This window comes from Mya arenaria, chromosome 16, assembly GCF_026914265.1.
Source record: "Mya arenaria isolate MELC-2E11 chromosome 16, ASM2691426v1".
Taxonomy (NCBI): Eukaryota; Metazoa; Mollusca; class Bivalvia; order Myida; family Myidae; genus Mya; species Mya arenaria.
In genome coordinates this window covers 15,563,854-15,635,942 of record NC_069137.1, presented here as the reverse complement: position 1 = coordinate 15,635,942, position 72,089 = coordinate 15,563,854, and the positions used below count along the sequence as shown (strand labels likewise).

Here is a 72,089-nt window from a genome sequence, read left to right as displayed (position 1 = left end):
CTTCTTTACATAATTCATAATAAGTACTTTTCCAATATGTTGGACTACATTTTTAGCTCGACTATTCGAAGAATAAGGAGAGCTATCCTAGTCAGCCGAGCGTCGGCGTCGGCGTTACCACTTATGATAAAGTTTTTGTAAGAGTTTGTTTACCACCTCAAATATTTTCAAAGTCCATTGACATATGGCTTTGAAACTTTGCACACTTGTTCACCATCATCCAACATGTTCACAGGAGGAGGTAACTCCATCAAGCATTTTGACAGAATTATGTCCCTTTTTCTACTTAGAATTTACATTAAAGTTTGCGTACCACCTCAAATATTTTCCAATTCAATTGTCATCTGGCTTTGAAACTTTGCACACTTGTTCACCATCATGCCCCAGCATGTACACAGGAGAAGGTAACTCCATCAAGCCTTTTAACAGAATTGTGCCCCTTTTTCGACTTATTTATGTTAAAGTTTGCGTACCACCTCAGATAATTTGAAAGTCCATCGATATATGACTTTCAATCTTTGCACACTTGTTCACCATCATGATCTCAACCAGTGTACAGGAGGAGGTCACTGTATCAAGCTTTTTTACAATATTATGCCCCTTTTTTACTATGAACTTACGTTTAAGTTTGCGTACTACCTCAGCTATTTTCAAAGTCCATTGACTTATGCCTTTCAAACTTTGCAGACTTTTTCACCTTCATGATCCGAACCTGTGAGACTTTATACAGTGGTATTCAACCACCCAGCCTAATTGAATAAACAAGTTAGATAACTGTATTTTGCAAATAATGGCCCTTTATTACCGGTATTAGACTTAAAAATTCTGGTTAAAATTTTGCATGTTACCAAATTTATGTTAATATCTCAGCACATTATGTGTTGCATTTCGGAAATCTTTTCTAAAAGTGATCCATGCATGTTTCGCAAAAACTTTTCAATCCTTACACTGAAAAGCGGCGGAATAGTCGAGCGCGCTGTCTGTGTGACAGCTCTTGTTGGTACTAGTGTGAAATTTATTCTTGCAACAATGTAGGGTTTCATCAGAATGTTACAACTGATGAGTTTTATTCTAAAAGGAATATTGTAAATGTGTTGGATTTTTTTCTGCAAAATACATATTAAGTAATGTTATTGAAAATTGAATGATTTGCAAAAAAATCTGTTCAAACAAGTATCAATATTTTTTGGTTTGGTTTATTGGTAAAACTTTTTAGATGCAAGAAACTTTTATGATAAATTGGCTCAATTTGAACACATTTCAAGAACTATATGTACATATCATTTCTTTTTTGGTTTCACTTTTCAGGAAGAAAAGTTCAAGTTTTCACAGTACAGAAAACAATGACATTTATTCAAATGTGGATGTAGGGAGGTGGCATTTCCTATGGAATAACTTTTTGTCTTAAAACTGTTTATACTGACTTTCTTCCAGATTGTTATTCTTGTTGCGTCAGTTTGGTTACATATATATATATATTAACCCATTTAGGACAAAGCTTGCTTATAGGCATGTTGAACAAATGCAAGTTTCAATGTTAATCTGCTTGATTTTGTAATCTGTAAACCTCAGCTGTTGTGTAAAAAGTTTTAAAGTATTGCATTGTTTTGCACCTCTGCATTTGAATGAGTACCAGCAAAAGCCAAAACTAGCAGAAAGGTGTCTTATTGTAAATAATTATACATGCAAACAATATGATGTGACAGTTTAGGATATTTGGTGTAGATTTTTATGATGCATTTGATACATCTAACTTTGAATTTAAACTAAGGAAAACATGAGTATTGTTAAAAAAAAATCAGCTGAAAGCTAATGCACTGGGTCAGTCAATTGTAACCACAGCCTCCCAGGTCCAGGAAATAGCGGGGACTTTGACTTTCGGTCCAGCCAAGCCTTGGCAAAATCCCCGCCCTGCGGGGACGAACTGCTGGTGAAACCCCCCGCCAAATGCCCCCCACCCCAGGGACTCTAAGTAAGGCCCATTCCCTGCTATATTTGGCGCGAAGACAAAACCACTGCATTCACCCGGCAATGCGGGGCCACCTGGAAGGCAAAAACATGGCCCATTTCCCCGGCTATCCCCGGTATACCCCCAGACCTGGGGGGCCGTGGTTACAATTGACTGGTGCATAATGAATATACTTTAATTACACAGTTATGAGTTTTGACATCCGGATTGGCATCCCACCATTATAAATGTCAGTGTGCATAAAGTTTAACTCACGCCTTGGCCATAATTCAATTGGTAATACAGTTCAAAATATTCAATTTAAAGCAAAAACCATAACAAATATAATAATTGTGATTCCCTGTTTTAATTGTAAAAAGAATTGCCAGTCAGATGCTGTCTCAGCTATATTTTTGCCATGCTTTGATAACATGGCAACTTGGTACAAATGTTCATGATCAGAAAATTGTATGTTAAATAACCAAACATAATAATTACAGTACGGACATTAGCTAATCACTACGTTATGTCAGGAAATAAATCATATTTTATATCTATTTAAATACCAATGATAGATTTATGTTGAGTGTATTTATAAATATAAAATAATCAGTCCTATTCAAACAGGCATGTTTTTAAAACATAAACTAAATTCATTTACAACTAACATTTATGTTTCTTTACTTTTTTTGACTATGTAAGTAAAGAATTGTTGTCAACAATTGGAGGTTATTTCTCACATATTGGACTACATATAACATACATTTTACCTAATTTATAACTTAATATTTTAAATTTCGTTTTGTACTTAAGATATGGCAATTAGGGTATAGTTATTAGTTCTTGCTATTATGTATAAGAAATATTGTGGTAAAAAATGTATGCACGTTATGATTTATTATGCTTTTTGTTTTTGTGTATGGTTTGTATTCCATTCCTTGGCCCGATTCCAGACATGTTTACATTTAGTAAATAAAGTCAAAGTCAAAGTGGTTTTAAAGGTAAAACAAGATACCTTACACGTTAACATTATGGGTCAAAATGCCATGTATGTTTGCTTGGCAAAAAATCCAGACTGATTCTGGGGGTGGGGGGGGGGTCTTACAGATAATATGTTTGGTGTATAACATAAGATGAATGAGTTAATTGAAGATCAGATTTATTCTTGGGGTAAATATCAAGTCCTATCTGGTGATATCAAATGTGTAGGGTTATCCTTAAACCCACCACAAACTATACAGAAAAGTAAATACCATGTTCAAAAACCATGTTTGTTTGCATGAACATAAAAAGTCTGCTTCTTCTAACAATCTTGTACTGATTTTTTTTATTTACCTGTGATATTTGAACATAAATGTCTATGTTTGAGAACTTTCAGCTGTTTCATAAATCTGATAAATATGATTATCATTTTGCAAGTGCAACTTAACGGACTCTTAAATAATGTCTATTTGGATTTTCTTGTATCATTCTATTTATGGCAGATATTAATTGTTCTTATTAAGACTTACAATCACATTATATAAATATTTTTGGATTTATTATTGATTTACATAACCATACGTAATTCTACTAAATTTCATTTCCAATTTATAATAATATCTTTTTAGATTTTTTTTTATGAAATTGCCTTTTTAGCTCACCTGTCACTTTGTGACATGGTGAGCTTTTGTGATCGCCTTTTGTCCGTCGTGCAGCTTGCGTTGTGCGTCAACAATTTACTTAAAAGACATCTCCTCCTTCACTGCTGGGCCAATATTAATAAAACTTCATAGGTTCCTTGGGTTGTCTTCTATCAACGTAGTTCAAATAATTCAATTCCATGCATAACTCTGGTTGCCATGGCAACCAAAAGGAAAAACTTTAAAAATCTTCTTCTCCCAAACCACAAGGCTTAGGCCGTTGATATATGGTAGGTAGGATCACCAAATGGTCCTCTACCAAGATTGTTCAAATTATGGCCCTGGGGTCAAAATTGGCCCCGCCCTGGGGGTCATGGGTTTTCTCTATATGTTTATAGTGAAAACTTAAAAAATCTTCTCCTCTGAACTTACTTGGCCTAGAGCTTATATATTTGGCATGATTCATCGTCTAGTGGACCTCTACAAAGTTTGTTCAAATTATGGCCCTGGGGTCAAAATTGGCCCCGCTCCCTTGGGGGGTCATGGGTTTTCTCTGTATGTTTATAGTGAAAATCTTCTCCTCTGAACTTACTTGGCCTAGAGCTTAGATATTTGGCATGATTCATCGTCTAGTGGACCACTACAAAGTTTGTTCAAATTATGGCCCTGGGGACAAAAATTGGCCCCGCCCCGGGGGTCATGGGTTTTCTCTATATGTTTATAGCGAAAACTTAAAAAATCTTCTTCTCTGAACTTACTTGGCCTAGAGCTTAGATATTTGGCATGATTCATCGTCTAGTGGACCTCTACAAAGATTGTTCAAATTATGGCCCTGGGGTCAAAATTGGCCCCGCCTCGGGGGGTCATGGGTATTCTCTATATGTTTATAGTTAAAACTTCAAAAATCTTCTCCTTTGAACTTACTTGGACTAGAGCTTAGATATTTGGCATGATTCATTGTCTAGTGGACCTTTACAAAGATTGTTCAAATTATGGCCTTGGGGTCAAAATTGGCCACACCCCGGGGCTGATGGGTTTTCTCTATATGTGTTATAGTGAAAACTTAAAAATCTTCTCCTCTGAACTTACTTGGCCTAGAGCTTATATATTTGGCATGATTCATCGTCTAGTGGACCTCTACAAAGTTTGTTCAAATTATGGCCCTGGGGCCAAAATTGGCCCCGCTCCCTTGGGGGGTCATGGGTTTTCTCTATATGTTTATAGTGAAAATCTTCTCCTCTGAACTTACTTGGCCTAGAGCTTAGATATTTGGCATGATTCATCGTCTAGTGGACCACTACAAAGTTTGTTCAAATTATGGCCCTGGGGACAAAAATTGGCCCCGCCCCGGGGGTCATGGGTTTTCTCTATATGTTTATAGCGAAAACTTAAAAAATCTTCTTCTCTGAACTTACTTGGCCTAGAGCTTAGATATTTGGCATGATTCATCGTCTAGTGGACCTCTACAAAGATTGTTCAAATTATGGCCTTGGGGTCAAAATTGGCCCCGCCTCGGGGGGTCATGGGTATTCTCTATATGTTTATAGTTAAAACTTCAAAAATCTTCTCCTTTGAACTTACTTGGACTAGAGCTTAGATATTTGGCATGATTCATTGTCTAGTGGACCTTTACAAAGATTGTTCAAATTATGGCCTTGGGGTCAAAATTGGCCACGCCCCGGGGGTCATGGGTTTTCTCTATAAGTGAAAACTTCAAAAATCTTCTCCTTTAAACTTACTTGGACTAGAGCTTAGATACTTGGCATGATTCATCGTCTAGTGGACCTTTACAAAGATTGTTCAAATTATGGCCTTGGGGTCAAAATTGGCCCCGCCCTGGGGGGTCATGGGTATACTTGATATGTTTATAGTTAAAACTTCAAAAATCTTCTCCTCTTAACTTACTTGGACTAGAGCTTAGATATTTGGCATGATTCATCGTCTAGTGGACCTCTACAAAGATTGTTCAAATTATGGCCTTGGGGTCAAAATTGGCCCCGCCCCGGGGGTCATGGGTTTTCTCTATATGTTTATAGTGAAAACTTCAAAAATCTTCTCCTTTGAACTTACTTGGACTAAAGCTCAGATATTTGGCATGATTCATCGTCTAGTGGACCTCTACAAAGATTGTTAAAATTATGGCCTTGAGGTCAAAATTGGCCCCGCCCCGGGGGGTCATGGGTATACTTGATATGTTTATAGTTAAAACTTCAAAAATCTTCTCCTCTGAACTTACTTGGACTAGAGCTTAGATATTTGGCATGATTCATCGTCTAGTGGACCTCTACAAAGATTGTTCAAATTATGGCCTTGGGGTCATAATTGGCCCCTCCCCGGGGGGTTAGGGTATTCTCTATATGTTTATAGTTAAAACTTCAAATATCTTCTCCTCTGAACTTACTTGGACTAGAGCTTAGATATTTGGCATGATTCATTGTCTAGTGGACCTCTACAAAGATTGTTCAAATTATGGCCTTGGGGTCAACATTGGCCCCGTCCCCTTGGGGGGTCATAGGTTTTCTCTATATGTTTATAGTGAAAACTTCAAAAATCATCTTCTCTGAACTTACGTTGCTTAGAGCTTAGATATTTGGCATGATTCATCGTCTAGTGGACCTCTACAAAGATTGTTCAAATTATGGCCCTGGGGTCAAAATTGGCCACACCCCGGGGCTGATGGGTTTTCTCTATATGTGTTATGTATAATCTATATGTAAAATCTTCTCCGAACTCACAAAGACAAGTAACGTCTTAATTTAAACTGGATAACATATTTAGTACACCTACCAATTTTCAATATGGGCCACATACAACAATTAATAACAAATATACATATATAGATACACACGTAAAATCGAGTAGTGACAAGAGCTTAGATATTTGGCATGATATATCATCTAGTTGACTTGTACCAATATTGTTCAATCTTTGGCTCTGGGGTCAAAAAATGGCCCCACCCGGGCGGTCATGGGTTTCATTATATATGTATATGATGAAAACTTAAAAAATCTTCTTCTCCGAAACCAAAAGGCGAAGGCCTTAGATATTTGGTATGAAGCATCGTTTATCGGACCACTATTAAGATTGTTCAAACTTTAGCCCTAGGTGTAAATTGGCCACGCCCCGTGTTCATAGACTTAGGTTTTCAATATTTGTATATAATGGAAGAATGTGCAATATATGACAGGTGAGCGATTCAGGGCCATTTGGCCCTCTTGTTTAAATATTGTGCTTATGTGAATCCTTTTGATTAGTTTTTGACATAGTTTTACATCGAGGGCTGAATGCGAAAAGGTTCTAAGTGACATTAAATAAAGAAGAAGATAGAACCTTTTCGCTTTCACTCCTCGACATGTAAATAAGGTATAAGTTGTCCTAGACGCAACTTTATACTAAAAGCCAAATGAGAATTATGAAGTATATACTTTCAAACTGTCTTGGCTTAAAATTGTCATTCCATGTTTTTTTAAGATGCCTTTAAGTCTATTGTTTGAATTATGTGTAAAAAATAAAATGTAATAAAAATCATTGTGCTATTTAAATTTTATTATCACGCCTTCATCAACATTTGTTGAAATATTACTAAGGAGAAAACTGTCTGAACACCTGAGCACTGAAACTTCCATCAGTTTGTTTGAGCGCTCAAACATTTTACCAGTTTTTCGGTGAAGGCATCACTGCAAAACTGGAAAATGTTCGAGCGCTCAAACAAAATGCCATTACTGAAGAAGTGTTAGAGTGGCCTAACAAATCTGGAAATTGTTCGAGCGCTCAAACAAAATGCATTGAGTGAAAAGTGTTAGGGCGCCCAAACAAACTGGTTTCACAGGAAAATGTTCGAGCGCTCAAACAAACTTCCAACTCTTACAACTAATGTTATCGCTTGAACCAACCACCCACTGTATCTTCACAGCATTTTGTTTGAGCGCTCGAACAATTTGGCCTGCTCAGTCCAATTTCATGAGATCATTTCTCTGTGTAAAGATTCTCTGTGTTCGAGCGCTCAAACAAGTTTGAATTATCAATGACCTAAGAAATTGAAATTGGAAATGGAGTCTTGGAAAATGTTTGAGCGCTCAAACAAACTGCCACCACTAACAAAGCGCTTGAACCAACCATTAGCATCCAAACCGGCCACCTTCGCCTAATTTTGTTTGAGCGCTCAAACAATTTGGCCTGTTCAGCCCCATCATATGAGACAGTCACTCTGGATCAGGTTTTTCAATGTTCGAGCGCTCAAACAAATAACATTTCCAAATTGATAAGAAAATGAAGTTTGAAGCTGATTTTTAATGTGATTATTCAACACTGATTTGTTAATTTTAAGGCCTATAAAAGGTACTAGAAAGACAAATCCCATTTGGTTATATATTCATTTAAATTAGTAAATTTATTAATAAATTGAATCGACAAACTGCGGAAAATATTTTTATCATATTATGCATCAATTGAATAATGATGAATAAAAAAATAAATGAATAGAAATGGATATAAATAAATAAATATATGAATGAATGAATTAATGAATGAATGAATGATTGAATGAATTAGTGAGTGAATGAATGAATGAATGAATGAATGAATGAATGAATGAATGAATGAATGAATGAATGAATGAATGAATGAATGAATGAATGAATGAATGAATGAATGAATAAATAAATAGATAAATATTCAGCATGTTTATCTCACTTATAATTGTATTCAAACAATATTATATTAACTATGACATCTGCTTTGATGAATGCTGATAAAAGATCATATATAAGATAAGGCGTCAAAAGAGACCGATTTCCAATTATTGTATATAAACCATTGTGACAAGTGTTTTGAAGAATGCTGATAAAATCCGCTCTAAGATAATATCTAAAGTAAGAAGCATATGTCTCTTTCATCTGTCTCTTTAAAGAAAAGAGACTGAATACTTATTAAAAACAAGAACAATAATTATCAATTTCAAGTTTGCATGTTATTTAAAGTTCTGAATTGAAACTTATTGTTCATCTTCGTAGTTAAAAAACAGTTTTACAATTAAATCAAAATTTAAGAAGCAGCAAACCAGATTGTTTTCTATTCCTAAATATATTTTAAACGGCTCTAATTTTAGCTTTCTTTATTCATAGTTTGTAACCTATTATTAATTTTATTTTCATTGATAGCGGTTGACCCTAACCCACCCATTGGTATGAGGGAGTTGCAATAAAGATGCCTGTTTGACAATTTTTACTTATTTAAGTTTTGTCTCAGAATCAGCTAAATTTGGCATCAATGTCTTTATTTCAGTCATTAAGATGACTCACAATAATGATCTCAACTATGTGGAAATCTGCCGAAAATTATATTTTTCTTAAAGCGTTAGTATTATAGTAACGCTTTTAGGCATACAACATCAATTTTTCTTTATTGCTATGCATATATATGCGACTATAATAATTTCAATTTATGATAATAATAATAATAATAATAATAATAATAATAATAATAATAATAATAATAATAATAAAATAATAGTAAATAAAACAATTTTAATATTTAGTCTACATTTTCAAGAAATGCGTAAGTTTCAGCCAATTTTTAGCTGCTGGTCACTTAACCAATCCAGAGCGTATATTCAATAGCCAATCGTAACAGCAGGATGCAGTAAGCGCGAGAATCGATATTATCTGTGTCATTACATGAGCCAAATAGCAACAAGGAAGAATACCCAACAATTATGAGGTAAGACTACGAGCTAGCATATTATTAGATATAATAAAATAATTGTTATTTATTTGTTTGATGGGACTTCGATCATTAGTAAGTTATTATGTCTGTGAACCATGCATTAGTATGTATAATTCGAACGTGAACCATTGAACGACCGGATAAACTTTAATTCTGATGAAATGTGGGTTTGTTTTTTAATTAAGGTACAACATTGTGAGTTTAAGATAATTTTTAAGTAGAATAAATGCACATCAGAATAAAGATGAAAATTTAAAAGGTTTGTCATTTTGACATTAGACAGTATTTGGCTCGCTGGTACAATTTTGAGGGGAAACAAATAAATAAATAAGTATGCCCTTATCAATTAACACAATATATGTATTGAATTCACTTTGATAAAATATAAGTTGGCATAAATTGACAATATTTCATAGAAATGTCATGTACAACAAAGATTTATGTTAATGTATTATCATCACATCTGGGAATGGACTGGTTGAATTGTTTAGAGCTGCACTCTCACCGATTGACCGTTTTGACATAAAATAGTTTTGTCTTAGATTTAGCTTTGTAACTTTTGTATTAATTCCTTCAATTCAAACACAAAGGTCACAGTAAAACGGGTCTTAATTGCTAAAAAAACCGCCAAAGATTACAGTTTTTAATGCTTTGAGAGTGCATCTTTAGCAAGTCTAGACTTAGACATATAAAGGTTGTGTCACATTTTTAAGGCTTTTTCTATGACGGGGTTTTCGAACTTCATGGTGATGAATGCGGATGGATATACGGACCCCGTTCATGCAAGTTGCACTTTAAGAACTAAAACTCTCTTGAATAGACAATGCATTTCTGCAAACTTTTTATGTAGACCACTTCTGCATAGTTATTTGATCAAAAAATGTATACTTAAAACGTTGAAAAATCACCGTTTCTTTTCCTTATTCGAGTTTGAATAAGGAATAGGGAACTAGTTTTTTTTCTATTTTCGTGCATTAGTTTATTAACAAAGTTGTTTAACTATAATGAAAATACGAAACACATTACAAAGAAGTGATTTTGTGCATATCTACAATTATGCATTTTGAATAAGGAAAAAGAAACTAGTTCTCTATTCTTTATTCGAAAAAGGAACAACGAATGAGGAAATAACTTATCGTCTATCATTTAAAAAGGAGTTTCCGAAAAGCGTAAACTAATAGTTCATATCAGTTTATGACTTGTATCTAAAACAAACACTTCATTATTCAGATGTTACATAGTAACACAATTTTCTTGTAATGTAACACTATTTAGACATTTTAATTTGAATACATTTGCTAATAAATACATTTATTGTATTTATTTAAGTATAAATGTTTTTATTCCTATTCTTCTTATACATTAAAAATAGAAATAGACAAATATGACCAGTAAAAGACTAGTAGGACGCCAATGTTTTTATTAAAAAGCCCAGTAAAATTGCTATACATCAAAAAGTCTTCAAAACATGGTTCATTGTTTTCTCACAAGTTAAACAATAACCTTGGATAGAAAATACTTATATAATTTTATTCAATAGTGATATTAAAATAATATGTAGTTAGGCTAATTTGACTGGACCAGAAAAACCTATACTGTTTTTTATAAACTATATACGTTGTATGTGCTTTTATCTCAAGCATTAATTGCACATGGAATTTGTTCTGACATAAGGCCACCAGGATCAAATACCGAAAAAAAATTAAAAACAAATTATCAAAGTATCCTGCACATTAAAAAATGTCTATATGTTTAAAGATTATATTCATTATTTGACATAACATTAATATGCAATTAATAAGTTTTGATTTGAAAGCCTTTTTCGTCAAGTTCTTTGGGAGAAATATGCTTCTGAAACATTGCTCAAGAATCGGCTCATGTGACAGAATTCACCTTTTAAAAATGTGTGACTGCAATCTCTGGTCGTACTTAAGTTAAATAATTTAAGAATTTGAACATGTATGATTTGCATTTACAAACTGTTCTTAAAATATCCGTCCACATACAATCTACTGCAGGGTGCATTCGGTTTTATAAATGTATTTTAACAATAAAATGCAGCATGAATGGCCCAAATGGCGTCAAAACTATTTGTACCTGCATGATGTGCAATAAAATAAGTATTAAAATAAATGTTCATGATAGTGATACATTTCAAATCTACAATCTTATTCTACTACAAAATATGTTCGGTTACATACATTTTAACAATAAAATAGGGTTTATATTTAATATCCTCAAACGATTTCGAATCAGAATTTGTAGTTGTACAACACTTCAGTTGTACACAGAACATATATATTTGATCATATTATAAGTATGCTTTATAATAAATGGGACCCTTAAATATACCAACAAGAGCAGTCACAGGCTGCTATTTCCCCTTTCAAATACAGAACAGTATCAACTTCGCCTTTGAAAAAGTCTCCAACGTGGTGGATACATTTATAAGTTTTTCGTTCCCAATGAACAAATAAAACTCAAGAACGAATTTTCTATATGAATAAGTTGGAACAAAATAATTATAATCGAAATTCTACTTTACGCAATGCAAATTCGCCGTATAAATAAATACGCTAAAAAATCAATAGCCAATACAATATAGAGTAGTAGGGACAGTCAGTTTCTGATTTTAATTTATAGGATTATGCTACACGATTCTTTTCTTTTGTCGGAACTCCATTTTGATTCATCGAAATGCTTAGTTGTTGTCAAAATATCAATCCTGCAATTTTGATAGATTTCTGTCCGTGGTTTCAAAAGTTATTCATACACGTATTCACTGTCTTTGTTATAGCATTACTGGTTAGATCCCTTATCGCCCGGAAATGGAGGTTTGTCTTAAGTAAATTGAGAAGGACTGAATATTTTCGAATGAAATTAAACATTGAGAAAGTTGATCTAAAAAAAGTCTGATAAAATTGATAATGTACACTCATTTAAAGAACAAATTCACGTGCCAAACTCAGTAAATTTCACAGAAATTACAGTACTGTAGCAATAAATCGCTCACTTCAGAACAATTGTAATCTCAAATCCCAAATAAATGTTCCTGATAGACGACACTTTTTTTGTTATCTCTGTCTTATTCTATAAAATTAAACATGTTGCTTATTTTAAACGAGTTTTTTAATCAGTTTCCATTTTGTTGAGAGGTAAGACCCATGTTTGACCCAAGGAACAATCTTTGTAAAGGACCACTACATGAGGATTCATAAATGATATTACGAGTCTGCGCCTTGCAGTTTCAGAGGAGAAGATTTTCAAATATTTTACTGTAAAGGTGATATAGAAAAATTGAGTCCCCAGGAGCAGGGCAAGCTTTGACCACAGGAGCATTATTTGTACAAATTTGTTGAAGAACCATTACAAGGGGCTACGTACAAAATATCAAAGGTCTGGGCTATGCGTTTTCAGAGATGATATTTTATCGAAATTGTTCTACAGATATGAACCCAGGAGCATTATTTGAACAATTTTGGTGAATAATCACTATTTTATGTAAAATGAAGTAAGGGCAATTAATCTAAACAAAATCAAAAAAAGATTACAATTATGTGCATTACACTCCTCCTGAATACGATATGTATGTTTATGAAGTTTAAAAGCAATACTTCAAACAATTTTAAGGCTATGCTTTGGGCAAAAAAATGTAAGTATAAAAAATAAACAAAGAATAATTACTAAATAAATACCAAGGATATAGTTAAAGGTCATGTGCACTGCATTTCTCACAAATTATGTATATGAAGTTTGAAGTCTATACCTCAAAATGTATGAAGACATGCTCAGGACAAAAGTGTGACTGACACACAAGTACACATGTACGCAGACTCGACTACCATACTACTATATCCCATTCGCCATTCGACGGGGAATAAACAAAAAACAGACTAGAACGCGATCCGCAGTGAATGCTAAAGATCTTGAATGCATTTATACAAAATGTAGAGGTACCAAATAAACCCGGCATTTATAGTGAAAATATGCTCACATGGAATGTTAAGACAAACTTTATGTGTCAGATAATGACCAAGATGTTATCGCTTCTTAAAAGATTATCTTTCTTTCTAACACACGATATGCAATTTAATTGGTTCTTGTAATTCATACATCATGCTTCATGTTGATTACTGTTTCTCTATATGGAGACATCCGTCGGACTATAACGGTAAAAAAATTTTTGGTCATAAAACTCATATTGTTTTATGAGTATCTTTTTATTTTAAGGTAAACACATTTCAAGAGCATTTAACACCAAAATTGAAAATTGATGTTGATCTCGCCAACCGTCTCAATTATCAATCGTTATCACAGTGAAAGTAAAATGTAATATTGTCATTTTTTACATGTCATTGGCTGATTGCATATTGGATTTTTTACAACAATGATCTGCTTTACTAAACGAATACATTGCGAATTCCTTTTTATCTTATTTATCAGAGTCAGAGTGGATAATTTAAATATAATTTTCTTGGTTTTGACTCTGGGAATTAAGCGGTTAACATTGTTTAAAGGGTAAAAGATAACAAGGTCAATCATGTTATTGTTTGAAAACAAGTAAGATCGATAAACGACTAGCGTTTTAGTTTAAAAGAATAATATGCATTAACATGGCAAAACATAAGAATTTTGTTATACGAAAAAAAAAAAAAATATGCGACTTTGGACAGAACGATTTTCATATATATAATAAGTTATATAACCTAACCTGTATATTGTCTATACTGTCAACCGTTTACACTCACACGGTAATTACTGATGATAAATAGTCATGGTGTCTCAACTTTATGATTATTATAATAAAATAGTTCATTTACAACTAAGGAACGTAACTGCAAACGGTACAAAACAATATTGCGCATTTAACAGCTAAACATTAGTAGTCTCAAATGAACTTAAGATGATTGTCGAACATTATCTTTATCTGAGATCTATCATACTCCCAGCCTATGAGACCTATCATACCCCTAGTCTATATGAAGAATTGATCGGAAATCAATAATTGAAGGAACGATGGCTGACAAATACTACTACCTACAATATTAAGCTATCTATAAATTAATAGTTTGAATGAACCTCCGAACCGACATCGGGGAACAGGTAACAAAGTCTGTTAGACCCTGTACTTTGAACCTGCCTAAACTATTAATGTTTAGCGTGACTTTGCTCGGCTTTTTTTTAAAAAAAATAGACGTAAGGCAAGTGTTATTTGAAAACGTCTGTTACATCCGTTGATTCAGTTATAAATTCAAAGAAAAAGAGAAACGAATGGAGGGAAAAAATAATTGGCCTACGAGGAAAAAGATAATACTTATAGAAATGAAGGATGTCCCACAAAATGGAATGCACAAATAATAATAAGTGTACCTATCTATATATATTGCCATTATCATGTAATTCAATTCCTAGGCATACCTTATCACATTTATGCATTTTTATGTTTTAAATATAACTTAGTTTTCAAGACAATAAAAGTAATAAATTGTGTGTCCATTTACTATGAATGTGTTGAAATGAGTGGTATAGGTCCACTGGTCTGGTTTTCTGATGTATTTATAATAGTTGTTTCACAACGTCATATTTGAAGGCGACTGGAAAAAGTGGTACGAAGTCGGCGAAGTAATGTATGAGGTAATGGAGTTTAAAACGATAATGGTGAAATTATACACGTGATGTTTGTATTTTATATCAATCATGATCACCCAGTAAGAACAATTTTCAATTAATATGGACTTTGAAAAGTGTTTTTTCTCCTATTCCCGTAGTGTGTCTGACAACGATGGTTTGATAATTGACAGTTATTTCCCTTTGCCTACATTTTGCTTTTCTCAGTCAAAGAGGAATTTCGACATTTATAGCGAGTGTTTTGTCCAATGTTTTCGATATCTTGGCCAGATAGCTTTGCAGGTTTGTAGCAATACATCTCTCTGCATTGATATAAGCACCGTGTATACATATATGCATTTCCAACAAGTAACCCATATATTTTTAGTAATTAAACATGCATTTTATGTACAATCTACATGCTTCAGAGAGATCAGGAACTATTGTTTTGAAACACAATTGTAAGCTGTGAAATAATTATATTCTTAGTATAATTAAAACATGAAGAAATATTGTACATAAAAAATAAAGAATGTTTGAATAGGAAATCGCATGTCGGCCTTCATTCAACAAGTACAACGCTCAGTCGTTAAGAATTAACGTTAAACAACTTCACAGACATCAAGTCAAAATTGTGTTCCCCGCCGGATGATATATGTAATAATCTCTGTCAATTTGAAGATGTTATGTAACATATTTGCTATGTCCGCGTTCCTAAATCATGAAGACTTTACATTATGTATTTTGACTATTCGCAAACATGTCCGTTTCAACGGCTAAGAATTTGTTCGAATAAGTGTCGTTTAGGTCCACAGGGCCGGGTAATGATGTATTAATTGTTGAAACGTTATATACCATTCGAGGCAAATTTCACTTAAGTATTAAATATTTACTTACTTAAAACACTGAACAACAATAGCAATAAACATCAAATTAAAAGATATGAACGTATAATTGAACATATGACTGTCCGTAAATACGTTTCTGATAACGGACATTTATTATGAAATAATATTAATTATTAGATAATTATCAAAGTTAGTGGAATGTTAATTGAGATTAAAATCTAGTAAATAATTGATGCGAAAAATAATGACTTCCTTTAATTAGAAAGTTTAAGTATACGTAGTTTTAAATTATTACTGGACTTGTTGCTGTTGTTTTTCATATAAATATTGAAATTGTAACTAATATTAAGTCATTACGACTTAACTGTGACAAGAAGTAAAGGTGTGTTTTTATTTAAGACTGAAGGTTGACAAAACGAAAACGCAATTTTTAAGGATATTTGTCTCTGATTCGGTAAGTTCTTATAGTAAAACCAGCTCGTTTTTCTTTTTGATTTCGCATTTCATATCATATTCGTTCAAGATTTCCGTATTTTAAGATTTTCCTGATTTTGCATAAACGTGATATTGCTGTCCTTGTCATATTCCTTTGTGATTTCAATATTGTTAGATTCCCGTCATTTCGCATTTAAGTGATTTCGCTGTTCATGTCATATTCCTATGTGATTTCCATATTGTAAGGTTCCCGTCATTTTGCATTACCGTGATATCGCTGTTCTTGTCATATTCCTTTGTGATTTCCATATTGTAAGATTCCCGTCATTTCGCATTTAAGTGATTTCGCTGTTCATGTCATATTCCTTTGTGATTTCCATATTGTAAGGTTCCCGTCATTTTGCATTACCGTGATTTCGCTGTTCATGTCATATTCCTATGTGATTTCCATATTGTAAGATTCCCGTCATTTTGCATTACCGTGATATCGCTGTTCATGTCATATTCCTTTGTGATTTCAATATTGTTAGATTCCCGTCATTTCGCATTTAAGTGATTTCGCTGTTCATGTCATATTCCTTTGTGATTTCCATATTGTAAAGTTCCCGTCATTTTGCATTACCGTGATATCGCTGTTCATGTCATATTCCTTTGTGATTTCCATGTTGTAAAGTTCCCGTCATTTTGCATTACCGTGATATCGCTGTTCATGTCATATTCCTTTGTGATTTCCATATTGTAAGATTCCCGTCATTTCGCATTTAAGTGATTTCGCTGATCATGTCATACTTTTTGTGTTTTCAATATCTTATGATTCCCTTGAGTTCGCATTTAACGTGTTTTCGCTATTATGTCGTTTTCGTTTGGGATTTTCAGATTTCAAGAATCGCTTGATTTCGCAATTATGTGATTTCGTTCTTCGTGTAATATACATTTGTAATTTCCATATTTTAAATAAATCTCTGATTTTGCATCAACGTGATTTATGCTATTCGTTTGAGATTTCAATATTTCGCATTTATGTGATTTCGCTGTTCATATCATATTTGTTTTAATTTTGCACGTACTAGAATTCTCTGTTTGGTCATTTCCATGTTATAAGATTCCCCTACCTTCGCATTTAAGTGATTTCGCTGTTGATATCATATTCGTTTTAATTTAGCACGTACTCGAATTCTCTGTTTTGTCATATCCATGTTATAAGATTCCCCTACTTTCGCATTTATGTGATCTAGCTGTTCATATCATATTCGTTTTGATTTCTCACATCCTCGAATTCTCTGTTTTGTCATATCCATGTTATAAAATTCCCCTACTTTCGCATTTATGTGATCTAGCTGTTCATATCATATTCGTTTTGATTTCACACATACTCGTATTCTCTGTTTTGTCATTTCCATGTTATAAGATTCCCCTAATTTCGCATTAAAATAATTTCGTTGGTCATGTCGCATTCGTTTGATTGTATGATTCCCCAGACAGGTGAAAACATGCGCTTGACATTCAGTAAATAACCATTTTGTTTTTGGTGTGATTGCTTACACTTGAAGAAAGAGATTTGCATTCTTGTAACCGGTAAATTAAATCACTATTTTCACTGTTTTACTGAATATACTTCTTATTTAAAAATATGTCATCCAGGGGCTACAAATTATCGTTGATAGGATAGTGTAAATCATTTTGATACAAAATGGAATTCAAATTGACGGGTTACTCTTCCTTCAAATTGCAAACGGAATTTCCATAGATAACTTAACTATTATTTCTAAAATAAATTTGACTCAACTCCCATTTTCACCAAAACATGATGAAAATGCAACAGACAAACATGGATTTTAACATTTAATAAATCAATTCAATAGCTGAAGTTAATAGAGTTGTACACAAGAACAATTTCGGCTAAAGTAAATAACCTAAAATGTAATACAAATCTGAACGTATCCGGGTTCTTCAATATTAAATGTTCTCTAATGTTCAGGAAACTAAGTCATTGTTTAATGATTTAATACTGGGCTTGTCTCTATACTTTTGATTAAAGTATTGTTTAAAAACGACTTGGTATTTCTTATTTCTAATAGTACTGAAAAGAAGACAAATTGGTAAAAAGTGCATTTATAACCATTATATTTTAGAGGACAACTTATACACGTTAAATTGACTTATGGTACCGGTTTTGTCTCAATATACCAACTTCAATATTCATGGTTGCTTAAACGAAGATGTATAAAAGAAACACGCAGGTATTTCGACAGTATATCAAGGTACTTTCCAAATTTTTAGATCAAGAATACATTCGCCATTTTCACAGTACTTTGAGCCGTGTATTGTTGTCCATGTAAATTGTCACTGTGTGACTTTCTCGCTTCAGTTTTGATTGATTTGTTTTTCAATAATATCTAATTTCATATTCATTCTTCGTATTTTATTTCACAAATGTCATAAAAATATATATTTCCACAAGTGGCGATGCAACACGAAAAAGTATGGTTCATCTATTATCACGAGTAAAGTAAAATACGATCTTACGCTGCAATTACCAAATGTTCTGTTTCTTTTATGCTTATTTTCGGAGATTAATTGTTGTTGTTTTTTCTTTCAAAATACCCCATTTTTGGAATATCTCTTTGCTACCCGGTCACCAGTGGGAACCCCTCACACGCAGTTTGATCGCCGGTGACGTTAACTGTCGTTTCTACGCCGGCTTATGGCGAAATAGTTCTCGATTATTGTTTTTAAAGATCATTTTCTCTACGGTTTATTTCGTAAATATTTCTCAATAAACGTTTATCAATGTATTGATGTTGCTAATAATATAAGTTTATAAGTTAATGCACCATTTCTTTTTAAATTGAACAGGGCATAATGACACTGATCAAATTACACCCGTCGCCATTTACTGAATGAATATTTGAAAGGTCGAACGCGTTAACAAAACAAATTTGGACTTTTAACAAGTTTTAGAGTATGTTTCGTGATACATGGTTTCATGAAACATGGATATTAAATCAACTTCACTGTCAGAGATCAGTCGTATTCGCTTGTAGACTGGTCGTTTCTAAAATCACGCTTCGTTTGATTTGACGCGTGGTTTGGTATTTTAGTTTATAAGCTTATTGCTGTGAAAAAATTCCAAGAAATTCGTATTACAAAGTCAGACTGTTGAAAAAGATATTATATATGAAAGCAAATGTTCGAGCATTCAGCTTCAATTATTGTTTTTGTAAAATGGAAACGCCGATTCCCTCATAAGGGGTTAGTTTTCTTTATTCCAAAAAAAACCTTTATACAAACGTATAAAATCTTTTTTTAAGATCAAATTATTATTTTGAAATAATTTACTAGTTCAAAGTGAGGTAGTCAGCTTTGATCAAAGGGAAGTAACTACAATGGATTTTAAAATCAGTTCTTAAAGTTGACAATTTAACTCATTTTTTGCAGTGAAAATATCACTTCAATATTTGTTATTTATATTTCCACAACTGTGATTTCACTCTCCCGTTTCACCCAAAAGCATGGAACAATTGTTTTTTACGAAGAATGCATTTTCCTAATGATCAATAACCAATTCGATTTAATTGCATATTTAACATATTCAATATGCCTTCAATTTTTGTTAGGAGAACTCAATTCGTTGTTTATTCCATTATCGAATGTTACGACATGTATTATAAGCCAGATTTGCATCAGATTGTAAAAGGACCAATCAAAAGACAGCATTAAGAGTACCAAATACAATAAAGAGTCTGAGCCGCCATTTTGTTTGGATTTTTAGGAAATAACGTTGATGTTTTTTATTGAATTAATGAATTCACACCAATGAAAATTATTGATTATTAAAGGGGTTATTGAAGTAAATTTGTGATTTAACTATCTTAGATGAGTTGAGCATGGACCATGATTTGAAACGTTACAATTCCATCATTTGATGTTTTGTGGTATGCTGACATGTAAACACACTTCAGTTCGTTTTTGCTCAAGTAGTTCTAATGTTTGATTTGTGTATTTAAGTTAATATTCACTATTTGTATACAACATGCCACTTGTTTGCATATTGGACTTTTGTTTTGACGTAATATCCAGTCCATATATTCAGACAATTTAACAATAAAAATAAGTAGATGTAGTTTTTAAACTCATTAATGATGAACTTGTTTTTACCCTTAATAGTATGGATTGATTAATATATAAAGACAAAAACATTTACACTGGCATTACAACTGATAAGAGTGTTGTCCTAGGAGTTATAAACCTGCCATCTGCCAGTTGCCTACCAGTTATTGAAAATTGGGATTATCAATTAGGTTCTGTAATAGGCGTTGTTAGAAAGTCCCTTATTAATAATCTGGTTTGTTGTACACAGTTAACACTGTGTAATTCCAGAGCTGTTAGGAACCTCTAAATCTTTAAAAAAGGCAACAATAGGAACATATGGAGACTTTCATTTTCCTTTTTGAAGCTTACAGTTTAATATCTTAAAGCAATCCTAATATAAGCTTTAAAGAAGGTTCTTATAGTTGGCCCTATTGACACCAACTATTTTTTTGTTTATTAGAAAAATTAACCAAAAGTATAAGTTCTTCGCTAAAGCTGCGTTTTCGTTGGCCGATATCGAAAAAATCTTCATTTTATAATGACAAAAACGAAACTTCTTCACAAAAGCTGTGCTTTATACTGAAAAAACGAAGCTTTTTTGCTGCACCTTTTGGCCAAAACCTTAAATAGCTGCGCTTTTGACAAAGCTTCTTAGCTAATGGTGCGCTTTTTTGTCCAATACCACATAAAGCTGCACTTTTACTGTAGAAACGAAGCTTCTTCGCTTTCGCTGAGCTTCTTTGGCCAATTATCCCAACAGCCTCGCTTAAACTGCGCCTTTATAGTAAACAAGAGCTGTCACAGTATGTGACGAATGCCCCCGAATGTGACATTGACCTACGAACAAGGTCAGTACATGAAAAATTGATCTTGCCTTTATGTGTCAAATACATATGGCAAGTTATTTTAAATTTCCTCTGAACATAAAAAATACCACCCATACTTCACAAACTACACTGTTATGTCCTTATATTCAGAATCCCCTTGTGAATAAACACTTAGTGTATCTTTAACCTTAGAGGTAGGGACATGGATCTTGCACAGGACACATGGTCTTCGTATGTGGAACACATGTAGCAAGTTATTTTAAAATCTGTCCATACAAGGGAAAGTTACTGACCGGACACGACAACCTATACCCTATGTCCTTGTATACAGCACTCCATTGTGAATAAACACTAAGTGTGACCTTGGCCTTTGAGGTAGGGACACGGGTTTTGCACGCGACACGTCGTCTTGGTATGTGGAACACATGTGGCAGGTTATTTTCAAATCTGTCCATACAAGGGAAAGTTACAGCCCGGACACGACAACCTATACTCTATGTCCTTATATGCAGCACTCCATCGTGAATAAACACTATGTGTGACCTTCACCTTTGAGGTAGGGACACGAGTCTTGCACGCGACACGTCATCTTGGTATATGGACCACATGTGGCAAGTTATTTTAAAATCTGTCCATACAAAGGGAAAGTTACAGCCCGGACACGACAACCTATACTCTTATGTCCTTATATGCAGCACTCCATTGTGAATAAACACTAAGTGTGACCTTGGCCTTTGAGGTAGGGACACGGGTCTTGCACGCGACATATTGTCTTGGTATGTGGAACACATGTGGCAAGTTATATTAAAATCTGTCCATACAAGAGAAAGTAACAGCCTGGACACGACAACCTATACTCTATGTCCTTATATGCAGCACTCTATGGTGAATAAACACTAAGTGTGACCTTGACCTTTGAGGTAGGGACACGGGTCTTACACGCGACACGTCGTCTTGGTATGTGGTACACATATGGCAAGTTATTTTAAAATCTGTCCATACAAGAGAAAGTTACAGCCCGGACACGACAACCTATACTCTATGTCCTTATATGCAGCCCTTCATTGTGAATAAAGACTAAGTGTGAACTTGACCTTTGAGGTAGGGACACGAGTCTTGCATGCCACACGTCGTCTTGGTATGTGGAACATATGTGGCAAGTTATTTTAAAATCTGTCCATACAAGGGAAAGTTACAGAGCCGGACGGACGGACGGACGGACGGACGGACGGTGCGATTTTAATATGCCCACCTTCGGGGGCATAAAAACGCAGATTTTGTGCAGAAGTTGCGCTTTTTTAGCCAATACAGCCGAAAGCTGACTTTATGTTATCTAAACAATGAAGTCATTTCACAAAAGGTCCGTTTTTTTCAATAACTGCCCGTATCCATTAACTTTTTAAGAAGCAAAAGCTGCGCTTTCTTTGGCCAATACCACTTTGCCTTTGCAGCGCATAAGCGAAGCTTTTAGCACGGAATATGCAGATCTTTAAAACCAGATATCTGCCATGCGGGTTATAAAATACAGTATCGTTCTTTTTACTATATAAATTGTATGGAAATAAGACTATACATATTTCCAACACAATCGTTTTGACTTGAATTTAACAACACTGTTAATAAAGAGTATTACAAACAAGTATTTCATTTTCAGATTCACATGAGTTTACACACATGAGTGAAGCCATAGCCAGTGTGTAGTCTGTGGATCTATTTTCACCCAGAAATCTGATTTTAAGCGTCACATGAAAATTCATAAAGGAGAGAAGCCATACAAGTGTTCGATATGTCAGGCTGATTTTACTTAGAGAACTGGTTTAAAAAGACACACGACAATATACACAGGAAAAATGCCATACAAGTGTGACATATGTTATGCTGTTATATCTCAAAAAGATGATTAACAAAAGCATATAATACTACACACAGTAGCTAAGCCAGTGTGATATATGTGATAACGTTTTCTCTCGGAAATTTGATTTACAGAGGCATATAAGATTACACACAGGAGACAAGCCGTACAAGTGTGAGGTATGTGATGCTGATTTCGCTCGGAAAGGAAGTTTAGATAGACATATGAGAATACACAAGGAAGAGAAGCCATACAGGTGTGATATATGTAATGCTAATTTCTATTGGAAAACCGCTCTAGAGGCACATATAAAAATGCACACAGGACTGAAGCCGTACAAGTGTGAGATATGTCATGCTGCTTTCTCTCAGAATCATAGTTTACGGACACATATAAGAAAACATACAGGAGTTAAACCGTACAAGTGTCAAATATGTGATGCTGCTTTCTCTCAGAAAAATTGTTTACAGAATCATACTAGTATAAGAAAACATATAGGAGAAAAGCCATATAAATGTGAGTCATGCTATGCTGCATTCTCTCATAAAGGTAATTTAAAGAATCATATAAGGATACACACAGGAGATAAACCGTACAAGTGTGATACATGTGATGCTGCTTTCTCTCAGAAAATTGATTTACAGAGGCATATTAGAATACACACAGGAGACAAGCAGTACAAGTGTGATGTATGTGATGCTGCTTTCCGTCAAAAAAGTGGTTTACATAGACATATGAGAATCCACACAGGAGAGAAGCCGTACAAGTGTGAGGTATGTGATGCTGCTTTCTGTCAGAAAACTTCTCTAAAGGCCATACACGAATACACACATGAGTAAAGCCGTACAAGTGTGAGACATGCGGTGCTGCTTTCTCTAAGCATAGTTCTTGACAGACACATCGAAGACTACACACAGGAGAGAAGCCATACAAGTATGTTTAATGTGATTCTGCGTTTTCTTTAAAAGGTGGTTAACATATATGTAAGAAAAACAGAGGCGAAGCCGTATAAGTGTGAGATATGTGGTACTGCTTTCTTTCAGAAAGGTTACCTGCAGAAACAAGAACACGCACAGAGGAGAATCTATACAAGTGTGAGACAATAAATTTACAGGTACATATAAGAATACACACAGGGCAAAAGCATGTATGAATACGTGAACACAGATGAGAAGCCGTAAAAGTGTGATACATGCGATTGTGCTTTATTTCGTATTTGTTGTTTATCGACACATATTAAGAATACTCACAGGAGAGTAACCGTAAAAGCGTGAAACAGGAAGGTGCTTCGCGGAAACATATGACAATACACACAGGCGAGAAGCCGTACAAGTGTGACTCATGTGATGCTGCTTTATCTCGAAAATGTTATGTGATGCTGCTTTATCTCGAAAATGTTATTTAAACATGTAAGAATACACACAGGGGAGACGCCATAAAACGTTGAGATATATAATGCTGCTTTTTTATAAAGGTTATTTCCTATCACATATAAGAATACACACGTGATAGAAGCCATACAAGTGTGAGACATATGGCGATGACTTTATTCAGTTAAAACGTCACATAAAAAACAGTAGAGAACATGTCACGTTGCTTTCTTTTGGAAAAGTAACTTACAGTATCATATAATATTCTGTACATATGTAAGACGTGATTTGATGCATTACATCGAAAACAATCTTTACAGACTCATTTAAGTGCACACACAACCATCTTTACATAAATGACACGCGTGATGCGGCATTCCCTTGAAATGAATAGTTACATAATCATATTAAGTAAATACGCTTAGAAGGGGCGAAATGTGACACAGGTTGGAAACATGCGATCAAGTGTATGCTAATATGCATCAAATATGCATCATTTCGTCAGATAATGATAGCATCAAACGCATATGCTATAGCTGTACAGATGGTGTTAGCGTCAGTTTTATTATGCCCAAGATTATTATTTTTCATTCTACGCGTGATTTCTTGAATTGGTTATCGTACTAGTGTATTTTGGTGTTATAAAGATTCTCATGTACTAATAACCATACCTGTTGTATTCGATAATTGTTGTATATGTGTATATAATACAATTATGCATTTTTGATTTGTTTGTTTTTTCTTCTAAATTGTAAATTATTTCCGTGTTTTCTTTGTTTAAATTAGTACAATAGTACATTTGATAAAAATCACATTCGTTAATACAATAATTCCGTTCTTGTACCTTTCTGGAAATACACAGTGTTGAACGTTGAATTATCAGTATCATCATTTTCCATTGATTTGTTTCGTTTTGTTGATAAACTTCAACTAGAAGTTGCGAGGAGAAAAAATACATAAACTTATTGTTTCAGAAACGTATCGAGTGTGATCAATGTGCATATACTTTTTGTTTACATATTATACTGGGGCATCACTTGAATGCTCAAACTGAACTATTTAGGTCTGTGAAATAACGCATAACATCACATGTAAGACCACACTATAGAACTACATGTGTAAGACCAGATTTTAGAGTATCACATATAAGACCAAATTATAAAACATCACATGTAAGACCACATTATAGAACATCACGTGTTAGACCACCTCATAGAATATCACATGTAAACAACATTATAGAACACTACATGCTAGACACAATGATTGAACATCACATATAATACCACATTATAGAACATAACATGTAAGACAATATTATAGGACATAACATGTAAGACCCCATTAAAGAACATCAGATTTAAGACAACATTATAAAACATCACATGTACTACCACATTATAGTACATCACATGCAATACCATACAATAGAACAACACATGTAAGAACACATTATAGTACATCACATGTATGACCACATTAAAGAACATCACATGTAAGAACACATTTTTTTTATGATTTAATACTTTTATTATTATTATCATTTTTATTATTTATTACCATATTATTATACTTATTATTATTATTATTAGTAGTAGTAGTAGTAGTAGTAGTAGTAGTATTAGTATTAGTATTAGTATTTATATTATTAATTATATTATTATTATTATTATTATTATTATTATTATTATTATTATTATTATTATTTATTTTTATAATTATTATTTTTGTTATTATTATTATTATTATTATTATTATTATTATTATTATTGTTATTATTATTATTATTATTATTATTATTATTATTAATATTATTATTATTATTATTATATTATTATTATTTTTATTTGTAGTAGTAGTAATAGTAGTAGTAGTATTAATATTATTGTTTTTATTATCATCGTTATTATTTTTATCATATTTTTTTATTATTAATATTATTATATAATCATTATTTATTTTTTTAATATTATTATTTTAATTGCTTTTAATATTATTCTTATTATCAATATTATAAGACATTTGAGCTGTTCTTCCATGTTTCTTGTTTGTGATTTTTGTTTTTATGTTTTATGTCTTTGGCGATTACCCAGTGCCATTAAACCGGGTTTATGTTTAAACTTTATGCTTCTGAGCTTGTTTCTGTAGTTTTTCGCATAAATAATGACGTCATAATTTGGTTCCCCGGCGGATGAAAATATATTATAATATGTTTCAGTTGGAGTAAGCGCTTTACATTCATAAAAGATGCACTTTTACTCCCAAATAAGATTTACCACAATTGATATAATTGTTTTAATGTACCAAAAAGGATGAATACATCTCAAAATGAATGGTTTTTAAAAGGATATCAAGTTTATTTGAAAGAAAGGTGCAGAAAACTTGGTATACCTTATGAGACGATAGTGGATTGCAGTCAATTTGTTAGCACTCACCAATCATTTAATATTTTTATGTATTCATTAAATACACAGTTAAAATCTTGTTAGCAATAATTAATATTTTTGATAAATGAACTATTTTGGAAGTAGTTAAAGGTTTATCACTCAAAAATATGTTTGTTATACATGTGTATGTATTGATTTTGAATAAGAATATTACTTTCAGACTTAACATTAATATTTACGTAAACCTTTTCGATATCATGTCTGTTAAGTAGATATGAGGGGCATCCACTGGGCAGGGTGCTTGTGTGTTTGTCATTGTTGTAACGTTATATGCCATTCTAAACTCAAATCACTATAGTAATCTATTTACTTACTTAGTTAATGAAAAACAGAGCAACAAAATAATTCTGAAAGGATAGTTGAACAGAAAAAAAAAAAATAACTGTCCGGAAATCCGCATCAGGTAACGGAAATGTCATATTTATCATGAAATAGAGACATTTATTTGATGATTATCGAAATAGTGAAATGTGAATTGAGATTGAAATCTAACACATAACTGATGCGAAACGATAATTTCTTCTTTGAGAACGGACTTGTCTCTGTTGTTTTTAAATACATTTTATAATGACATGTTTAGTCATAACGGTTGTTGCAAAGGAAAAATGTGTTTTATGAAGGATATATTATCTCCTACACGGCAAGCGATTCTTGCAATATAAGTTGTGTGTGCATTTGTTTCGCTATTCATGGCATATTCATTTGTGATTGTTATATTATTAGACTCCCGCATTTTTGCATTTAAGTTATTTTGATATTCATGTCATATTCGTTTGTGATTGCCAAATTATAAGACTCCCCTATGTTTGCATTTAAGTTTTTTTTTATATTCATGTCATTGGCGCCGCACTGAAGTGCGCGCCTATTATGGAATGGTAATTTATTTTAGTTAGTGGTAGGAGCGGTTTTTAAGTTGGTTGACAGTTGGGTTTTACTGTTATTTTATAATGATTAAAAATGCAAATGGGTGGCGATTGCATGGGTGTTAAAATGCTATTTATGGTTGAATAGATAGTCTTCAATTTATCTTTAAAACATTATTTCGGAAGAACGACAAATAAGTATAATAACTGTTCCCGATTCGTTTACGTTTTCCGATTGGTTACCTGAAATATCTGAAATATCATGTGCCGGAAATGTTAACTGTGTGGACCGGTAATTATGTGAATGGAAATAATTATGTTTTATGTTGTTTTGTTATGTTTACTGCATTGATAAACCATGAGGTAATCTTTTTTTCTTTAATCTAATCGATATTGGAATTAAATGTTCACCTAAATTCATTTGTTAATGTGTTGAAGGTGACATTAGTAAAATTTTATTACGATTGTCCCCGATTTGTAACACATACCGGATGTTGCTATTTTTAGAACCAGGAGATATTTCCCCGCCATTCATTGGTCAATATTGGAATTTCTACATCGTAGTAGTTGGAAACTCGGGTGATGTTTTTTATCATGAATATACGTTTAAAATAAGTAAACACTGAAAGTGCACACTGAGAGTTGATTACGATACACCTAACAATTTGAGTCATTACAGTAAAACATGGATTATAAGTGAATTATACGCGTAGGAGAAGATTTTCTGTCGAAAAAACGAATGTCAACAATCGGCATGGAACTGGGATATTCGTATCAAAGGGCTATGTATGTACGTATACGTCTTTGAGTAGTTTTGTACGTTGATTAGTTCAAAAATGTTTTGTTTTTTTTAATTTATCTTTGGAATTCTTAAATCATTTTTATTTGCTAAATGTTAAGACAGCGTGTTAATATTTTTACATACATGTACTATAATTATATATTATTATAAATATACATGTTACATCTACTTATGCACCAGTCAATTGTAACCACGCCCCCCCCCCCCCCCATGTACGGGGAATAGCCGGGACTTCGACTTTCGGTCCAGCCAACCCCAGGTAAAATCCTCGTCCTGCGAGGACGAACTGATGGTCAAATCCCTGCCATATGCCCCCGCACCCCAGGGAGCCTAGGTGAGGCATATTCCCCGCTATATTTTGCTCGAAGACAAAACCACCGCATTCACCCGGCACTGCAGGGCCACCTGTAAGGTAAAAACACGGCTCGTTTCCCCGGCTATCCCCGGCAAAACCCCGGACCTGGGGTGCCATGGTTACAATTGACTGGTGCATTCTGTACATGTTTCATATTTTTAAATGTACTTATGCACATTATTTATGTATATGATATGAGTATGTAATCTTTTATTTGATTGTTTTATCTTAGAAAAATATTAGACTTAAAATTTTGTTTAAAAATGATGTGTTTTGGTATGTGACCTATTTTTAACATACCATAATACATGAACATACCCATTATTTGTTTACAAACTGCATATTTTCAAAATAAACCTGTAATAAAAGACGTACATGGTTTCGGGCTGGAAGCCACGACAGCTTTGACACTAGCGACATTCATTTGCTTGGTGTAGGTCTCGTTAAAACCCCGTACTGTTGTGAATCATTATCAACCATATGAACAACAACTACACATTTGTGCCTACCAACTTACTCTTGGCTAACACGGATATTAGTACAGAATGTATAATTGATACATGTGCATTTGTCTTTCACAGTTGTAGTTTCTGCCGGTTGATAATCAGAAGTCTAATTTATTTCAGGTAGGAAGATGACTGAATATTACTAAGTCATCAAATTGGGGTTATGAAGAATTCCAGCCTGCATTAAATACTATGTTGGATCATTGGGACATCCATGTCATCCACAAGGCAGTCACATCTCATAGAGATGATGTGAGTATTTCATATAAAACATATTTGAGTTGATGTTTGTTGTTTTATAAACTCACTGTATTAAATAATCAAGTGGTGGTGGTGGTGGTGGTGGTGGTGGTGGTGGTGGTGGTGGTGGTGGTGATGATGATGATGATGATGATGATGATGATGATGATGATGATGATGATGATGAATTTTATTGATAAATTTAGTAATTTTCTTTAAATATTATCTACATGTATGTATCAGCTTGTTGTTGTTGTTTTTTAAATAATGTCGAGAAATATTAAACTGTTTATATTTTATTTTGTATATGTATGGCAGTATTATTATCGATACTAATAAGTTAGATTTCCTTTACAGCACTAAACATTCTAGATGGGTAAAGAACCTGAAGGGGCATGAAAACCAAATCAGCATTGACTCAGCATTGAGTAATTATCATCTGTGCACACACTACAAGTACAAACGCATGGGAACAGACCAAGCTTCAAATGTTGAAGAGTGCAAATTAGTTGAGAACTTTCACTCTGACATTTTTGGAGGGGCATTACCGCCTACATGTACATAGTGTTCTTGTTTCTTTACATATTTTGATTTGAAAGTACATTCATTGGTTTTAAATCTGAATTCTGAGTAAGTATCATACGTAAAATTCATTTATTTGAATGATTACATTTTATGAATAAGTCCAATAAAGCTTTATTTTTTCAAAGGGTTGATTTTTAAGCATTTTATTAGCTATAGAAATGTATGGTTACATGACATTATGTATATTTTCTTCAATTGAACGGTAAACTATCATAAATTGTCTTTTAAATTGTTCATTAGACATCATAGAAAATATTTAAAAATTTCAGCAGGTTGTCTTATTATTAATTATTTTTTATGAATTTATAAAACTGCTTTATATTTTCAAACATAGAAATACTGCTCTGTTCAGAAGACTCACAAGATCAATCAAAATGATTTTTTTTGCAAGTGTATCAATAATGCTGTTCGGTTGAACTTATGTTTTCTGTTAACTGAAGTTTATTTCACCAGAAACTGTTGTGTTTATTTCATAAGCTCTGATAATGTGAAAAAAATCAAATATAGAGAAAATATTTACTTGTCGCTCTTTGTAGCCCTTGGAGTTTGGGGTTGGGTGTAATGAAATTTAAATTACTTTTTTAATTCACGGTAAAATATCTTCAAAATTTGGATTAAAGTCCCATAGTGTACCATGATAATAACTATGTTGTCGGGGAAAGCTTTTATTAAAGTGTGTATTACTAATACCTTAATTCAGTTGAAATAATTATGGCATTTAATGATTTTTGTTTTCATATAGATTTCCTGTTATATTGAGCTTTGTCAATTTTTTTGTTGTTTTGTATTATGTACAATTACTACTTCTATTTTCTAACTTAAAAAAGTGTCTCATTTGTCAAATTGAATTGGTACATATTTCATATAAAGTGAAAAAAACACACACTATTTTTAAAGATGCACTCTTACTCCCAAACAAGACTGATCACAATTAATATTATTGTTTTGATTTTTTTCAAAATGGGTTGATAGATGTCAACAACAATGTTTCTAATGAAGGATTTTAATTCAATTTGCTAATAAGAATGAACATAAAACATGGTATTTCTGCCTTGGGATACTATAGTAGACCACAGTAAATCTTTTAGCAATCACAAATCATTTAATATTTGTCATGCTTTCTGCTATTATAAACAGGGTCACAAGCTTGTTATAAATCAGTAAACAATATTTCAGTAAATACATTATTTAGTAAGTAGTTATTGTTTTATCAGTCAATTTGATGTGTGTTATAAATACAATTATATCAAATATGTATTGATTTCAAATAAGAGTTTCACTTTAAAGATGCTCATTTAAAGATAATGAACAGACACACAAAAACTAGACACATTTGATACTAATTGTATGAATGATTATTGTTTAGGTGACCTCTGATTTGTTTTGGAGATATTCATAAATGGGTGTTATTTTTTGTTGTCTTCAGTTTCTTATACATTTAAGGATTTTTATAATTGCTTTTCTGGTATATATTAATTTAATGCAACTGAAAACACACTTTAAAGTAGACACATTTGATACTAAGTATATAAATGATTATCGTTTACATGTTCTCTGATTTGTTATGAAGATATTAATAAAGGGGTGTTCTTCATGTTATTATACATTTTGGACTTGATTTCGTAAATATAATTGCTTTTCTGGTATATATTCATTTAATGCACAAAGAAATTATTATAAGTGTTCAGTATCACTTTCACACATTGTTTACTATTATTTTGTGCATATTTGGCCTATTTATGCTTATATGTGCATTGTTGTATTTCAAAACCTTTGTGAAAAATAGAAACAGTATTATTTCTTTCATACATAGTCTGATACATATTCAGTTTGTATGCATTATTTTTATCATATTTGAAAAATTTCCCATTGTCCTATAAGACACATGCTATTTTTGTGTTAATATCACTATCAACTTAAAACATCCATTTTCAACTCTTCTTTACCATGTAAATGGAGAAGTTAACATTATAACTCCATTGACCAGTTTTTTATGCAATTTGTCCAATTTCATACATTTTAGTATTATTAAACAGCTAAAAACAAGGCATGTTATGTTATAAATGCATTTCATCTAGTAAACAATGTTCTCTTTTTATACAACAGTTCAATAATTTTGTTCTATTTATGTTTGTAACTTTCAGACGAAATGATAAAGTTTATTAAAGTACTACAATTTTTTTTTTATTTCATGTCACTTCTTCATGATGAATTCCCCATATAATCAGGAAACTTATTCTTTCCTTCAAGTTATCATTCCAGCATGGTGACTTTGCCCCCTCCCCCTAAATGATTAGAACTGCAGTGTACAAGAACAATAACTCTATTTCAGCGAATTGCAAGAGTTATTCCCTTTGTTCCTTTTCCTGTCCGTAGCATAACAAGAAAACTACTTTTTGGAATTGCATTCAATGGTAAAGCACAATGACTATAGCTGTATTTCAGCTAATTACAGAAATATTGCTCTTTGCCTCTTTTTCTTGACCAGAGCATTACTTTCAAAATACTCATGGTATTGAAATAACTTGGTATATGGATAGGTGGCAATGACAAATAGTACAGTGCACAAGCACCCTAATTCTGCCGTGTTCATTAATGTACCACACCCCTAATGAAATGTTCAACTTAAAACTCTTCAATTCCAATGCTTTAGCCTATGTTGTTAAGCAGAATACTACAAATATTTTGAGAATTTCATGGATGCGATTCGATGCATTGTAATATGCTTGTTGGCCTTGACATTTCTTGTATTTGTTTGTGATTGTCATATTATAAGACTCCCCTATTTTTTGCATTTAAGTTATTTTGATATTCATGGCATATTCGTTTTTGATTGTCATATGATTAGACTCCCCTATTTTTGCATTTAAGATATTTTGATATTCACATCATATTCGTTTGTGATTTCAATATAATAAGATTCCTCTGATATTGCAATTATCTGCTTTTGCTGACACATCATATTACGTTTGTGATTTCATTTTATATTAATTATATTTTGCTTTCAATATGCTAATTCTACCTGCATATCATTTGAACGTGACAAGTTGTCACCCCGATGCGACACACAATTTTGATTGGATATTACGAACTATTCTTTTTATTCTATAACACTGGCTTGTTTTTCGGACTCGGTGCATTTGCAGTTGGTGTGTTGTCACCAAGCCACACAAGTAGGTGTTCTCTGTGTACTCAGGTTTCCAAAGGTATAACTCAAATAAGGAACTCTCTAGTAATGTTTTACAGTACCAGGTATAAATTAACAATACTAGAACATTATTGAGTTTAGATATGGACAAGATATCTTTATATGATCAAGTACAATTTTTCAATGTTTTAGAGAGCATCAGACATAGTTTCCATGTTTTAAGATAGAGTCCGAGGTCATTTCAATACATCGAGATAGTGTCCGAGGTCCTTTCAATGCATCGAGAAAAGTGTCCGAGGTCATTTCATTGCATAAAGATAGCGTCCGTAGTTTCAATGTTTATAGATAGTGTCCAAAGTAGTTTCAATGTTTCTAGATAGTGTCCGAGATATTTTAATGTTTCAAGATAGTGTCCAAAATAGTTTTAATGTTTCTAGATAGTGTCCAAGGTAGTTTCTATGTTTCTAAATAGTGTCAAAGATAATTATAATGTTTCTAGATAGTGTCCGAGGTCCTTCTAAATTCATCGAGAAAGTGTCCGAGGTCCTTTCAATGCATCGAGAAAGTATCTGAGTTTCTCTCAATACATTCAGACAGTGTCCGATGTAGTTTAAATATTTCTTTATATAGTCCAAGGTCATTTAAATACATCTAGATGGTGTCCAATGTATTTTCAATGTTTCTAGATAGTGTCCAAGGTCATTTTATTACATCTAGATAGTGTCCATGGTAGTATTAATCTTTATTGATAGTGTTCCAGGTAGTTTCAATGTTCCGAGATAGTGTCCGTGGTAATTTTAATGTATTTTTTTATATCCTAGATAATGTCTACGGTTATTTTAATGCATCGGAATATTGTCCAATGTAGTTGCAATTCATATAAAAAGTATCAAGTAATTTTAATACATCGAGAAGGGTCCGAGGTAGTTTCAAAGTTTCTATATTCTAGATAATGTCTAAGGTTATTTTAATGCATCAGAATAATGTCAAAGGTAGTGGCAATGCATTTAGTGTCCGAGGTAATTTCAATACATCTAGATAGTGTCAGGGATAGGTTTAATGCATCGGAATAGTGTCCGAGGTCCATGCCAATACATCTCTTAGTTGTCTTCGTGATCCTTTCAACGCATCAAAATCATGATCAAGGTCCTTTGAATGCATATAGAAAGTGTTTGAAGTCCTTTCAAATTCAAAATGGCTTTTCAATATGTATACATTGAAATTGTAAGATAATGCCATGCATGAAATGTGTTATTTCCGAAACTTTTTTCGGGAATGTTTCGTTTCGTTCTATTTAAACACGTTATTCTATTTCACGCCTCTGATTGATGTTTTCATATATTGGAGGTACATAATATATTGTTTATTTAAAATATTATTTTCACGAATTAAAAATGCGAAGGCGCTTTACATTTATATTTTAGAAGGTTAAAGGCTAAATTTTTCATTTTCTCCGATAAATCATCCTATACATCCAATAAGGTTACATACATTAAATTTATTTTCAGATTCAAATGGATGTAAACTATGTTGAGAAGCCGTACACGTGTAAGGTATGCGGGACTGACTGGTTGCGGAAAATTGATCTCAAACGTCATACGAAAGAACACACATGCGATAAGTCATACAAGTGTGAAATTTGCGGTGCAGATTTTTCTCATAAGCACTGTTTACAGGCACATATAAGAATACACACATTGTTTTTGTCAAAGCTTATTGTTTTGACTTTTAGTAGTCCTAGTCAAAAATCACAAAAAGAAATCAAAATTATTAAAATTATGAAAAATGTATATTTTTGCCGAGTTATGTTCCTCGTTGTAAGCTGGTCGTCAATAATTCTGCGAAGTATTAAGTGCATTGAATGAAGGGTATAGAAGTTTTGTTTTATTAAAATCCCAACTTGCCCTTAAACTTTAACCTAAGTCAATCAGGGACCAAAACTTGTATAAAGGATAATATGGAGTTATGGAACCTCATTTTGTGATGGTCCTGAACAACTGTGTGAAGTATTAAGTTAATTGGACGAATGGTATAGACGTTATTAAAAAATATCCCAACCTGCCGTCAAATTTTAACCGAAGTTCCATAGTCAATCAGGGGTCATACTTTGTATAAAGGGGAGTTATCTAACCTCATTATGTGATGGCCAACTGGGTGAAGTATTAAGTCAATTAAATGAAGGGTATTGGACTAATAAGTGAAAATCCCAACTTGCCCTAATATTTTAACCGGACGCCGACGCTGTAGAATAGCCCTCCTTATTCTTCGAATAGTCGAGCTAAAAATCTGCATTTCAAAAGAAATAAAGTTGTTGTTTTTTTAAAAAAAGGACCATAATTTGTATTAAGGGTTAAAAAGGAATTATGTTACCTTAATACATATGTTACTATAGATAGTAACGCATTTGTACAAGGATTTCGCGATTATATGAATGACTCAGCGATTAACCTAAATAAATACGGTATTACTGATATTTGTCTGACAAGATTAAAACATACATTCAACCTTTACAATGTTCCCGGTGAAATAAAGAGTTAAAACTCCAACTAGAATAACACAAGATGAATATATCAAAAATAGTTTTTACATGAAGTGACAAATGCATGAATCTATATGTACATGTAGTTCGCGCAATTTACAACGAAAGGTTTAAAATGCATTTTACCAGAAAAATTCAACTACATAATACGATTATAAACGATAAAACATATAAAAGAACCGTAGTAACAGTTTGGATTTCATTTGAAATACAATATTATATATAACACAAGTAAAACCAGCAAACACACACACATTATATATATATATACATGTAGATACATTGTATCACTAGATGTAAAATTGTTTGGGGCAAATTCAATCAGCAGCGCATTGTTTAAGGATTAAAATTCGACATGTTGCATTTTATCGGGGTATGGTATGCAATGGGGCTGTTCAAAATGGGTGGAGTCCGAAGGACTCCACCAACATTTTGAACTGCGCCATTGCTTACCATACCCCGATAAAATGCAACATGTCGAATTTTAATACTTATATTTACATTCATTTAAATCTACATTTCTGCTAAAATAAATTGATTATTCAAGAGCATTTTCTCTTTTCTTTCTCTCGTTGTTCCCAACGGTGGGTAAATTAGAACAGCTATCGTAACCTAATTGTATACGACAATAAATGCACAGATAGAATAGTTCCTTATTTATATGTTTATTTTCTATCTTTTCAAGGTCAAGAATATTATGAATACGTATTTTTGCATACAATGTGTGTTTTCGGTCCGTTATCGTGGTGTATTAAAAGGCAAAAACCCGGGCGTTTTCGGTAGAAAACGGTCATTATTCAGTAAATTCACGTGACGTTAATGCCCGGTTTTTTGTTTTACATATGCGCTTTCAGGGCCCGCATCATAACAATGAAGGCTGAGCGACCTGGTTTCTGACCGAAAGTTGGTCAACGATGCAAACTTTTGCACAAAAACATATTTTAGAATATATAATGTAGCTGCATACAAATACCAAAACAGGAAATAAACCACAAAAGTCATATAACTTACATATTTTCTGCTGAGTTGTCTTTTCCTGGCAAGCTGATGTGTTTACCAAATAGTTTTTTCTGCAAATGTTTTGACTATTAAAAGCACTAAATTATGTCTAAAACGACTAACTCCTCCGAACTTTTAGTTATTTCTGTCGATTTTATTCAGAACATACGACTTATATGGACATGATTCCACTATGTAGTATGCAATGAACAAAGAAATTTCAAATATTTTTTCTCTGATGCTGAAGATGCTGTACATTTTATCAAGAACATGTTTACAAAATTTTCAGGCTTAAATTAGTTATCAAAACAAATAATGGTTAAAGTAGGACTGCATAGGTAATTAATTGATTACCCAATAGGTATTGTGTGTAAATAATCCCAGTAATCCAGTCACTTTTCGAAAAACAACACTTTCAAAACGAATGAACGCTGCAAAAAATGGCGTCGAAACAAAATGCAGCTGCCGAGTTATGTTGCGGCCCGAATCGAGCTTAATGTAAAACTTTTTCAATGACATCACTCATGACGTCATACAAGCACCCATTATAGAGGTTATTTTGAACTAACTGTTTTTGCATTTTCGTGACATTTAACAGCATTTTTAAACACAAACTTTTCTTCAACTGTTCCATCCATCATGAAATTATCTACATTAAAATCAATCAAATAATCGTTGCTTATTTTGTTTTAACTGCTTTACTGCAGATTACAGTTTTGCATGTTGCCAATAATTGTACTACGATTTCATTAAAAAAATAGTTCCGTAGTAAATATGCCCCGCCCCTTGGTATTATTGCGCCCAATGACAGGACAGAAGTATCGAACAAACGCACGTGATATCGATGGGAAATGCCATTGCACTTTATACAGAAATAAAGTGCAATTGATAAACAACAACCATCGTTAAGGAATGAAGTGTGAATGTAAATATTTAGCAATGGTAAAGCATGTAATGCTTGGGTTAATTAAAACTGCAAAACATTGTTATACATGTATATCTAAGTATTTTAAGACGCATATATATGGAAGTAAGAAACGATGAAACATATAAAAGCTCCACCGTTACAGTTAGGAATAAACCTGAATAACAATATTATGAATCACACAAATATATCCGATCTTCTGCACATATGCCCTGGGTAGGATTCAGTGAATTGCAGCTTCACATGTGTCTCTTATATATATATATATATACATAAATATGTTGGCGTTTCAGAGAGACCTTTGACGTGGTAGTTTACTTAGAAACAATCATCACAACATCTTTTACACTGAAATATAATATCTACTGTGTGTTTTCTTAATGTTTCCGTAAACAAACTTTTCTAAGGAAGCAACATCACATAGGTCACACATGTATGAGGCTTCTTAAATGTATATGTTTCTGTAAAATACCTTATTAAGAGGAACAAGCATCACAGATTCAAACATGCATGGCTTCCCAACTGTATGCATTATCGTGTGTAATTTTCATCAGTTGCATGATTGGTATCAGCAAGACATGTATATCCAAATTTTCTTCGGACATGTATGCATTAGCATTTCAGAGAACATTTAGTCCTTAATACCTTACATGCTTAGCATCAAATAATCGGTATCGCATTTGTTTGTACTTGTATGACTTCTTGTGTGGAATATCATATGTGTTTGTAACTGATTTTTCCGAGAAAAGTCAGCATCACATATCCCACACTTATATGGATTCTCTCCTATGTGTTTTCTTTTATGTACCTGTATACCACTGTTCTTTGAAAAGGCAGCATCACATAACTCACACTTGTATGGCTTCCCGCCTGTGTGCTTTCTTACATGTGACTGTAACCCACTCTTCTTGGTGAAAGCAGCATCACATAACTCACACTTGTATGGCTTCTCTCCAGTGTGTATTCTTACATGTGACTGTAACCCACTCTTCTGGGTGAAAGCAGCATCACAAAACTCACATTTGTATGGCTTCTCTCCAGTGTGTATTCTTAAATGTGAATGTAACACATTTTTCTGGGAGAAAGCAGCATCACATATCTCACACTTGTATGGCTTCTCGCCTGTGTGCTTTCTTACATGTGACTGCAACCCATCCTTCTTGGTGAAAGCAGCATCACATAACTCACACTTGTGTGGCTTCTCTCCAGTGTGTATTTTTAAATTTGAATGTAACCCACTCTTCTGGGTGAAAGCAGCATCACAAAACACACATTTGTATGGCTTCTCTCCAGTGTGTATTCTTAAATGTGAATGTAACCCATTTTTCTGGGAGAAAGCAGCATCACATATCTCACACTTGTATGGCTTCTCGCCTGTGTGCTTTCTTACATGTGACTGTAACCCACTCTTCTGGGTGAAAGCAGTTTCACATATCCCACACTTATATGGCTTCTCTCCTATGTGTTTTCTTATATGTACCTGTAACCCATTTTTCTGGGAGAAAGCAGCATCACATAACTCACATTTATATGGCTTCTTTCCTATGTGTTTTCTTATATGTACTTGTAACCCACTCTTCTGGGTGAAAGCAGCATCACAAAACTCACATTTGTATGGCTTTTCTCCTGTGTGGATTCTATTATGTGCTTTTAAATTCCCCTTCCGTGCAAAAGTAGCATCACATATCTCGCACTTGTAGGGCTTCTGTTTTGTGTGCTTTCTTACATGTGACTGTAACCCATTCTTCTGGGTGAAAGCAGCATCACATAACTCACACTTGTATGGCTTCTCTCCAGTGTGTATTCTTAAATGTGAATGTAACCCATTTTTCTGGGAGAAAGCAGCATCACATATCTCACACTTGTATGGCTTCTCGCCTGTGTGCTTTCTTACATGTGACTGTAACCCACTCTTCTGGGTGAAAGCAGCATCACATATCCCACACTTATATGGCTTCTCTCCTATGTGTTTTCTTATATGTACCTGTAACCCATTTTTCTGGGAGAAAGCAACATCACATAACTCACACTTATATGGCTTCTCTCCTATGTGTTTTCTTATATGTACCTGTAACCCACTCTTCTGGGTGAAAGCAGCATCACATACCTCACACTTATATGGCTTCTCTCCTATGTGTTTTCTTATATGTACCTGTAACCCAGTCTTCTGCAAGAAAGCAGCATCACATGTCTCACACTTGTATGGCTTCTCTCCTATGTGTTTTCTTATATGTACCTGTAACCTACTCTTCTGGAAAAAGGCAGCATCACATAACTCACACTTGAATGGCTTCTCTCCTATGTGTTTTCTTATGTGTACCTGTAGCCCACTGTTCTGGGAAAAAGCAGCATCACATAACTCACACTTGTATGGCTTCTCGCCTGTGTGCTTTCTTACATGTGACTGTAACCCAATCTTCTGGGTGAAAGCAGCATCACAAATCTCACATTTGTATGGCTTCTCTCCTGTGTGGATTCTTTTATGTGCTTTTAAATTCCCCTTCTGTGCAAAAGTAGCATCACATATCTCGCACTTGTAGGGCTTCTGTATTGTGTGTGTTACCATATGGGTAAGTAAATTACTTTTTTGTGAAAAAACAGCATTACAAATCCCACATGTGTAAGTCTCCTCTACTGTATGCCTTATCGGGTGATGCTTTATTTCTGATTTCCGAGACAAATCAACACCACAGACTTCCAACGTGATTGTCTTTTCTGTTGTGTATGAATCCATGTGTATCTGAAAATATAAGAAATACATGTATGTAGTACACTCAAAATCGTGTTGAAAACAAATTAAAATGATAATGTGTTGGAAGAGAATGCTTGTATTTTAAGTAGCATGCATACGACAGGGGTTGACACTAACATTTTTGGACACTGTCCACAATTCGGTGTTGCCTTATAGCTTGCTAGTCAGACACATTAGATAAAATCAAATGTTTATATCATTTCAATTTGTTATTAAACTCTTTTAAACATTAAATGACATGCCCCGCCTTTTTTTCCATTCTAAGGGGAAAATTTAGAAAAACTTTATAAGTGCTGATGAACACAAATATATGCAATGCACTCAATATGATGGACATGGCAGAAATATAACACAATGCTCATAATATGTTGGATTATAAATTAAAGCAATGTGCATAGCAAGATTTCTAGGAATAATTGGATTTAACGCTGTTTTGGGGACTGGATAGAACCCACAAATTATGGTGGCATATTTCTGTCATTTATAAGAAAAAATTATAGTATTAAAGGGCGACCAATCTCAAAACATACGACTGGTCATTAAACTCGACCGCGATATTATTCCCATACAAATTATGCCCACATTTGGTGATTATTTGAAAGTGGATTCTGAATATTAGAGCGGACAAAACCAATTTTAGGTTAGTTCTATTATTAAAGGGCGGCAATTCTTAAACAAAACTTCACCAAAATGGCTGGTTATCGGTATTGTCAAAGCTCGTTTATCCACGCATACTAACTAAATTTGATGATGACTGAACATAAGCTTCAAATGCTTTTGGTCAAGAACGATTAAAGTTAATTTATTTAAATCAAGGGCGATAACGCTCGAAATTGTTTTTTGGTATCGCCCATGTCCGAGACATATTATTTAAGGGAACAGTTAATAACTCTCCTGACTGAGAACATCGATATGAGCTGTTATCGATATTGACCACTATATTATGCTTATACACATTCTGACCAAATTTGGTAAAGATTGAAAAAAGCTCCTTCAATTAGTGAGCGGACAAAATACTGGCTAATAAAACTATAATATGTACCCTTTTTAAACTACCTTAAAATAGTGTTGTGCCGATGATCGATTATAATCGACAATTGATCGGAAAGGCCTACGCCGGCGACAATCGATAGTGAAATTTGAACAATCGATTATAAAAACAAGTGACGTAACCGCTTCCGACTAATTTTCTTTTTCTGGTTTATGCTAGTTAATGCTAAAATATTAAGGTGTTACTATGTTAAGTTATCTAGTCATATTCTTATCAAGTCAGTATGTCAATACAGTACCTTATTACAAATTTTCTTTGTAAATTAACTGCTAAAGGATTTGTTTTCAACTTCTCATGTTTGTGGTTTAAAAGTGATTTTTAAAATATGTTACCGCTCACTTCTTACCATGTAAGAATGATGTTTTCTAAGTCGTTTGAAAGAAATTGTTCTTGTAAAAACATATAGAATATCCAACTGCTTGTAATACTTGTTACTGACGGATTATTAAAAAGAATTTGATATCTTTCTTTTTGTTTGTTTTACACATGTATACAAAACTAAATTTTGTAAGACAAAAATTAGAGCCTGTGGCCTCATGTTCTGTAATAGTAACTTGTAAACACTTAAAGATAGTAGTGTTCGGAATAAATAATGTAATTAATACAAAGAAATGTACAGAAAATATTGTAAGGGAACATTGGTGCTTAAAACTGGTGCATGTACTGTGTCCGTGTGTCTTAAATATGATGACCAAAGATAATTAAACAATGACTATATCGATTAATAATTGATCATTGCTCGGTTTCATAAACCGATTATCGATTGTTAATTTTCTGTTCGATTCCCAACACTACCTTATAATAATAACTCACAATCCATTGCATGTTTACACTCATTCCATGTTAATCTGGATGTCGCCACTATTTATGGTATCTTATTCTGGAAAATTTTATATGTTTTTGTCAAAGCTTATTGTTTTGACTTTTAGGAGTCCTAGTCAAAAACCACAGAAAGAAATCAAAATTATTAAAACTATGAAAAATGTATAATTTTGCCGATTTATGACAGTAGGGGTAGCCAAATGTCCATGTCGCCTTTATGGCATGGCGTTTGATTTAGCTTTTTGAATAAATATTAGACTCAGCATACATGTCTTTAAACCTGAAACAAATCCTTCTTCAGGTTTTTTGACATTGTTATGGTGACAATTCCGAGATAAAACAGTCAGCATTGAAATATTGTCCGATGCTCATACAAATTCTTGACTAACGTCCATGTCGCAAAATTAGCATAATAGACGGGAAAATGCAATCTTAAAGCCATACCTCGTCAAAACATATATCATATGTGGTGCTATCGAGGATTAAAATCATCTGAAAGGGCAACTATTAGAAAATAACTAATACTTTTTGTGAACATATCAACCAATCTTGTCTAAAAACAGATACAATTTATTGGTCTGCAACGTAATTTTAATTAGTAATGAACGATGCCTCTATAAAAACACATGTGAGAACAAGCGTAAACTATTTATGACAGAAGTCGTGGCGGTTTATTATGCGTTAACAATCATCCAACACAACTGATATTTGTAAGTGCACAACAATTAAAAGTTCACTTTAATCGACATAATTGAAAGAACAAATCAAATGACCGTAATGAACTGAACGGGATAAAGAGCATTAAAACACCCCGGTAAACATTATTTTCTTGTCGTTAATTGATTTACTTGGGTTTATTTACTTAAATGGGTCACATTTCAATAACAATACTAGAGCTATCACTGAAGGTGATTAATACCCCCGAACGCCGCCTCTCATTATGATTTATCATTGTATGAAGTTTTATGAATTTCCATCTCGTAGTTTTCAAGTTACTGTGCGGACAAAAGTTTAACAAACAAAAAATCACAGTAATTGGCTGAAATAGAATTGCGGTTCCTGTACACTGCACTTCCTTTCATTATGATCTATTACTGTATGAAGTTTTATTAAATTCCATCCAATAGTTTTCAAGTTATGCTCCGGACAAGAAAAAGTAACAAAGGGCAGTAACTCTGTAATTGGCTGAAATATAATTGCAGATCCTGTACACTGCACTTCCTCTTATTATGAGCTCTGTATGAAGTTTTATTACATTTCATCCGGTAGATATCAAGTTATGCTCCGGACAAGAAAAAGTAACAAAGAGCAGTAACTCTGTAATTGGCTGAAATAGAATTGCGGTTCCTGTACACTGCACTCCCTCTCATTATGTTCCATCACTGTATGAAGTTTTATTAAATCCCATCCGATAGTTTTCAAGTTATGCTCCGGACAAGAAAAAGTAACCAAGGGCAGAAACTCTGTATTTGGCTGAAATAGAACTGCGGTTCCTGTACACTGCACTCCTTCTCGTTATGATCTATCACTGTATGAAGTTTTATTAAATTCCATCCAATAGTTATCAAGTTATGTTCCGGACAAGAAAAAGTGACAAAGGGCAGTAACTCTGTAATTAGCTGAAAAATAATTGCGGTTCATGTACACTGCACTCACTCTCATTATGATATATCACTGTATGAAGTTTTATTAAATTCCATCTAATAGTTTTCAAGTTATGCTCCGGACAAAAAAAGTAACAAAGGGCAGTAACTCTGTAATTAACTGAAATAGAATTGCGGTTTCTGTACACTGCACTTCCTCTCATTATGATCTATTACTGTATGTAGCTTTATTAAATTCCATCCAATAGTTTTCAAGTTATGCTCGGGACAAGAAAAAAGTATTAAAGGCCATAACTCTGTAATTAGCTAAATAGGGTTATGGTTTTTGTGCACTGCACTTCCTTTTATTGTGCTTTACCAATGTATTAAGTTTCAATAAATTCCATCTAGTAGTTTGCAAGTTAATGTATGGAAAAAAATGACAGTAAAAAACAAATAAAGGGCAATAATTCAGTAATTAGTTAAAGTAGAGTTATGGTTCTTGAACACTACACTTCCTCTCATTGTGCTTTACCATTGTATGAAGTTCCAATGAATTCCATCCAGTGCTTTTCAAGTCATACTCCGGACAAAAAGACTAACAAAGGGCAAAAACTCAGTTATAAGCAAGAATAGAGTTATGGTTATTGTACACTGCACTTACTCTCATTATGCTCTACCATTGTATGAAGTTTAATCCAATTCCATCCAGTAGTTTTTAAGTTATGCTCCGGACAAGGTAAATTGCAACGGACTGACCGACAAACTGACCAACAACCGGATGACTCCAATATACCCCCTTCAAATTTCGTTTGTCTGGGTATAAATATCTGCAGACCAATGATAAAAGATTGCTAACAAAAATCAGATCACAGATTTTCATATTTCTGTTAAAAAATAAATGTTATATGGCTTAAACCATTACTAACAGTTTAAGAAAAATATATTAAACATATATTTTTTAACTTATATTTATAAATCTGTGATCTAATTTTTGTCAGCAGGAACTGGTTTTCATGGATTTTCGCAAAAATTGGTTCGTTCCAAGACAAAAACTTAAAGTTATAAAAACGGTATGTCTGTGAGAGTGCAACTTAAAAGCTGCACTCTCACAGATTGAACATTTTGACATTTTTTATTTCTTTTTTGTCGTTGAAATAGCAATTTTGCGGTTTAAAACACGATTTATTATTATAAGATATTAAAAAAAATTAAAAATCAATTTTTGAACTTAAATATAAAAATCCGCTTTTTAAATTTTTGTCAGCAGTCTAATATAACTAGTTTCCATGAATTTTTGCAAACAATGGCTCGTTCCAAGACAATTTTTTTTTATATATTTTAAAATATTCAATCTTTCGGTATGCAGCTTTAAAGCTGCACTCTCACTGATATACCATTTTTACAACTTTTTTATTTTTTGTCTTGGAAAGAGCAAATTTTTGCATAAATATCTGCGAACCAATGATAAAAGATTGCTGACAAAAAATCAGATTGTAGATTTTCATATATATATTCCCTATGCTGATTCTTTTAATTTAGTTGTGTGTAACCTTCGCTATTCGGCACAGTTTTTTGGAGTTTCTGGTAAATTATACCACGAGGCTTTTGGTTTCCTTTCTACCGTAAATTCAGGTCCTGTTTGGCCTTAGATGCTTGGACGTTCACAACAATGTATGTATTTTAAACTCCCTGACTGTTGTTATAAATGTCTTGCTTAATTCGTCTTGATATTTTTTATAATCGTCATTTTTCTGTCGAAAGCATTCGTACTCAAAACTTTCGTATCATTAGAAAAATGTTTATTTGTTAGATTTAATCTCTTTAGTGATATGGATTGTACTTAAGACGTTATATCTTCATTGAGATGTTAAGTATACATTTATCATGAAAGGCAAAACTATATGTAATTTAATGTTGACATTCTAGTGATACATTCTATTTGTATATTTACAGTTTTTACCACGCACACACACAAACGTACATGTGTTCACCAAGACTGGAATAAACGAAGTTAATCCACCTCTCGTTTTATATTTTCCACCTTGGGAAATGGTTAATACTTGCTGCGAGTATATTATGCATATATATGAGGCAGTACATTCCCGTTCGAAACTGAATGTTTAATGGTTTAAACGATTACTTACGTTTTAAGAAAAATGCATAAAACATTTATTTTTGGACTTAAATATAAAATCTGCAATCTAATTTTTGTCAGCAGTCTTATTTAAATTGTTTCTGTAGATTTTTCCAAAAATTGGCTTGTTCCAAGACTGACAAAAAATAAAAAAAGTTCTCAAATCGTTCAATCTGTGAGAGTGCAGCTTTAAGACAAAAACATAAATGGAAAAATGTATGCTTTAATATTTTATCAGCAGGCGTCGATAAATCCACTTATATCTGATCCAGTTAAATTGGTTATACAGGATGTTGAAAATGAAGAAATCAAGCCGTTAATTATTGTGAATTGAATAATAAAAATAATCAAATTTATTACATTAATAAATAATACTGGTTGTCGTTATCTGATTAAATTGATCCAATCTTTTGAACCAGCCTATTAGATTTTCATTTTTTGTTAAAATAATGTCACTTTTCATTGATCATTCATAAGATTTCAATGCTGACAATTATCTTTCATACTTGTATGATAATCATAAAAAAGCCAACACCAGCTGTAATCCAACAGAGACTGGCACCATTCCAGAGACCTGATTTCAGTGACTTTTGGTAAATGATGGTCTGAATGATCAACATATTTTTAGATGACTTTCAAATAACCAAAAAGGTTAGGTATCTATAATGTAATGTCTGTAAATACTCATCCGAATTAGCAGTTGGTCCCACATTGTTATTTGACGTCACACAACCAAAAGTCAGCCATTTCAGACATGTTATCACGATGTTGATTCCCAGCAATAGACCAGTTAAAACGATAGATCTATATCAATATGATACTACATTTTATTTTATTTCTGATCGGAACAACAACCCACTTTTGATACTAAACAATTTGTACGTGAAGGATTTGCCATATCAAAAATTTAAAAAAAAATCTGTCAACGTACAATTATTTGGACTAAGGCTGAGGTTTGAACCAAACATTATAAACCAAAACTCGCAAAGATATCGTTAAAATACTATCAAAACTGTTTGGAAACTCAACCAGTAGATCTACATCGATATGATACAATGTTTTTATTTCTTCTTGGTTTGCAACAAGGCAGTCAATATCATCAAAACTAAATATATATAATTCTTCTTCATTATTGTAGCTACTTCAGACCTTTGGTATCAAAAGGCAATGATGTTGATTGTTTTGTGAGATTAAGTTTGTTTATTATAACTAAATGACATGCCTCTGCAGTGTTATATATTGGTATTTCTGAATAATATTTAATACCGACAAAGAGTTTTCGGACACTGAGGCTTAAACTTCGGTGGACAGGCGGATTGTTTACAATTTAGCGAAGACAAGCACAAAACAACCGATCAAACAACACCACAAATTGCTCAAAATATTATACATACCCAAACGTTATCAGCTTACTGATAAATAACTTCGAATAACCTTTTAAAATGATGAAATGACACACTCCACCATTGCACGGTAACAGACAACGATTTTATGAATACATGAAACAGTCAACACTTTTTAGCTGTGTGTTGGATAATAATCGCAGCGATTACTTCCCCTGGATACATATCATATATTCCAACCACGATTGGGAAACCTTAACAGGATTTATGTCTCAAAATTGTATTTGTATTCCAGAAAGGATAAACATAATCTGGTATATACCAGTGCATTAGTTGAAATCACCGAATAAACAAACGAAAATATAACTCTTGAAAAAGTTATATAATCAGACATGTATATTTAAAAAAAAGTCACCGAGCGCGTAAGTTGAAAGTAAATAGTAATGCCCTTATTATCGTTGTTGTTTGTAGAGTATTCGATGTGCTTATGAGTGTTATTTTATATATTGGGTATTATCATTACTCCATGTTTATCTATAGATTGTTCGAGAATACAAATAGTTTCTGACAAACATACATGTATAATAGGATAACAATTTGCACAACAATATTTAGTTGCATAAAACTTAAGGTAAGGTAAAACTATCTAACATTTTTTTAAATTTAGTTGTTGCATATAACAACCCTGACAAAACCTGTACAAAATAGCACATACCAGGAATAAATATTCGGTCAATCTCTAAGGGGAGGGGGGTGGCGGTGGTGAGCTCATTTACCCTCGCCATCGGGTTATACCCATTCGGCGAGCACGCTACGTTTTACAGCATGTCTACACATTTTGATAACATCTCGTTCATAATCGTAGCGTGGGTGCTTTGGACTGTATTTATATATATAAGTTATCCTACACATTATGTAAAAATATCTGGTTAAAAATTCAATATTTAAATAATGGCTTAAGAATCTATCACATACGAATTAGAATCGAACACTTCAAATACATAAATAGAAATTCTACTAAAAAAAATACTACACAAACATTTTAGGCTCAGCCTACATTTTAATGAAGATACAAGATGTCTAAATTTTAATTTTTTTTACAATAATAAGTGTTTATATACAACGTATCCTTGGCATTATAACAACTAGCTCGCGTGAAATTCTTCTTCTTCTTTTTTAAATGACGGATTTCTCACTAGTTAGTTTATTATTTATTTATTTTTTTATTTTTTTTGAGTGATTTTTTTTCTTGTTTATAATACAACAGCGATATTCAATAAGAAGTAAAATTATGTAATACATGTATATATAAGTGTCCAACTGTTGTTGTTGTTCTTTGTTTTTTTATTTTTTGTTGTTATTTTTTTGGAACGCTGTGTAACCAGGTAAACCAGGATGGAGAATATAACCAGTCCCAGCTGAAGACTCCATCCTAAGGTTATTACAATGTGTGAAAGCGTTGCCAAGGATTCATTAAACTAAGAACCTCTAAGTAAGATGTTGTCCGTTATATGTATCGTGGGGGGAAGGGGTCATAATATTAGTTGTATTGTCATATCAAATGATAACACAAAGGTATTTCGATATCTAAGTGAACACATGACAAATGGCAGAACTTGAGATATCACACTTGTAAGAGTGAAAACATGACACTGAGCAATTATTGAATTCTAACTAATTTGCGATGTTCTCACATCCTGTCAATTATTCAAAGTAGGCATGATATAAACTAGTTTGTGTGTTACAGGATACATATAACGGACAATTTACATCTCACTTAGAGTACACCGGAATATCTATAACAGGTATGTACGTTTATATGCAGATGTTGTCATGGTTGTTATATGCAACAACTAGATTTAAAACATGTCTTAGGAGTTGGGCGTAACAATGAAAAATAATTATAACAACTTGAAACAACATAAAATGTCACTAAACAAATACAGAACTCTGAAGTATTTATTTCAAGTAATGTTTGTCTAAAAATATTTATTTCAAGTTATACTCACCTTACTTTTTATGCAACTAAATACGGCTGTGCATATTGTTATAATGTTTGTCTAAACTATTTATAATCACGAACAATCTATAGATAAACAAAGTTGTTAATAATACCATAAATATAAATTGTAAAAATAACACTTATTATCACATCGAATACTCTACATTACAACAATGATTGTAAGGGTGATACTATGTTTATTTTACTTTCAAATTATATACACGCAATGACCCGTTTTTAAATATACATGTCGGCTTATTAACTTTTTCACGAGTAATATTTCGTTTGTTTCTCCGGTGGGTATACACCAGATTATGTTTATCCTCTCTGGAATTACAAAAACCTCGGCCAGTGCACGAATAATATGAGAACGACATATCCACACATTCATACAATGTTTTATATGGAAACCGACCGATTTGTTAGATCAGTACACTTTCTGGGTACGATGACACACAACTATCTATGGTAGTAGATTCACCGAGTTTTTGCAGGATAATAAATTAACCTTTTTATTTCAACGGCTGAACAAATTATGATATAAAACCTCAGTTGGCATAAAAAGAGCGCAAGTGTTATTGATTATTTAACTTATAAAACAGTAACAATAATCATCATGATTTCGTCTGAGAAGGAATGTGTCGCGTAATGCCAACGCTCACTTAACTTTCGTGATAGTTCGTTCAGTAAACAACCAACAACTGTTCAAGTGTTCTAAGTCTTTATTTTGTTATGTACCTTCTTAAGTATCATACGGGCTATATGTCTAGTTCATGCCCAAAACCTAACCTCTACTAACTGAGTAACATGCTTTCATATATACTGCTGATTTCGTCTAGTTTGTGACAGGTGTGCATATTTAATTTCTTGTTATATACAAAAAGATGTATTATACAGTCATGAACTGTCAAGCTAATTGGTCTAATAGCCAACGGCTATCACGAACTGTCAGCATCTAAGTAAATCTACATTTGATCACCATGATGAAGTATTTGCTTTTTGTTACAAATAAACTTTGAATTCTACTATTGATTTTTGTTATTACTTTAAAGTGTTTCATACGTAACTTTTATGTTACGTGACACTTTAAAGTGTTTATACGTAACTACGTTACGTGACATTTGTACACAAACCAATGATGTACCAATCATAAACTTATGTGAAAAAAGTGGACTTTAGAAGCAATACATTTACAAAATATTCATGAGATTGACTCCATGTCAGCAAAGTCAAGGACCGTCTCAAGTGAAACTTGATAAAATTGCATCGAACATTTCTAATATTTGTGTCCAAATGCATGATTCTACCATGATTTCTTTATAACGAAGACCCAGTATGGTTAAGTTACGTTATATACTTTGCAGATATCGGCATATTTTCAGGTCGAAAAAAAAAGAAAAAGATTTTATTGTTCTAAAAATACCAGACACCACAAGAGGCACATAATTAGCCTCTAACCTGACACGTACCGTATGAAGACAATATATCCTTAATACAAACACATCTTCTTTGCAACATGCTAAAAAAGCCCAGTACCAGAAACGCCCGGTCCAGAAAGGCCTGGTCCAAAAAGGCCTACTTTTAAATCAAAGGAAACACAGGTCTGTATTGTGTTTGAGGGTGTTGTACTTTGATAGGATTAGCGGTGTTTGTCTTTAATGCTGTGGAATGTGATACCTGCTATCGCTGGCAACACCGCATTTGCGGAACAGGTAAGACTTTTGAGATAAAACATATTATAAAACCTGATGGACAGTTGATGATGAATTTGAGAAGTGGTGGATCAATTTTCCTGTTTAAGTAAGCTAAGTACTTTTATATTGGACGTAAGAATATTGCAGTAAAAAGCTGAATGAATAGGCTTTAACAGTATACAACCATGGCACCAACAGTCTTGTTTAGTCGTTGTTGTGTTCAGTCTTTAGTCTTGTAATAAAAAAACAAATTTATTAATTTATTAATACACCAAAACGCGACGTTTATAAATTGCCAATATATGTATAGCCTGGGACATTAATCTTACTCCCAGGTATAGCTGAACAAGTATATTGCGTTATCTGATGTATTTATGAACCATGCAAAAAAATCACTATTCACTTCAATGTAGATATTTCATGAAAAAGACGTATGTAATGTAGATAAATAATACACAGTCCTGTATTTGATATTGTTTATTAGGTGTTTTTTAAGTCCCTATGACATGTATGCCATAGGGTCCATTGACACGCATTTCACCCATTTCAGTAAAGGTGTTAATATTTGACTGAATGGTATTTGGCATGTCACATTGGAGATATGTGGTAAGTAATACACAAAACAACATGTTTAAGAAAATAGCAATTTTGATAATGTATTTTAATCTCGTGTTTTCAATTCACGAAAATGTTTTATTCAGGAATTTCCCTTGCTGCGTATCGGGAGGCGACAAAGAAATAGGTGGGGTTGACGTTTGTGTGCCGTCCGTGTCTGCAGCCATCCACTACGGATGAAGATGAAGATGCCGACATGCCGACGCTAAAACGGACGGTGAGTTAAATATTTAGCGTATGACTGTTGGGAAAGAACTGAAATAAGATATATAATTATATGTAGGGATATATGGTGAATAATTTAGCAATCTCTGAAGAAGTTAAAAAAAATCATTGCAGATGCAAGTGGAAGAAAACTCCGACGACGATAACAATAGTTATCGAAGATAAGACATCAAACTGGGCCTTTCTGGACCGGGCCTTTCTGGTACTGGACCTTTCTGGAAGTGGGCCTTTTTGACCCGCAATCGTTCTGACTAAACAAGTGCCATCATTATAAAATGTATTACATAAACACAGACATGTCCAGCAATAATTGTAAAATTCCGAAAAACGTTCTTATTTAAGGAAGTAAACTCAGTTGTGTGTGTGTATTTGTCTCGCTATTCATTGCATATTCATTTGTGCCATATTATTAGACTCCCCTATTTTTGCAATTAGGTGATTTTGATAGTCATGGAAGTTTCGTTTGTGATTGCCATATTATAAGATTCCCTTATTTTTGCTTTTAAGTGATTCTGATGTTCATGGTATATTTGTTTGTGATTCACGGCAATATTATTAGACTCACCTATTTTGGCATTTAAGTGAGTTTGATATTCATGACACATTCGTTTGTGATTGCAATATAGACTCCCCTATTTTTGTATTTAAGCGATTTTGTTATTCATGGCATATTCGTTCGTGATTGCAATATTATTAGACTCCCCTATTTTTGCATTTAAGTGATTGTGATATTCATGGCATATTCGTTTGTGATTGCAATATTAAATCTACTCCCCTATTTTTGCATTTAAGTGATTTTGATACTCATGGCATATTCGTTTGTGATTGCAATATTATTAGACTCCCCTATTTTTGCATTTAAGTGATTTTGATATTCATGGCATGACTTCGTTTGTGATTTCAATATAATAGGATTCATCTGATATTGCAATTTTGTGCTTTTTCTGATTCATCATATTCCGTTTGTGATTTCGATGCGACACACAATTTTGATTGTATATTACGAACTATTCTTTTGCAAAATAGTTTTCATATTGACTTGCGACTCTTTCGAAAACATACACACTGTTTCAACCTAAATAACGTTCAAACTCTGTTTATAACCAAACACCAACTGAATATATATTCCAAAATATATATACTCAGTCTGATATTATGGCGTTGAAATTTGATCTTTCTATTATATAACTGATCTTTTAGCAAATCTTATTCCAGAACTTAGAAAAATAAATGGTATGAGTCCTACACTTAAACATTTGACTAATAACATGGATTATCCATAAGCACAGTGATTATACCACTTGTGTGCTTTTCGGACTGGGTGCATAGAAATTACAGTTGGCAATGTCCGACGTGCGTACAATATTATTAAGCAAGCCGTTTATATACCCATTTCAAATATTTGTATCTTACACATTTCTATTGGTTAGACTAATCACACGCAACCTAGATATCCCTCCGCATTTTTGTAAACAAAATGGCTTAAACGCCAACAAATACATAACTCAATAGTGAAGCTGTAAGACGTCCGGGAGACAAATGGCTAACGAATCATAGTGCCAGAAACCATCGTGTACAAAACCTTTCTGATAACAATGTTCCGTCAACCAGATAATGCAGATCATTGGTCACAGAAATATCCAGTCAGTCAAAAAATACAGCCACATTAGTGACAAACACCTCAAGCAGTTGTAAAGAACATTTCAAACATTTCAATCTTGACCAACATAAACAATATGCAATCAATGCCATCTGCTTCCCAGTTTAATCTGCTGTCGGTTACCGAAAACACAAATACGAATTCCGCAGCACAGACATCTCCTTACACATCCCATAGCGGCTAGAACATCATGTTCTCTGGTAGCTCAAGAACTTCAGCGTACACGTTATGTATTTATACCTTTTGGGACGTGTTAATGTGTAGTAAACATCAAAATAAATAAATATCAACATTAAAGTTATGGAAGCCAGAACTAGTTCTCTGGAAACATTCTTGGTGGAACTTTTTCAACATCAACTTTCATGCAATACAGAGTAAGGCTTCGCCGTAATCATCTGTATGCTGTGACTCAATGTTCGCTAAGATTGTACGAAAACGATGCACAATCATCGTAGAAAGCGACAGCGAAAAGTTTAAACACAGTAAAACTTGACAGACCGATGTAGGTCACATAAACCGCGTAAATGCATGTACTCTGGAGTGTGGCGTCATCAAATTGTGTACTTATTGTTGTTTTGTTGGTCAAAATTGTTCGTTATTTATGTTGTTGGATATTTTACTATAAATTCTTATATTCGTGACATGTTAAGCGCTTTATCAGAATTAAAACTTGATAACTGCTAGTTACTTTTATCATTTTAATTTGGAACTACTTATATGGCGCATCGTCGACATTCTCCTCTGAGTACTTCAGCTGTCAAACAATCGGTTCAGAAAGAGGAACTAAACTGGTAATAAAAACACCATTTGAAGCATGTGATAAATTGATCTGACACTCGTTGTCATTTTATACAAGAATTTTATTAAACTCGTCCATGAAAGTTGTAAGTAAGCTCGCCAGAGGCTCGCTTACGAACAAATTTCATAAACTCGTTTAATAAATGACATTTCGTGTCAGATCCTATATGTATTGCAATAAAAAAAAACTGCCTTCAATAAGGAAAACCCGTCCAAGAGCAACCTACCATATGAGTTATGATGTTTATAAAATAGCTATGAACAAAATAACATAAAAAATTGGGAATATTAATACTTGTGTTTCAAAGAATTGACTTATATGATACAAACATGTATTGTTTCGTTTAGATTCACATGAATATGCACAAAGAGAAGACCATACACACGTACGGTTTTTGGGGCTTAGTTGTTTTGAAGGAAATTTTAAAACGTCACATGAAAATACCCACTTGAGATATGCCATACACACAGGAGAGAAACCCTACAAGTGTGAGCTGTGTGATGCTGCTTTTTCTCAGAAAGGTAATTTACAGAGTCATAAACGAATACACACAGGAGAAATACCATACAAATGTGACATGTGTAGTGCTGCTTTCACTCATACACGTAATTTACAGACACACATAAGAATACATACAGGAGAGAAGCCATACAAGTGTGAGATATGTCATGCTGCTTTCTCTCAGAAAGGCGTATTTCAGCAACATATACGAATACACACAGGAGAGAAGCTATACAAGTGCGAGATATGTGATGCTGCTTTCTCTCAGAAAGGTGTATTACAGCAAAAGAGACGTGTTTGTATATATCTTTAACGTTGTTTGCGGAAAAATAAATTACAGCAAATTATTGCAGCTTTCTCTCGGAAAGGCGTACTACAGCAACATATTCGAATGCACACAGGAGAGAAGCCATAGTTGTGGGAGATATGTGTTGCTGCTTTCTCTCAGAAATGTGTATTACAGCAACATTTAATAATACACACATGAGAGAAGCCATACAAGTGTGAGATATGTGATGTTGTTTTCGCTCGGAAAGGTGAATTAAAGAGACATATCAGAGAACACACATGAGAGAAGCCATACAAGTGTGAGATATGTGATGCTGCTTTCTCTATGAAAGGTGAATTACAGCAACATATACGAATACACACAGGAGAGAAGCCATACAAGTGCGAGACATGTGATACTGCTTTCTCTCAGAAAGGTGTATTACAGACAGCAAAAGAGATATGTCCGAGACATGTTTGTATATATCTTTAACGTTGTTTGCGTTTCAAAGAAAAACAATGTAATTGTGGAATATAGCATTGAATATATTTCACCAAAGGACAATATTGTTGATCATAGTAACTTAAATCGCAGATTTACATGCATGTTTGCTTAAATGTCTTTATTAAATGTCTTGTTAAAGCAGAAAAGCATAGGGAACAGTTTATAGCTAGTTTAATGTTCAATGTTTAGATACATTCAAAAAGACGCTGTTTCAAAAGTTTCCTGCCATCACGTGTTAATGAATAGTTAAATTTTAAAGTTGGAAAATTAACGATACAGTGTTTTAAGTGTGTGTTCTGAAGTGTTGATTGGCCAAATATCGAGTATATTCCATTTAAATACCACATACAATACTTGACGTTTTATTTACGGACCATTGTAACGAAAGCATACGAAGCTACAACAGCGGTACAAACGAGAATGTACTGATTAGACGGTGGCTGTGCAGCTAGATGGGTTTCTGAGAGAAGAAATATCATTTCCATAGATTTCCTGGCTGAGAAATTGATAACTGTTTCGAATATGGATTAAAAGTTATTTAAAAATTACTGAGTGGTAATTATTTTGATTTGTGTCTTTTTTTTAGCAACTCAGTTTCTCCATGCGTTGCAGTTTTTACACTTTGTCTCATTTAAAAAAGGTAGATTTGACTCTCCTTGAATCCTCTAATTGTTTGACGACCATTATAAAATAAATTTAAATTTCTATGGAGAAAGCCATACTGTCATATGTCTAAAGTAATTTAAACAACATCAACTATGTATATCACACAACCATGTTAAATAACCTCAGCAACAATTTAAAACAATGGTCGATGGTTTCCGCAATTTTGGGTAAAAATATGTTGATGAAGTTGGTTTTTAAAAGAAATACAAATTATAGTTATACTATTGATTTGGGAAAGGCAGGTTCTTATATTTTGATCAAACGCAATTTCTTTTTATCTTACCAAAATAAAATGTTGAAACACTTAGCAAAACAGTTATCGCGTGGTCTTGCATTTGAAATGTGCATGCTAACTTTGTAATTAAATTAGGTTTTCGAATAGAACAATGAGCAAAAGTTGTGAGGTCCAGATTTGGCTTGCCTAGATTTTTTACTTGTATTAATTTCCGTTTGTTCTCAAAATTGTACTGATAATTACCATTTATAACTGTATACATTTGAATAATGTTAAAAGAAAATTATTATTACGTTAGTTGTGTTGTCAATTCCGATTTCGTCAAAACGGTTGTTCCCGAAAAGGTTGTAACTAAAATGTCGTAATGGTACGCCAGTATTAAACTATGTATTTGCACCAAGATAATGAAATACGAGCAAATGTCTAATATTTTACCCTAAATGGCGGATTATAGCGAATTTACGCCGAAAACATCTGTTATCTGTTCCTCTGCCTACATCATACATGTGATTACAAAAAGTATGTAATGCTTGGGTCAATTAAAACTGATTAAACATTGTAATATATATAAGTATTTTAAGACACACATATATATATATATATATATACATATATATATATATATTTAGACCAATCCAACCTTTGGGTAACTTTGATGCAACCTTTGGGAGACTCGTGTCGCCCATAGGATATATGTTGTGTCGCCCAAAAGTAATTGTGTTTTTTTCTATCAATTTATTTTTTAAAATAATAAAACAATTTTGCAAACGATTTTGAACGCTTTAAAAAAGGTTCAGTCATTAAGCACTAATCAGCAGGAATACCATTTAAGGAAAAATCATGAATTTTTAAAAAGTGTGTATATTTTGAAAACAACCTTTGGGATACATTAAAATTTTTATCAATAATTTTCTTGTCATAGGTATATGTTTGAGATAAGAATTCATAAATGTAAAGAACATAATATTTTTTAACAGAAAAGTAAATTGTGTTCAATTTTAAAGATTCCGAAATTCCCTCAAAAAAATATTTTCGCAATAAGCGTACGTTCCGTGTTTTCGTGTCGCCCAAAGGTTGATGTATATTCAATGCTTTGCAGACTATAAGAACGGCATGTTCTTTTTAGTTGTATTAGTTATTTTATTGAAAATTTAATAAACACAAATGACAAAAGTGCTAATATATAATTTATAATAGTTGTATTTTAAAATGCTTAATTGGACATTCGAACCAAACGTCGAGGAAGTTTCAATTTGGCCTACAGTCACTACCAAGGGTGACGGACCTGACGCAACTATTTGCGAATAACGAATGGCAAATATGGTCGCATGTGCTTCGTCTCTATATTACAGAAAACCGTGTTCTATATTTATATACTGATATAAATGGGAACAGTTCATTTCAAAACCATTTAAGGTACATATACTTACAAATACGTTCGGATATAATACTTCAGATAAAATGAATATGCTCGGAGTTGCAAGCTAAATAAAGCACATATTATTATATCTTAGTTAGTAATTGAACAATTGTGACTCACAACAGTTATCTGTTTTTTTTTATAATGTGCCATAATAAATGATTTTCACTGCAGTTTTATAGTTTATTCATGTATCGTATGTACACAACATGACAAAACATAAACTACAAATATTTAAGAGTTCAGTGCACATCCATTCATAAAATTGAATTACAGGAGACTAAAAATACAACAACATATCTTGACATTGTTAATAAAGGATAAAAAACAATTAAGTCTATTCTAAAAAAGATAATTACTCTTATTTACATGACTCTTTTAAGCTAAGAAACTATGATACATCTAAAAGGATTATCACTTAACTACTTGTACAAAGCATTGAATCGGAATTCAAGTATATTAAAACAGGTTTTGGTGGTTAATTTAACAATATCTGTATTTGAGAGTAAAAATATACACTTATGTACCTGCACGTATTATTTTATCATGCAAACTGATATGTTTGTCTTGAAGCCAACGAAATCTGTGATTTTATATATACAAAAGCTGTCATCTTTTAATGCTACTTAACTGGTCTGGATCTACATAAACATTAATCAAAGGTAAAATATTTTCTTTATGGAATGCGTAAGGAGTGAATGCTGCTGATATTCCTTCCATAAATTGTGTTCAAATCATACAGGCCATTAATAGCCTTTTCTATTTCCGTTGTCAACAAATGTTGCCGAAATCATTAGAAATAAAACAAGTGTAATAGGTTATTTATTTTCAATTTATACTTCTTGTTTATTGGTACAGGTTCAGTTCATATATGCATATTACTTTAGAAAAAGAACGGTTTAAAAAAGTAAAACACAAGTTTAATTCTGTTACATTACTGTTTAACGCGTAATGATGCGTTATTAGTGAATAATTAGATGACTGACTGTTTCCGTGTATTTATATGTGTTAACTATTATCGCCGAAACGAACTGCGAAATTATGCATTTATGAAAAATATTTCTTACTTATAACAAGATTATAAACATGTATTCAGTAGCTAAAACCGTACAAAACATAAATGACTGGTGGGTCCTAAGATAATAATAGTCATCAAGTATTGTCTCATAAAAGAAATACCGTTTTATGTTCCTTTGTTTCATATTAAAGACGGTGTCCTTCATTATATTTTTTAATTATATTTTTTAATTTTGATAAATTGAAACACTTCTTTCAATTGAGGTTACTCTAATTTGGGCGTGAGAGTGAATCTTTAAACGAGATCTTTCGACCAGTAACTCTTCAACTTAATTTGAAACACATGAAATGTCACAGAAGTCCTCTCTTGCTTAATGTCCAAAGAAAGTCCAATTCTAAGAATACTAAAATATGATTTTTGCGAACATTCAACAGTCAATCGCTTGAATCCTGAACTGAACGTCGTAGAGACAACACTAGTATCCCGTCTGACAATGACTGGCCGCTGACACTTAAACCGAGGAATTCGGACTTCATTGAGTTGTTCCATTGTGTTGTTTGCATTACCACTTCACAAGTAATGCATGAAATATGTCTACCATATGCAAATGAATTGTCTGTAAATGCCAGACCCTTTACTCATATCATGTATGTTTTAGTCGCTGTAAATAACTCATGGATACTTAATTGCCTTTATATAAGCGTATGTAAGAGTTAACATTTTCAAGAATAGCATAATACTTGTGTCTTAGAGATACTTGTTTTTAAATGTTGACAATTAAATGTGTTGTAGCATGACTTTAAAACCGAGTATATAAGGATATATGTTCACGCAAGTCGTGTTTTATTACTTTGGAATACACAGTAGTTAACTTTTAAATTGAAATGTGAAAAACACCATAAATATCTTGAAATGTCGATAGAATCTCTTAAAATAAAGCAGTGGGCGTGATTGCAGGTCAAGGGGGGTTTGTGCATTGTAGAAGTATGTGCTTCTAGCTTCTATACCGATATAATGATATTTTTTTCATAACCTTGATATATGCATTTTCTCAACATTTAGGTTCTCAACTATCTGTAATCTTTATAAGAAAAATAATTTGGGTTTTCTTAATTATTACATTATAGAATATCGGTCACTTAGTGTGAGGACTTAGACGCGAACCCAAGCAATGACCTTTTTAAGCTTTATTTAACAGCTGAAAGTGATAAGATTAACTTAGTTGCAACCTTCAGACAATATAAGTCAGAAACCGAAAACTGTTAACTCAAAATGGCCCCTAAACGGTGCCAATATTAAATATCCAGTATACTATGTTTCCTAGATAAGCAATAGTTCCACTCGGGATTAGGATTCGAAGCAGGGTCTCTTGCGAAACAACTATGCCGCACAACCGCATGGTGATAATGACTCATTTTTATATTTTTATGGTAATTGCCCCATTTGTATTATCGTCGCTTTCAAGTGTGTGGCACCAAACTCGCACTCACATCTATGAGTCAATGTCAAAGTTTGTGAACAGATACATTTTCAATACTTATCCTTCCGGCCAGCTCTTCAGTGTAAAGCTTGTTTTAAACCTTTGTGGTACTTCTGTGGGACTGATCAAAACATTTCTTAAGAGCAGAAGGTGATGCGCCGAAATCTCATTCGTTATGATTACATGTAGTTTTGAGCAGACTGCAGAAGCCGCACAATTCATCTCAGGATTTCTCATTTCGACGCAAATAGGTCTAAAACCCATGAGGCAGTGGACATAAATTATGGTTGATCTTCCTATTTTTATCGGTAATGTTTTCTATGAAAACTTATTGAATGAACTTTTTTATTTTATTTTTTACAATTTCAATGCAATAGTTATGATGTTCAAATTGAAATGAATATTTCAAACCACGTTTTTATGAAAGATGAATCCGCCCGAAAAAGAATTTCAAAAGTATACACTGTCGAAGAATTCACTTTTCAAACGTTATTCTTGATATGATTTTCGAATTTTAAACAATACGACGAATAAACAGTTATTGTTGCTAAGACTAAAATCCACATGGGCGATATATAAGTTTCAAAAATAATCAGATCGCGTTGTCAGCCGATTAAATCTTCGATAATAAAAAAAGGGTCCAAGATTACTGTGACGTCAGTTTTATCATGTACCATTTACAGACCTCCGGCCCCAATTGCTCGATACATCTTAAGTCCCTTAAAACAGTATTAAGTTCAGCCGATTTTTTTGTTTGGTTTAATTTGTGCCATTTTACCCTTTTAAGCGTTTTGGGAATTCGAAAGGGATTTATCTGTATGCTTATCACAATGAGCTATTTTTCGTTTAGATAATTGTATAAAAGTTTGCTAAAATAATATCTTCAAAGACCACAATAATAGTAAAAAAATCCAAATGTTGCGCTTCTTCAAAAGTTGTATTGAAATCCATATATTTCAGTTCCAATGTGACACGCCTTCACTGTTTACTTATTGTACATTGAGCGCGAAATATCTTTATTAACTAATCAGTAAATTTCACTTTCTTCACTATGGTCATTTTAACACTGGTTCAGCCACACGTCAGAGACTTTCTGAATACATGCAATTGCGTTAATATATCAATGCACAACTTTCGTCAATTTGAATTGAACTTATCAGATGTATTTAACAGGGTATTTATTTTTATTAAATCCATGGCGCGATCATGACTCAAAAAGCGGCCGTATAAATAACTTTCAAGTTTTTTTTTAGTTTAGGGTTAAGGTCATCATTTTTCATGTCAAATAGGCACTCAAAAAACACTGGCCCGTTTTAGTAGGACATGCACATTAGATATAACATTTAAAGTATAAAAAAATATGATTTTTAATGCAACAGTACACACATCCTCATAAAATTCTGATGAATAAGTGTCGAAAGTGCAATAACGGGGTTATAGCAGGTACAACCCATTATAGTTGTGACCTGCAGAATGTCTTTGTCTCACGAGCTAATTCAAATTTCTCGCATGTTTCAACTTTATTTAGTAGTGGCGGGTTTGAATCAATGCTGAAACAGACCCAGACTACTACGTTCAGGAATGGGCTGTGAAAATGTGGTGACAAAATTCGCCGTCTGTGATATTGTGCAAACAATGCATTTTGAACTTCTTGTTTTAACAATCAACCCAATAACAACCATTCTTTGCAAAAGTGTATATCGAAACATTGAAGATGACACTTATTATCTGCTTGAATTGGATTCTTACAACCCCGGACCAAGCAATTGGTGTGCATCATAATATTACCTTGTACATACGTTCAAATCCCCATTACACTGCAATGTTCACAGTAGTACTGCAGGTCTATTTGGGCCGTTATACACATATATTTGTCTTCCAGCACCTTGTTCTCGGATACAAGTGTCGGTCGATATCCGTCACAGGTTAGTAAAATTCAGAGTTAAATGGACTATCAGGCGCGTAAATATAGATATACGAGTACTCGGCTGAATCCATATGATATTGACACAAAACAGACAACGTTGCAATACGCATACTTGACTACCTGATGTTTATTTCAAAATACTTAATAAAGCACCTCAGAACGACCAGAATGAACCAGATTGCACCGTGGTTTACAAATGTTCCAAAGGGGGTGCAAGCACATTCATCAATAGAGGGCTAGCTACGCGCCTGACTATGGCTGTAAACACAACACTAAGATATTCGTATTGACATGCTTTTGAACGTGTGTTTGATTTTACCTAAGATCAAGGCCTTCCCCTAGAAGACACGTGCAAGTATTGGTGGATGAGTGCGGGAGGCGGTGTTCACTCTTCCGTGCGTCAATTTTTTTTTCAATGCCAATTTAACAACAACATAAAATGATTGCTTTGTTGCCAAAAATTGGCCTGCCCAAGATGTCTCTCAATCACAAGGACAAGAATTTTGATAAGTTGTATGTAGCCTCATATTTTTGCTGTTAACTAACAAAAATCAAATAATATTCCTTTGGCCAAAGCATGCCTTGGCCTTAGTAAATAGCGTCTGAAGTAAAAAAGAAAATAAAGAAAATTTCCTGAAACCGCAAGTCGCAGACCCTTGAAATAAAGTTTTTGAGCATGGTGTAATGGTGCTTTACACAGTTTGTTCAAATTAAGGTTTTTTGCTCTCTAGACTGGCCCTGTGTGGTACAAGGATTTCCATGTTCTTTTTTAGTCTTATTTTAAAAATCTTCTTAAAAATTAGGGCCGAATGAACATGCACTCTCACTCACACTCCAACCACTATCCCGTTAGGGACACTCAAGTGATCACTTGAGTTGAATGAATGGAGTGACACTCAAAAGATCTTTCTGTTTTCAAACGCCTCGCTTACACTCCATCTCATCAAATGACCAATTCAGTACAAATACATGTATGTTTTCATGATCATATCGGATTATCTGTTTCACTATGGTGGTGTTTACAGTATTTAATGTTAACATATGTTTTGGATTGTGAAGTATTTAAAATAACAGTTCCAAAATTCGTTAAAATTCGTCTTCTGTTGTTGTTTTTTTTTTTTTTAAATAGGTCTTAGAGTTTGAAAATAAATTAAGACTTTATAAAACAGCACATTATATAGGAAATAGTAAACGAATGAATCTACTTTTTAAAGAAAATTACATCTCGGACTGAAAGCAAATCAAGAAATGTACGGGAGCCTATGATCGGATGATGATGACGGTAACAACAACAACAACAATAATAATAATAATAATAATAATAATAATAATAATAATAATAATAATAATAATATCATTATATGATGATAATGATAATAATAGAATAAATCCAACTGAATGTAGGCTGGAAAATACATATTATTTCTCTGACCAAGGTCTGAAATGAACATGTTGCGTAAAACCATGTACGCGAAGTTAGCGGCCTAACAGCATGACGTGTTTCAAAACTTTTAATATGCGTTCTTTTCAACAATGATAAATTAGATGTTTCTATTCAAAGGTCAATGTTCTTACGAACATATAAGCATTTTTCCTTATTTTTAGGCTGCTGGATTGAGTGGTATCGGAATTTTAGACCGCTAGGCCATCAGGCCGTTAGGCCCCAAGATTTACGCTGCCATGGCGCTGGATTGCTCGATCAAGTTTTTGAAACAAATGTTAATAATCGCTCCAGAGTATTGCATTTCGCATAAAAAAACAATGGTTTCAGCATTGTTTTAGAAAAAACTAATATAAAAATGTTTTGAATAAGAAATGATATAAGGCCGCAATTATACTATAATTGTGAATAAAACAATTGATTTATCATATTAGTTTCCAATTAAACACATGCACAATTTCTTTGAGATAGAGAACAAATTTAGGACTTTAGGATGCCAACTTCACGCCGCTAGGACGCAAGGCCGCTCATTTACGTCGCTTGGCCGCTTACCTCACGCCACTATGCCGCTTAATTCACGTACATGAAGCTGCCTTTTATTGCAGCCATCGATGAATTGCATCCATCAAGGTTTGCTGAGCGTTTGAGATCAGCACAAAAAAAACAAATATGTGATTTTTGCATCCTTTTGAAAAATTGAATTTTTTTGAAGTCCACGTTATTGAAGTAAAATGTACTTCAATGGATTATCCCGGTCTCTTGAATATTATCTGGGAACGAGCGGCCTTGCGGAGCGAAGTCGGTGGCCTAGCGTCCTACTTCTCTACTTCAATGCAATTGAACATTCGTTTCATTTTATGAAAACAATGATTAATCAAAGCATATGTATTCATAGATTAACACAAATCATATTTATATGTGTTTGCTTCTTAAACAATACTTGTTTACGAAACTAATCAACACTCTAAAGCGAAGTATAAAACAAATTTGATCACCAATCCATTTAGGGAAAATGCCGGTATTCGCTTAAGGATATTGATTTGTGAATAGGAACATAAGATTAATTATTGTGTTAGAAGAAAGCGCATATATAATGTTTTGAATTAGGAAGCAATTTTAGGTGGCCGCTTACTTCACGCCGCTTGGCCGACATGCCGATAGGCCGCTAACATCACGTACATTGCAGCTTTGAGGTTTTACGCAAGATTTTAATTACAGAGCGTGGTCAGGGCATTAATATGTCTTTCCCAAAAACCAGTCAGTTGGATTATTATTAGTAAGTATTAGTATTAGTAGTAGTAGTAGTAGTATTGTTATTATTATTATTATTAATATCGCTCTTTTTCTTCTTCTTCTTCTTCTTTTTCTTCTTCTTCTTCTTCTTCTTCTTCTTCTTCTTCTTCTTCTTCTTCTTCTTCTTCTTCTTCTTATCATTTTTATTATTATAAAAAATATCCTACATCGCTTGAGTTGTTATTCACTATGATGTATTATTTTCACACCCGAAGCCGATTCATTTGCTTTATTCTTTCCATGTGTTTTCGACTTAACATTTAGTATTTTTAAACGCTAAAAAACAGTTTTTGCAAACAAACAAAAAATAAATTTATACACGAAAACACATTAATTAACGTGATACATTGCATAACGGCTGCATATTAAAACACACACACACGTGCATTTCAATGCGTTTTGCATCATTTTGTTTATTTCCAAAATGTTTATTCAAGCGATTGTTTTAAAATATTAATTTCAAATTATAATAGTAATTGTCTTTTATTTGACACCATTTCTAACAATATGGTACCCAAATCTTATATAAACATATTTTTTATGTTACTGAAAACACCACCATAAGTCCGAAATGATCATGAACAAGTACATATATTTGTTATTGTATTGGTGACTTGAATGAAGTGGAGTGTTAGTGAGGCGTGTGATTACGAACATATCTCTTGAGTGTCATCCCCCTTGTACCACTAAAGTTACTTCAGTGTCTCTTGCGGGAATGTGGTTGGAGTGTTAGTGCGAGCGGCTGTTCTGAATGTGTCCCTTAGTTCCCGAATAATGAACATAGCAATACATATAAGATAGTTTGACAAAATATATTTTAGTTTTCCATTGTAAAAAGACAGCAAACATTTGCACACTAAGATCTTATAGTTTGTATTTCATTTTCTCAATAAATATTCATGTATTAAGATTGATTAATTTGACCTATGATTAAAGGCTATTCTTTCTGATCAATATACAACTGTCGTACCTGATTGACAATGCGTTTAATATCAGTTGAATTCTCAATTAACTATACTGTTATCATGACGTGATGCTACGTCATGCGTTATCATGTAGATAAACAGCTATTAACTTATTTTTGTGAAATAATATACAGTTGTTGTTAACCTCAAAATCAGTATTCTCTATTCTATCGTCTCGTTCAATAATTTATTATTTGGTATATGACCTCATATTTCCCAGCTTAATTCACATAGTATACTGTTTATCCTTTATACTTATCGCTCCACTCCGACAATCTGTTTAAGTTTATTTTCTGCAAACATTCAAATTCTTGCTTGTTATACCATCCGCATACAGGATAATCATATTTTGTATTTCAAAGGAAATGCTATTACATTCATGCATAAGAAACATGATGAGTCCTAGAATGGAGAACTACATAGTTTATTAATCTTCGTGAATATTCATTTCAAGCTTAATAATTTGATGTCTATCAGTTCAAATACAAAATTAAATGTTTTAAGGACTTATAGCTAAAAATTCTATATTTTAATTGATGTTTAAGAATTTCGTGATTAACCTATTCAAATACTATGATATTTTCATTCGGATGGGGAAATCAATTGTCTGCATTCGAAAGGATTATTGGAGTTGTTTTGGTCATGTATTTAGACATTGGATTAGTATTCATTCTCATTCATCAGAGGTTTGATAACGGTATTTCTAACGCATAGCATCATCACTTGGGTAAAGAGATTAGGTTGTTTAAGCTGATTAAGTATGGTTCGTTCTCAAATGGTTTGACACGTTCTCAAAGGTAGATAAACAAACACTGTTATTGATATCTACTGTATAAACATACACTTCGCCATTTTCCCCCAATCCTTAAGATGCTAGGTACAGATAAGTTGATACATTTAGCAGTTAGTTTCCTGCTTCGAGTTTCCAGCCTAGCTGTTTTACACATAAGCATTACAAATTAAAGTGAAGTCAGCCATCATTAGGGTATTATTGCATATTAGATATAAAAATCGAGAATATTATGTTGTATTTATATTGATTAACTATTATATTAGAAAAAAGTGGTCTAATTGAATGCATTAGAATATTGCTAAAACTAATCGGGTATTGTTTTAATTAAGTGCACAGATCTTTGTTCACAAATCGAATCGTAAAATCAATGTGTTCAAAATCAAGTTTTGCATGCATATTATATTTTATTTTTTACATACATATATAGTTCATTTATAATGATTTTTTCTTGATCTAAGATGTAGAAATGCCCCCTAACAAGTCGTACAGTTGAACAACAAGATTTTCAAAATTACATGCATAGCTTAATTTTAAAGCTGACTTTTGTATCAGAAATTAAATAATCATGCAATTGATTCGATTACATTTTATAACTTAATAAGTTTCTGTTTTTTTTTTAAATTAAATTAAACATGCAGTTTAATTGGGCAGCAGCCCCTGCACCTTTTATTTCCCAAGCATAATTTATTGTCTAAAAGGAAGCCAACCGTCTGAATTTATAATTTTGTATTGATTTAACTTAATTATTTCAGGAAAAAAACCTTTAAACCTCAAACTGAGCTGAAGATTTAGGGGGTACAAGCGCCACATGAAACAATAGGCCCCATTTTGATCAAGTGATGATAACTGATACAAATGAAAAAGAGAATAACTACAACCAGAAGCCAATCACTAGATTGGATAAGCCGAAATAAAAAGTATAACCAAGTTATTAGCATATAATATCATCGTAGGAGCCAGTTAGACAAAAATGACTTAGACTGATTAATGGTGAATTGCTAAATAACATGTGAATATTAGATATATATACTAAACTTGTCTACGCCTATACCCTTTTTCAGAAATAGCGATATGGGCAACGGTGTAAATTTATCCTTTACATAATTAAGCGAAATAGGTATATATGTAAATTTTAAGATTGAAACTACTAGATGGAGGTGATGTGACGCACAAAGACCATATAGGGCTACCATCTGATACAAGCCAATAAGGGCCAGCTTTGAGTCAAGTTGACTAGTAATGAGTCTTAATGTCAGGAACCGCGGAATTTGCTATTATACGCGAGTATGTGGACTCTGGGCTGGGAGGATAATAAGTGCGCAATGTGACTTCCGGAAACTGGATACAGGCAGGTAGGTGACATTTAGTTTACCATCCGGACCCGAACCAATAAGGGAGGATCGGGTAGGTCTACTCAAAATGACTTTAAGTGTCAAGGACCACAGAGTTTTCCTTTATAAGCCAGGGTGTGGATTTTTGTTGGGGGTAAATACTACTAGATGGGGTGGTGTGACGCCTAAAGACTGGGTACCGGTACGTATGGGACATCTAGGGCTAATACTTGGTATAAGCGAATAATGGCACCCAAAGGCACCGTGTCCTGGCTTATTCGCTCAAAGCATTGGTTAAACATTTACCAGTTGAAACAATCGCATTTGTGCAAATGTGAAGAACTAGAAATGCCTCTTAAACTAGTTAGAAGATGGTTGTTATTAGTATGATAAAATATGGAGGAAACGCCATAATAGTAGTATATTATAACCTGGTGTGATTTTGACGTCCGTATAGGAAGTAATTATTAAACAGCGACCCCTTATGAGTACGCTCTGCTATATTTGGTTACCCACTTCGTTTTAGAAAATGTAAACATTGATACGCGGACGATATAATTTTATTTTATTTAAACAGCATTTTATAGCACCTATAGTGGGTTCAATCTAAATAAGCTTGAAACATTTAAATACAAATAAATAAGCATATATTTGAAGCGTTCATACATTGAAATTCTTATTATTAGGTTAATGATTAAGTCAAATGTATTAGACAAAGAATAGGGAAACCATATCTTTTATTCACAAGAAAAAGCAAAACAAATAAGTTCAAGTTATATTTCAAAATACATATACATTTATAAAGATACATATAACAGCAAATTCACTTTTATTAGCAAAAGAAAAAAATGATTTCGAATGCCATAAAGCATAAAAAGTGAACTTGCATAATATAACTTTCATACTTATCTTCAGTGCATTTTTATGGGGTTGTATATTGATTTATCGGTTAAGACTTACCTCTCACGGTGTTTACATAGATTTCTTTATAAGAAGATGCATACCGCATTAGCGGATACGGTTGTTGATTAGTCAGTCCTGTTATCTCGACTCCACCTACCGTCTGGTGATCGGCATTTTCACAATCAGCTGGGTTTAATCGTTTATAACTCAAATATTCCACATTGTTTATAATTTGAAGTTTGATGAAAGCATAACAGTTAGATGGCAGTATTTTATATTGGTTAATTCATTATTGATTGTGATCGTTTCTGACCGAAAAGGTTTGGGAAGTGAAATTTATATGATTTAAAGAAAAAATGCACTGCCTCTTCCTAACAAGATGTCACAGAGAACACTGACTATTATCAAAAAGAACAGAAAACATGAATGTACCAACAACCAGCCATAAAGCATAAGTCTATGACGGAAAATTACACAAACCTTCAAAGAATTGGCTGGCTCAAGTTGTTTTGCGCAGTCACATAAAATGTTCCTTAAAAAATGTCGGGCAGCAAAAACAAAATAATGGTGGGGAAGGTGTGTGTTTTCATGAATATCTCATATTGAAATAAGAAATTGTCAGTAATATAATGAAATATAATGAAATAAATAAGACTTATTTGTGATACAGGGCAGTATTATTACGTTACTAAACATGCAGATTTTGCCTTGATGTATTTTTAGGCAACATGCAGAAACCCTCCCAAAGCAGGGAATGTAGTTAGTGAGAAGTATGCCACAAAACATGTTTTGCATATTTCTTTATAAGACGTATTGCTATGTTTCTTAAATGTTATATGAAAAATGATTTTAGCAAGAGATAAATCAGAAGTGATCGTAAAGCTTTAACGTCACTAAAAGCCAGAACACAAGAAGAGACGCCACAAAAAAGGTGGAAATATATTGACACCTAAGACTACACATACATCGTAACCAAAATAAGATTGATGTTGTTTTAATCTTATACAGACTAAACAAATTATATCTGTATTTTGCATGTACTTTGAATAGCATGTTTGTAATATTTTGTTCGAAATTATCCTTTTTTATACGCAATAGCGTTTTTTGTACGCATTTATACTGGACTTACTTGTACTGCTGTAATAAATAACTTGTTGATTAAAGTGTAATTTATCATTTTTAAAAGAATCATATGACTATGGTGTTTAAGCTATTCAAGATCTTTGCATAAATAAACTTATTTCAGCACTTATGTACGTGATAAATAATGAAAACCTTTTATCTAATCGAGCTACTATTTTCTTTTTGTCTTATAATTATGTTAATGTGATGAGATATATATTTCTTGTTTAACCAAAATAATTATCAGTCTTCGCTATTTCTAGAAATGTTCATTATTATAAAGCTAAGACTATAATCTTGACACTCGTTATCCTCCTTGCATGTTCAACTTATAGTGTTAATAAGCCGAACGGACGCACTTACGCAAACACTGACGCACCCACGCACGTACGCATCTACACGGACCCGCCTGTTTGGTTTACTCATATCTTAGGCCAGATTTTTTTTTGATTTTTCGTTTTACGGGAGCGCCGTACCTAAATATTGCAAAACCCAAATAAGAAAAATATTCAAATTCCTAACTTAATTTTTTATTTTTTCCGCCGCCCGTTTTTTTGATCTCCGATAGAAAATAAAATTTAGTGTTTTTTTTAACTTATTGCTAATTTCACAACAACAACAAATTATCGCGCACAATTTCCAAGATGGCGGAAGCCGGCGCTTCTTGCTTATGATGTTAACTGAAATGTGTTTCATTGTTTTGTGATATCACATGCATATTATATGTGATGATGAAAATAAAACTTGAAACTTGCTTATTATCATCATCTAAGCGATTGCAAGGAAAGTGGCCGCCTTTACGAAATTTTAAAGTGGATTTAGTTTGAAGACTGTATAAAAATCAGTGCGTTTGTCATTTTGTGATATTTATACCAAAGCATAAGATCTCTAAAATATTTCTGGGTGTAAACCTGTTTACACGGGGAAACATTGAGAATTGTAATTTGCTGTACATGTTCCGACTACAGAAAAAGACGAGAATGTGACATTGGATTTGGCTTGTTTGTCTAAAGACAATTAAGTTATACCAACATATCGCATACCATTTTAATGGGCATTGGCTCCTCTTTTCATGTTACTCATTTTAAAATGGATTGTTTGTATGTTGATTAAGAAACTGAAATAAATGGACTCTACTGTGAAATCTGGTAAGTTTGAGTTACATACCTTGTTTCTTTTCTTGTATATCAAAGACATTAAATTTGTTCAGATGTGTTGTTTATCTCAATATATGTACCCACAATGATATTTATCAACATTTTAGACACAAACAATATGCCAGATGCCTTATGTTTTGCCGGTGCAGTTTCAGTGACTATAAAAAGCACGACAAAAGTATATATGCTCATATTAAAATCATGCATATTTAATAATTTGTGTAATTTTACTAATTTTTATTTTATTTTTTATCGCTGGTTTGCAGATATTTAGTACTACGAAAAATTCTGCTCATTTCTGTACAAAAAAATAAAAAAAGGTTGTAAAAAAACGTTAAATCTGTGCTGCTAAGCATATACTTGTTTGGACCTGTTAGTTTAAGTCTAGTTATTTTCTTCACACGTGATAGCTTTTATTTCCGATACGCACCACTCTGATATGCTGTGCAAGAATAGTTTCTACGTACATTTATTTTTTGTGCATTTACGTTAATTATTATGATAAGGTAAGACACAATCCATATACAAGACAATCAGATTTTGTATTTCAAAGGGAATGCCTATGATGTATATATATTTATATATATAAAACATGAGATGTCCCAGAATGGACCCTTGGTCAACTAAAGAGTTTATAAATTTTCCTGA

General features: G+C 33.0%; 1 protein-coding gene across 1 annotated transcript; it reads right to left on the bottom strand.

The window, feature by feature from the left end:
- Positions 1 to 37,732: 37,732 nt before the first annotated feature.
- LOC128221969 (zinc finger protein 845-like) lies at positions 37,733 to 47,536 on the bottom strand. The gene is made up of 2 exons (XM_052930693.1): positions 47,474 to 47,536; positions 37,733 to 40,474 (listed from the first exon to the last, which is right to left on the bottom strand). The coding sequence occupies exon 2, from the start codon at positions 40,466 to 40,468 to the stop codon at positions 38,381 to 38,383; it is 2,088 nt and encodes a 695-aa protein (XP_052786653.1). The 5' UTR covers positions 40,469 to 40,474; positions 47,474 to 47,536; the 3' UTR covers positions 37,733 to 38,380.
- Positions 47,537 to 72,089: the final 24,553 nt, after the last annotated feature.

Bases quoted from the DNA above. Each gene is read 5' to 3' on its own strand.
- LOC128221969 (XM_052930693.1), bottom strand. From the start codon at position 40,468: ATGGATTCATACACAACAGAAAAGACAATCACGTTGGAAGTCTGTGGT.